Here is a 70,766-nt window from a genome sequence, read left to right on the forward strand (position 1 = left end):
ACTGCTGATTTCCAAAGAGTCTTTCCAGAGAAAATTGAAACCAGAACAACACATTGTGGTTTTCTGTTTAAATGAAGATGAATGTGACGTTATGTCATCACTGGCAGACAGAAACACAGCCAGTGTTTTGAGTTAGTGTGATCGGCATTCAGGGGGAGTTTCTCTTGCCACAGGGCGCGAGGACTTGGCCAACGTAGCGGATCCCCAACCTCTGTTTTTCAGTGTGTGCTATCTGAATGTGGTTGTTTTGGAAAGTTGCAACCCTCAGCTTCATGACTTTATTAGAGATTAATTAAAATGTAGATTTATGGTCTCAGATGGAGAAACAGTTGAGTCATTGAATTGCTTCATATGTGATGATGAGATTAGTTCTGCTCATCTGCACATTATTAAATATAAAATAGTGTGTATTCTGAGAAAAGGAAGCCAAAGATATTGTGTAAGTCTGTTCGAGTTCATTTACAGCTCACAGTCAGACAGGCTGTTTCAGATGGAGCTCTGATTTGACTCCTGCCCATCTCTAGAGAGACGGAGGGGGAAGAAAGAGGGAGGCCGTCCCAGCCGTGATGTCTGAGTCAGGGCTGGAAACTCTGAATGTTCTCGCGCTGCTGTGCAGAAAGCTGCAAGCTATTAGACATCAGAGAGCTAAAAAAAGAAACAGCTCTCCGCTGAGAAAAAAACCTGCTCTGTCTCTTAAAGGAAACATCTGCTCCTCAGCACTGCTGCTCCACCAGTCTGCTGCTCCACCTGTCTGCTGCTCCACCTCTAACACCACCTGTCTGCTTCCACTCGACTCACTAGTGAAGACTTGTGTTCTTCTTCCTGTAACTTGATGTGAGAAAACTATCTGACTGAAGATTGAACCAGTGTACAAGAGGTGTGTGTGTGTGTGTGTGTGTGTGTGTGTGTGTGTGTGTGTGTGTGTGTGTGTGTGTGTGTGTGTGTGTGTGTGTGTGTGTGTGTGTGTGTGTGTAGAATTGTGCAGTAAATGATGATTTATCCTTCAGACCAGGAGGTCGGAGGTCAGAGGTCGGTTGATGAAGAGGAGGCAGCAGTTCGACATCAGACAGAGAAATTCAACACACCAAACTACAAACACTCTTCAGCCATGACGGTTACTATGACGATTTCCTGCTGAATGAATATTTAGAGTGGTTGTATGATGAAGGATTGAAGGATTATCAGTGAAGTTTGACTGTGGTTCAGAAATCAGAGACAAACTCTGAACATTCATCCCTGAACTCCTCCTCAGAGAGACACAACAGTCCAACACGCTTCATCCACTCCGAATAAATCTCCTCTCAATCATTATTAGAAAGTGACAACACCCACATGACGACCTGACGGGGGGCCACACCCTCCTCAGGGGTCATCATCTCAAACCAACAAAACACATCCGTGTCCACCCACCCAGGTGTGTAAGCGTGCACCCACCTGGTAGACCATGACCTTGAAGTTGCGTCTCTTGAGTAGCTCCGCCTCGTTGCTCTCCAGCTTCTTGATCTGACCTCCCTGCTTCTCCAGCGTGGCGCGGACCGTCTTCACGTTGACGCTGACCTTGCTCACCTTCTCCATCATCTTGTTGACGCTGTTGGACGTGGTGCTGTGGCTCTTGGCCAGTTTGGTGAGCTCTCCCTGGATGCTGCTCACCGAGCGTTCCATCTCCTGCTGCCGGGCCTCCAGCCCGCTCTGGGTCTGCTGGATCTGGTCCACCGCCCCGATGATTTTGTCCAGCAATGACAGCACCATGACCCCGTTCACCTGCGGGTCCTGCTTGGCTGCCTCGTCTTTGTCTTCGGCAGCGTCGCCCTCGGCGCCCATGTTGGACAGCTCCTTCTTGGCTGTGGCGAGGGCATCGTCTTCATCGTCTGAGGGAGGAAGGTTGAGCTCATCGTCTGAAATCTCAGTGAGGCTCTGAGGCTCCAGCTGAGCACTTGAGGCTTCCAGTGCTTCCATGGCTGCCATGTCACTAATTTATAGTCAGCTGATCAACCTTTGTCTCTTCTAGGTTCCTTTTAGACTTCTTATTCCTTTCTTCCTTCTATCTGTCACCAGCATACATGCACTCTGTCTCACTGTCTGCCTGTCGGTCTGTCGGTCTGTCTGTCTGCAGTCAGGGAGCGATGCAGGATGTTACCACATGAGAGTGAGGATGTGAATGCCTCAGCAGGCACAGAAAACCTCCAGTGAAGCCAGCAGGCAGCATTTTTTCTCTCCAGGCTCCGCCCCTCTTTCCACCCCTGGACTCTGCCTTTCTGCTCAAACTCCTCCCTCCTCTCCTCCCGACGTATAAAGGCACATCAGTAAGACGCCGCCCAGGTCCCTCCCCTCCATGAGTCAGTGACACACCCACTGGTCCTGCCTTGTCCTATGGGCATGGCAGGACCAGTGAGCAGAGCTGCAGTGATCTACAAGCTGAGGCACAGCTGAAGGAGGAATGTTTCCACTGAGACTGGGATCACATTTATGATGCAGGAGAGACACCAGGAAGAAAAAAATCAACAAGACTGGGGACAAAGGATCCTCTGATGATTGTAGAAGTTCATTTAAAATCATCGACAAAAACACAGTGACGTGTCTGTATCTTACAGCTAAAATGAAACTTCCAGCTTTAGTTTGAATATGAAGAACACGTGGTCCATTTAGCAGCAGGAGTTTTGAAGTGGATCTCAGTCAGGAACAGTGACGACCTACGACAGAACCTTCGATCCAGACTGTTAACCTTTAGTTCAGATTTCATCAAGAAAAAACTAATCTTAGAAAATGATGTAACATCAGAAACATTTCTAATGTTGCATCATGTTTCACGATGATGTCTGTCCCTCTTCACTGAAACAGGAAAGTTCCCCTGAACACAAACTCAGATGGAAGTTCATCATGTTTCAGATTCTTCTGTCCTGTTATCTTCAGACAGGAGATTTATTGAGACAGAGCTCTCTATGCAGGACTCCACCAGTGAACATGGACTCATCACGTAACACAGGAATAATAACTTTAGGATACCTGCTGGCCGTGCTGTGATATAATAAACCGACATGAACACAGTCAGTGAGCATCAGTAGTGAAATCATACGGGGTCACAGTGATGATGAGGAACATGATTAATCTTCTGACAGAAAGGAAAACTCAGATTACTGGGAGACACTGATTTGTTCAGAACTAGTTAGATAGAAACTACACTGTAGCAGAAAGAGGAACATGAAAGAAGGAGCAGGGAGGAGTCTTTACCCCCCGACAGGGAGGAGTTTTTACCCCCCGTTTGGGAGGAGTCTTTACCACATGACAGGGAGGAGTTTTTACCCCCCCCCCCCCCGATAGGGAGGAGTCTTTACCCCCTGACAGGAAGGAGTCTTTACCCCCTGACAGGAAGGAGTGTTTACCACCTGCTAGGGAGGAGTGTTTACCACCTGATAGGGAGGAATCTTTACCACCCCGAAAGGCAGACCCTCCACAAACTGCTTTATTACCACTTTCTCCATTACGGCCTTCACCCCTCCGGAGCTCCCCGGTTGCAGCCACCTCGTTGCGGCGTCCCTCAGCAGCTGGGCATACGTGAAGGTCCGGTCTGCTGGCTCCAGCCTGGTTTGGCGGAACCTCTGTCGATGATCTTCGGGGGAGAGGCCCAGCCCACTACTGGCTTGTAACGGGGAGAGAGAGACAATCAGTGATTACCTGCAGCTGCACTAATTAATCCTCTCTCAGGCACCGTTCCCTGAACCACTCCTCCAATCATTCCCTCCTGCAGCTGACCCAAACCACGCCCCGCCACCACAGTCTGCTTTAAGGAAAAAAAGTTATCGCCCCAACTCATTTATATTTACAGTTCTTAAATTGACAGGGTAGAATTTAGATAATTTTCCTGTCTGGCACCCAACTAGTATTTAGATTATTCTGGGGATAATCCTACGCTTCAACGCAATGATATCTTTGTCCATTATAAGCATTAATAAAAGAAGGTTCGAGTTGAACACCTCATTCATTCATTCATCCTCTGAGCCACGGCAGCCATCCTAAAAGTGAAATTAATAAGAACTAAGGATCAAAGTCATCAACAGTTCTCAGAAATGATTATTCTTTTCAGATTTCCAATCATTTTTATCTCAGTGGACAGAGAGCATCTTTCACTGATGTTTCTGCTGCTGTCTGGAAAACATCCTGATGTGGATGTTATAAAACCACACGGACAGGTTAGAGCCTTCAGAGACCGACATTCAGCTTGTCTCTTCATGGAACCCACACACACGTCATGTTGTGACCTGTAGAGGTCAGAGGTCAGACCCTCTGCTGCAGGACCCTTTGTTATTTGATGGTAGTGTGAGATTTAAAGAGAGCGTTTTTTTTTTTTTTTTAGATGTAGCAGACTGTTTTCAAAGAAACAGTCACACTGTTCACAAGCTGACAGACCAGAAAACGTTCAGCTGTGTCGGCCTTTAAAATAACCTGCAGGTCGTCAGAGAACGTTTTCACTGCTCAGGACCCACTCTGTGTTTCTGCTGTTCTCATGGAGATCGTTAAAGATGAAATCATTTACACCATGGTAACTATAGTTACTTTGATAACTATAGTAACTGTAGTAACCATAGAAACCCTTGCTCATGATATTCTGACCAGCTGTTCATGGTTGTGTCTGAGGAACCCTCTCAATTCTCTTCAAACTTCAACTGTCTGTGTGTGTGTGTGTGTGTGTGTGTGTGTGTGGGTTACACTTGGATCAATTCGTTGTCTTTTTTCGGTCCATTTCATGTGCAGTCTAATCACGGAATTTTATGTTAAGCTACCGGTCAAAGTTTTCAAAATAAAACAATATTGACAAATCTTTGTGTAATTTGTATAATACGAAGCACCGTTGCAGGTGATTGATGGTATATCAATCTTGAACTGTATTAGTTTCATTATGATTTTTGGATTATTCGTAAAAAATACAACATATCTTTGAGGTAAAATCACAATGCTTTTATTCTGAAGTTTCGTGTCCTCGCGTGTATTTCCTGCCGACTGTCACTGCAGTGATGCACCGACCATCACAGCATCCTCCGAACGGGACGGTGTGACAGGAAGCAGAGCCGCTGAGCAGCATCTACCACGGTGAGTCCATGGATATTTATTATTATTATTATTATTATTATTATTATAATTATTATTATTAGTGTTGTTATTGTTATTATTATTATTTAAGCGTCAGTGAACTGTGATCCTCAGCACGATGAGTCCATTTTGTGACGTTTGAGCCGTGAGAACAGCCGCCGGTTCTGTCGGTTCGTTTAGAACGGAACCGAAGGACCATGTTAAATCATGGACTGTAACGCTGCACCGCCATTAACGGCCGCCTGAAGGCTCCGTAAGGATCAGCTGTTGGAGGCACCGTGTCGCTTAAGAGCGGAACACATCCATATCAACATTATAAAAACTAATAATTAATACTAAACGTCAGTATTCATGATAAATGTCCAGAGGAGCGTGTTCAGTGTTTCTAAGAGCAGACTGTGACGGGAGCAGGTGACAGGTGGTGGACTCAGCAGCATCATGGCGTACTTGAGCCAGGAAGGACAGAGCTGCAGCAGGAAGGATGCAGCAGGAAGGATGGAGCAGGAAGGATGGAGCAGGGAGGATGGATGAGGGAGGAAGGAGCAGGGAGGATGGAGCATGGAGGAAGGAGCAGGGAGGATGGATGAGGGAGGAAGGAGCAGGGAGGATGGAGCAGGGAGGAAGGATGAGGGAGGATTGAGCAGGGAGGAAGGAGCAGGGAGGATGGATGAGGGAGGAAGGAGCAGGGAGGATGGAGCAGGGAGGAAGGATGAGGGAGGAAGGAGCAGGGAGGATGGATGAGGGAGGAAGGAGCAGGGAGGATGGAGCAGGGAGGAAGGATGAGGGAGGAAGGAGCAGGGAGGATGGAGCAGGGAGGATGGAGCAGGGAGGAAGGAGCAGGGAGGATGGATGAGGGAGGAAGGAGCAGGGAGGATGGATGAGGGAGGAAGGAGCAGGGAGGATGGAGCAGGGAGGATGGAGCAGGGAGGAAGGAGCAGGGAGGATGGATGAGGGAGGAAGGAGCAGGGAGGATGGATGAAGGAGGAAGGAGCAGGGAGGATGGAGCAGGGAGGATGGATGAGGGAGGAAGGAGCAGGGAGGATGGAGCAGGGAGGAAGGATGAGGGAGGAAGGAGCAGGGAGGATGGATGAGGGAGGAAGGAGCAGGGAGGATGGAGCAGGGAGGAAGGATGAGGGAGGAAGGAGCAGGGAGGATGGAGCAGGGAGGATGGAGCAGGGAGGAAGGAGCAGGGAGGATGGATGAGGGAGGAAGGAGCAGGGAGGATGGAGCATGGAGGAAGGAGCAGGGAGGATGGATGAGGGAGGAAGGAGCAGGGAGGATGGAGCAGGGAGGAAGGATGAGGGAGGATTGAGCAGGGAGGAAGGAGCAGGGAGGATGGATGAGGGAGGAAGGAGCAGGGAGGATGGAGCAGGGAGGAAGGATGAGGGAGGAAGGAGCAGGGAGGATGGATGAGGGAGGAAGGAGCAGGGAGGATGGAGCAGGGAGGAAGGATGAGGGAGGAAGGAGCAGGGAGGATGGAGCAGGGAGGATGGAGCAGGGAGGAAGGAGCAGGGAGGATGGATGAGGGAGGAAGGAGCAGGGAGGATGGATGAGGGAGGAAGGAGCAGGGAGGATGGAGCAGGGAGGATGGAGCAGGGAGGAAGGAGCAGGGAGGATGGATGAGGGAGGAAGGAGCAGGGAGGATGGATGAAGGAGGAAGGAGCAGGGAGGATGTAGCAGGGAGGATGGATGAGGGAGGAAGGAGCAGGGAGGATGGAGCAGGGAGGAAGGATGAGGGAGGAAGGAGCAGGGAGGATGGAGCAGGGAGGAAGGATGAGGGAGGAAGGAGCAGGGAGGATGGATGAGGGAGGAAGGAGCAGGGAGGATGGAGCAGGGAGGAAGGATGAGGGAGGAAGGAGCAGGGAGGATGGAGCAGGGAGGATGGAGCAGGGAGGAAGGAGCAGGGAGGATGGATGAGGGAGGAAGGAGCAGGGAGGATGGAGCATGGAGGAAGGAGCAGGGAGGATGGATGAGGGAGGAAGGAGCAGGGAGGATGGAGCAGGGAGGAAGGATGAGGGAGGATTGAGCAGGGAGGAAGGAGCAGGGAGGATGGATGAGGGAGGAAGGAGCAGGGAGGATGGAGCATGGAGGAAGGAGCAGGGAGGATGGATGAGGGAGGAAGGAGCAGGGAGGATGGAGCAGGGAGGAAGGATGAGGGAGGATTGAGCAGGGAGGAAGGAGCAGGGAGGATGGATGAGGGAGGAAGGAGCAGGGAGGATGGAGCAGGGAGGAAGGATGAGGGAGGAAGGAGCAGGGAGGATGGATGAGGGAGGAAGGAGCAGGGAGGATGGAGCAGGGAGGAAGGATGAGGGAGGAAGGAGCAGGGAGGATGGAGCAGGGAGGATGGAGCAGGGAGGAAGGAGCAGGGAGGATGGATGAGGGAGGAAGGAGCAGGGAGGATGGATGAGGGAGGAAGGAGCAGGGAGGATGGAGCAGGGAGGATGGAGCAGGGAGGAAGGAGCAGGGAGGATGGATGAGGGAGGAAGGAGCAGGGAGGATGGATGAAGGAGGAAGGAGCAGGGAGGATGGAGCAGGGAGGATGGATGAGGGAGGAAGGAGCAGGGAGGATGGAGCAGGGAGGAAGGATGAGGGAGGAAGGAGCAGGGAGGATGGAGCAGGGAGGAAGGATGAGGGAGGAAGGAGCAGGGAGGATGGATGAGGGAGGAAGGAGCAGGGAGGATGGAGCAGGGAGGAAGGATGAGGGAGGAAGGAGCAGGGAGGATGGAGCAGGGAGGATGGAGCAGGGAGGAAGGAGCAGGGAGGATGGATGAGGGAGGAAGGAGCAGGGAGGATGGATGAAGGAGGAAGGAGCAGGGAGGATGGAGCAGGGAGCAAGGATGAGGGAGGAAGGAGCAGGGAGGATGGATGAAGGAGGAAGGAGCAGGGAGGATGGAGCAGGGAGGATGGAGCAGGGAGGAAGGAGCAGGGAGGATAGAGCAGGGAGGATGGAGCAGGGAGGATGGAGCAGGGAGGAAGGAGCAGGGAGGATGGAGCATGGAGGAAGGAGCATGGAGGAAGGATGAGGGAGGAAGGAGCAGGGAGGATGGCTGAAGGAGGAAGGAGCAGGGAGGATGGAGCAGGGAGGATGGATGAGGGAGGATGCAGCAGGGAGGAAGGATGAGGGAGGAAGGAGCATGGAGGATGGAGCAGGGAGGAAGGATGAGGGAGGAAGGAGCAGGGAGTAAGGATGAGAGAGGAAGGAGCAGGGAGGAAGGATGAGGGAGGAAGGAGCAGGGAGGATGGAGCAGGGAGGAAGGAGCAGGGAGGATGGAGCAGGGAGGAAGGAGCAGGGAGGATGGAGCAGGGAGGAAGGATGAGGGAGGAAGGAGCAGGGAGGATGGAGCATGGAGGAAGGAGCATGGAGGAAGGATGAGAGAGGAAGGAGCAGGGAGGATGGATGAAGGAGGAAGGAGCAGGGAGAATGGAGCAGGGAGGAAGGAGCATGGAGGAAGGAGCATGGAGGAAGGATGAGGGAGGAAGGAGCAGGGAGGATGGAGCAGGGAGGAAGGAGCAGGGAGGATGGAGCAGGGAGGATGGAGCAGGGAGGAAGGAGCAGGGAGGATGGAGCAGGGAGGATGGATGAGGGAGGATGCAGCAGGGAGGAAGGATGAGGGAGGAAGGAGCATGGAGGATGGAGCAGGGAGGAAGGATGAGGGAGGAAGGAGCAGGGAGTAAGGATGAGAGAGGAAGGAGCAGGGAGGAAGGATGAGGGAGGAAGGAGGAGGGAGGATGGAGCAGGGAGGAAGGAGCAGGGAGGATGGAGCAGGGAGGATGGAGCAGGGAGGATGGAGCAGGGAGGAATGAGCAGGGAGGATGGAGCAGGGAGGAAGGAGCATGGAGGAAGGAGCAGGGAGGAAGGATGAGGGAGGAAGGAGCAGGGAGGATGGAGCATGGAGGAAGGAGCATGGAGGAAGGATGAGAGAGGAAGGAGCAGGGAGGATGGATGAAGGAGGAAGGAGCAGGGAGAATGGAGCAGGGAGGAAGGAGCATGGAGGAAGGATGAGGGAGGAAGGAGCAGGGAGGATGGAGCAGGGAGGAAGGAGCAGGGAGGAAGGAGCAGGGAGGATGGAGCAGGGAGGATGGAGCAGGGAGGAAGGAGCAGGGAGGAAGGATGAGGGAGGATGCAGCAGGGAGGAAGGATGAGGGAGGAAGGAGCAGGGAGGAAGGATGAGGGAGGAAGGAGCAGGGAGGACGGAGCAGGGAGGACGGAGCAGGGAGGAATGAGCAGGGAGGATGAAGCAGGGAGGAAGGAGCAGGGAGGATGGAGCAGGGAGGATGGAGCAGGGAGGAAGGAGCAGGGAGGATGGATGAGGGAGGAAGGAGCAGGGAGGATGGAGCAGGGAGGAAGGAGCAGGAAGGAAGGATGAGGGAGGAAGGAGCAGGGAGGATGGAGCATGGAGGAAGGATGAGGGAGGAAGGAGCAGGGAGGAAGGATGAGGGAGGAAGGAGCAGGGAGGATGGAGCAGGGAGGATGGAGCATGGAGGATGGAGCAGGGAGGAAGGATGAGGGAGAAAGGAGCAGGGAGGATAGAGCAGGGAGGATGGAGCAGGGAGGAAGGAGCAGGAAGGAAGGATGAGGGAGGAAGGAGCAGGGAGGATGGAGCATGGAGGAAGGATGAGGGAGGAAGGAGCAGGGAGGAAGGATGAGGGAGGAAGGAGCAGGGAGGATGGAGCAGGGAGGATGGAGCATGGAGGATGGAGCAGGGAGGAAGGATGAGGGAGAAAGGAGCAGGGAGGAAGGAGCATGGAGGATGGAGCAGGGAAGAAGGATGAGGGAGGAAGGAGCAGGGAGGATGGAGCAGGGAGGAAGGATGAGGGAGAAAGGAGCAGGGAGGAAGGATGAGGGAGAAAGGAGCAGGGAGGAAGGAGCATGGAGGATGGAGCAGGGAGGAAGGATGAGGGAGGAAGGAGCAATATCAGAGATGCTCTGTGCGCCTGTGTGGGTCTCATAAAAGACAGAACTATACTTTTCTTTTATATTTGTATAATCCCCATGATGCCGTTCAGCAGCCTGATATTTAGGTCACCGTGGTGTTAGCATGCTGATGTCCATCTGTTACAGGGAAGACATGGTTAGCTTTAGCATCTTCCTAAGGAGCATGTAGATGCATGAGGAACGACTGGATATTAAAATCAGACTGCAGTGAAAATGGTGTTTACCCTTTACATCAAATCATAATGCATGAATGTCAGAGTTTGAATCATACTATTCATAGATCATATTATTTATGAGTCACATTATTTTTCTGATATCTCATTTCACATTTATGTAATCTGTGAAAAAAATGCATTCTTCTCCTTCATATTTCTCAAATTATTCACAGACAGGCGTCCAACCGACACACTGACTTGTGCTGCCTGAGTTTGGAAAAATTTTGATTAGGTTTGAAAAATGTTTGTTTTTGGTTTTGATAAACAACTTGTAATTATTTTGACTATTGATTGATCAGGTTAATTATTCTTCCAGTCAGCTGGAACCAGAGGATATTGGAAACTATTCATCAATTAGTAGAATTGTTGTCAATTCATTTCTTAATATGAGGAGTCCATGGGTCATTTTAACGCTAGATTGAATGAGTTTGATGTCCAACCAACTAACACCGTGAACAGGAGACCTGTGAGGGGTTTAAAACAATTAATGAGCTGGTTGCATTTTAAATGTGAAGACTTTCTGCTGTTAGATATGATCGTTTACTGAATGTCACTGGTAAATGAAGATACTCCGTCATTACAGCTACACAGGAAAGAGTAGTTTAATGACAATGATAATAATGATGTCATGTTGTACAGTATAAACAGAACAGTAGCAGGAGTGTGCTGCTCACTTTATTCTTCCAAACAGAGATTATTACAGCAAATCACAAACAACATTAAAGTATGAACACAAATTAAATGAAGTGTTAAATATAAAGAAAAGAAGAATCATTCCTTTAGATGTTCTTCGATTTGACCAGTTTCCAGATGAATAAACAACAATGAACAGTTTGTGTCCTTGTGTCCCTCCAGCGGTTGTTTATAGTGGTCATCATGGGGGAACTGTTCCGGAGCGAGGAGATGACTCTGGCCCAGCTCTTCCTCCAGTCAGAGGCAGCTTACTGCTGTGTCAGTGAGCTGGGAGAACTGGGTATGGTCCAGTTCAGAGATGTGAGTATCTGAGTAGAACTGCTCTTTTTAACTAAAGCAGGTGAAACAGGTCGGAGCTGCTGTTGTTCATGACATCACTCATGGACAGGTGATAAACACTGGTTGTACTTTTCACTTCAGTTCCTGACGATTAGTGACCTCAATAATTAATGTCATCGTGTGTTTCTTCTTTTTCCACCTGCAGTTAAATCCAGATGTAAATGTGTTCCAGCGCAAGTTTGTGAATGAAGTGAGGAGGTGTGAGGAGATGGACAGGAAGCTGAGTGAGTGACAGCTTCAATCTCTCTTCCTTTATGACTCCTGTTACATCATGTTCATAAAGGATATAGATTATCACATGTTTATCTTATAGATCAGTTATCACATGTTTATCTTATAGATCAGTTATCACATGTTTATTCTCTGCTGAACAGGGTTTGTTGAGAAGGAGATTAAAAAAGCCAACATCCCAACAGTGGACACTGGAGAGAATCCAGAAGTTCCTTTTCCTAGAGACATGATCGATCTGGAGGTAATCACTGATCAATCATCACACTTAGCGGCCGAACGAGTATCAGTACATCATTTAATGTGTTGTTAAACAACTTTAATGTCTGTCTACATGATCTATAGTCATGACACTCTGTTTTTTTGCAGGCCACATTTGAGAAACTAGAGAACGAGCTAAAAGAAATCAACACCAACCAGGAAGCCCTGAAGAAGAACTTCCTGGAGCTGACGGAACTCAAACACATCCTTCATCGGACTCAGCAGTTCTTTGACGAGGTTTGATTGTTTCACCCTCACAGACACACACATCCCACAATTAATGCATCATTGCTCTTGTTTGTACTAATCCAATGGAGATCCTTATAAAATTTTATTTTATTTTGCTTTAGTAAATCTGTATTGAGTCACACTATCAATATTAGATTATATCCAAACCCTGGGCACTAAAGTAAGGACGTCTAATAACGGAGCTTGTTTCTGTGACAGATGGAGGATCCCAACCTGCTGGAGGAGTCCTCGGCTCTGATGGAGGGCAGTGAGGGCGGCCGCGGGGCTCCACTCAGGCTGGGGTAAGGAGCTCCTCTTCATCCTCTCCAATAAACAGGGTTCACTGTTTAATCAAGTGTTAAGATGGTCACATGTGAATGGAAGAAAAAGTTATGGATGACTAAAGAAAAGTTTAGTCACATGACTGAAAGTAGAAACTGGATGAATCAGAGAACAGTGAAGCATTATTCAACTCAGCAGTCACAAAGGTGACATCATCACAGTGTCCAAACTCAATGCACCGATGTGATGTCAAACTGCTGTTCTACGTGATAAAAAATATAAGATAATTGATTACTAATAATTAATTTGTCATTGGTCAGCTGAATAAATGGTTGGTTTTCACAGAGGAGAAACTCCTGAAAGAGGAAATCTACAAGATATCTATGAAGACTCATCAGTGTGCCAAGGTCCAGGAAAAAAAGATAAAAAATTATAATAAAACGTGTTCTGCTAAATGTACTGCTGCCACTTTAATAACTGTCCATGTAACGTCTGAGTGTTATCTTAGAAAAAAAATATATTTCTACTGTTTCTCAAATGTCAAAAGGTTCTCAATAAACGTGCTGCTTTCTTGTGTTTGGTCCACTCTGACAGTTGGTATGTTTCATGGTGCAGGTTCGTGGCTGGAGTGATCAGCAGGGAGAGGATTCCCACCTTTGAGAGGATGCTGTGGAGGGTGTGTCGTGGTAACGTCTTCTTAAGGAAGGCAGAGATCGAGGACCCTCTGGAGGACCCTGCCACGGTCTGGATACATAACAAGAACATTTTCCATGACTACAGAAGTATAAAATCCTGACTACAAACATTCATCTGGATTCTGATACTTTCTTCTCTTTCTAACAGGGAGACCAAGTCCACAAATCTGTGTTCATCATCTTCTTCCAGGGCGACCAGCTGAAGAACAGGGTGAAGAAGATCTGTGAAGGGTGGGTCAGAATCCAGACGAAAAATCTTATCAACATTATTTTTGCCATGAAAGAGTTAAGTTGCTAAAAACAGTCATTTCTGGGATATTAAAAAAAAGTCTGGTTTGATGCGGGCTTATAGGTTTTTCAAAAGAGGTTTAAGAAGTTCGGTCTTCAGGTTTATTGGAAAAACATCTGACTGAAGAATCCTGCTGACCATCTAATGCTCTGGACTGAAAACCATATTTGACAATTTTATGATTTAGACAGGATTAGAAGCCAAAAGCAGACACGGACATTCAGTAATCAAAGTTCAACAGGTTTTATTGAAGCGGTGGAGTATTCTGTGAAGAGGAGTCCAGACCAGCAACCAGGCGAGGTCTGGCCAGAGCCAGCAGGCGGGTCTGAATCCAGGACCTCAAAGCCGGACAACAGGGTGGCAGGAAACTTGGGTGGATGGAATGGAGGAACTACTTCAGTGGACGGCCAGGAGGCATACAGACAGGCGAAGATGCTCAGGAGGACGGCCTCGAGGCAGGACAGACGACTACAAGGGTGGGAGGGGCAGTGTAGATGATGGGCCCAGCAGGGAGCCGGTGAGGACGGCTCCACCCCTCCAAACACTGGACCACCTCGACATCGTCGACCCATCCAGAAGCTGATGGCTCAGAAGGCTCTGCAGCTGAAGACATTGAAGACACTCGGAAAAAACAAGAAGCTTGGAGTCAGAGTGTGAAGGGAGCAGGGAGGAGGCCGAACATGTTGAACTGCTTCGGTCAAAGCTGCTTCATCTGGAGGTGAAAATGTGCCAAATTATCTGTAAGAGTCTCATGAGGAGCCATGTTACCTGAGATGGACTCAGACTGCTTGTCTGATCCTGTCAATTGATCTGTGGTCAGTAATCAGTCAGTGATCGTGGATATGGTGCATGGTTTATTACTTTAGGGACTGCAGGTTATAACAATGTACCAATGACTTTACTGTGGTAGTTGCTGCTGAACAAACATTGACAGTCACTTCACCATGTAGGTTTGGGACTTTTTATCAGAAAGGCTGTATGACGGGGAAACACACGTGTTGCATGTTGTGAGCTGCCTCTGATGGTGGGTGCATTTCTGCAGGTTCCGTGCCTCTCTGTACCCGTGTCCAGAGACCCCACAGGAGAGGAAGGAGATGCTGGCTGGAGTCAACAGCCGTATTGACGACCTCCAGATGGTAACTTAAATATCGCATGTGTTTTATCAGTTAGTGCAATGATTTACAAATCATGTAAACCCATATTCAATGAAAGATAGACTAAGGCAACATATCGAATGTTGAAACTGAGAAATGTTATCGTTTTAAGAAAAATATATGCAAATTTTTAATTTGTGTAAAGAAAAAAAAAAAAGCACCTGGTGTAACATCTGACAACTAATTATGTTACCATGGCAACAGATCAGTAACATGATTGGGTATAAAAAGATGATTTCAGAGAAGCAGAGTCTCAGCAGTGAAGATGGGGAGAGGTTCACCACTCTGTGAAAGACTTGGTGGGAAAATAGTGCAACAATCTAAGAATAATGTTCCTCAACGTAAAGCTACAAAGAATTAGTGGATTTCATCATCTACATTTCATTCAATTCAATTTCAATTCAATTCAACTTTATTTATATAGCGCCAAATCACAACACAGGTTATTTCATGGCACTTAAGAGGGAAGAAAAACTCCCTTTAACAGGAAGAAACCTCCGACAGAACCAGGATCAAAGGTGGGCGGAGCATCTGTCAACAGAACCAGGATCAGAGGTGGGCGGAGCATCTGTTAACAGAACCAGGCTCAGAGGTGGCAGGCCATCTGCCTCTGCCGGTTGGGGTGAGAGGAGAGCAGAGAGAGAAAAGGACAGCATAGAGATAGAAGAGGAGAACTGTTGGTGGAAACGACAAGTGCAGAGCAGAGACATGCAGCTCCATGACGGGACATCTGGAAAAGAAGGAACAGAAACAACACGAGCGAAGGAACTGAATGGAGACAACAGATAATAAGAAGAAACTATGAGAGAGAAAAAGATGGTGAGGTATGAGTCAGTTAAAGAGTAGGAGGAAAGAAAAGAAGCTCAGCATGTAACGAGGTCCTCCAGCAGCCTCGGCCTATAACAGCATAACTAAGGGTTGGTTCAGGTCTACCTGAGCCAGCCCTAACTATAGGCTTTATCAAAAAGGAACGTTTTGAGTCTAATCTTAAAGCTAGAGAGGGTTTCTGCCCCTCCAACACAAACTGGGAGCTGGTTCCACAGGGGAGGAGCCTGAAAACTGAAGCTCCGCCTCCCATTCTTCTTCTGGAAACTCTGGGAACCACAAGTAGACCAGCGTACTGAGAGCGAAGTGCTCTGCTAGGATTATATGGTTCTATAAGATCTCTAAGATATGATGGAGCCTGGTCGTGTAGAGCTTTGTAAGTCATCAAGAGAATTTTAAATTCTATTCTTGGTTTCACAGGAAGCCAGTGAAGAGAAGCTAAAACTGGAGAAATATGATCTCTCTTGTTAAATCCCGTCAGTACTCTTGCTGCAGCATTTTGGATCAGGTGCAGGTTTTTAATGAGTAATTTGGACATCCTAACAACAAGGAATTACAATAATCTAGTCTAGAAGTAACAAACACATGAATGAGTTTTTCTGCGTCACACTGAGGAAGGATTTTCCTGATTTGATTAATATTATGTAGATGAAAGAAGGCAGTTCTGGAGATTTGCTTTATATGGTGTCTAAAATACAAATCCTCATCAAAGATGACTCCAAGGTTCCTCACTGTTTTGCTGGAGGCCAAGACTCATAATTCATAATATCATTAAAAGATTCAGAGAATCTGGAGAACTCTCTGAACACAAGGGACAAGGCTGGAAACCAATATTGGATGGTGGTGATCTTCGGGCCCTCAGGCAGCACTGCATTAAAAACACACTATTCTGGAGTGGAAATCACTGCATGGGCTCAGGAACACTTGTGAAAACCATCGTCTGTGAACACAGTTCATCGCTGCGTCCACAAATGCAGGTTAAAACTCTCCAAAGAAGAAACCAGATAGAAACATGATCCAGAAACACCGCCGCCTTCTCTGGACCGAGATCATTGAAGATGGACTGAGGTGAAGTGGAAAACTGTCCTGAAGTCTGATGGATCACAATCTGAGATTCTGTTTGGAAATCATGGACGCTGCATCCTCCAGGTTAAAGAGGAGAGGGACCATCCAGCTTGTTATCAGCTCAGTTCTAAAGCCAGCATCTGTGATGGTACAGGGATGCATTAGTGCGCATGGCATGGGTAGCTTGAACATTTGGAAGGAAGCATTAATGCTGAATGATATATTCAGGTTTTGGAGCAACATATGCTGCCATCCAGACAACATCTCTTTCAGGGAAGGTCTTGTTTATTTCAGCAGAACAACGTCCAATCACATTCTGCACGTATTCCAACAGCATGGTTCTCTAGTAGAAGAGTCCGCTGATAAACTGGCCTCCTGCAGTCCAGACCTGTCAGTCATTGAAAACATCTGGAGCATCAGGACATGAACAATACAACAAAGGAGACCCTGAACTCCTGAGCAGCTGAAATCCTCTATCAGGCAAGAATGGGACCACATTTCATTTTCAAAACTCCAGAAACTGGTCTCCTCAGTTCCCAAACGTTTATAGAGTGTTGTTAAAAGAACAGGTGATGCAGCTCAGTGGTGAACATGAACCTGTCCCAACGTTTTGGAGACGTGTTGCTGACATCAGATTCAAAAATTATTTGTTGTCTTTGGTCCGTTTGCAATTATATATGAGTTTACATGATTTGCAAAGTATCACGTATTTTTAATTTACATTTTACAGTGTCCCAACTTTATTGGAAACAGGGTTGTAGAGGGAGAATATGACCTCTCCTGTTTATTGTCCAAGACATTACAATTAGCAATGATTTGTTTTTAATTTAGCAATTCTTTGAAAGACTCTTTGTTCTCTCTGTTACACTGCTGCTCACTAAACAACAAGAAATCAATCAGAAATTTTGCACAACAGGATGTCTGTGTTCAGGCTTCTGCTTAGTTTTCCTGAATATAATTTATTCCCAATCAAATTTCAAAAGCCCTCACTGTGTAGGTGGGTGTTTTCTTGTGTATTAGTTCTTATCCGTAAAAGACCTTTGTCCTGTCTCATAATGTTGTGGTTCCCTAAGTTTTCCATATTTAGCCTGGAAAAAAGCCCTGGTTCTGCTTGAGAGATCTGCTGTAGTCTGAGCCTGCCAGTCACACACAATGTTCCACAGCCTACTACAATAGAGCACGTTTCCATAGAAACTCTGATTCTGTGCATTAACACGATGAAAGTCTGGTGAAGTAACTTACTTCATTTGTGTCATTTCCAACACATTTAAACATCCAGCCACACTGATGCAGAGATGAGATCCTTTGAGTTCATACAGGCAGTTTAGAGTTTGAGGATCACAAGCATTAATTAATGCAGTCCGTACTACAGAGGTCAAAGGTCAGAGTAACAGTACAGTGACAGAAAAGAAGCAGCAGGTCTTGCTGTGGCCTGAGAATGATCATGTAACATTTACAGAAGTCTATCCAACTATCTTATAGACAAGAAATAAGAGTGACTCTGACATGGTAACCCTCGATGATCACCAAGGAAACCAGTCATGTGATCTGACTAGAACAGATGTTGTAAAGCTCTAGCTCAAGCTAAAGGTTAAGGATATGTTCAGCTGTATAAGCTTTACTCACAGAAAGGTGGAGCCCAAGGTTCAATGCACAGGCAAGCTGTAACTATACTGTAACTTGCAAAAATAAAAGAATCCTATCCTCATAAAAGAAACAGCACCCCTGTCCAGACCCCACACTGTCCAAACATCCAAAGATGACTGAACCAGGATCCAGAGTCTAAAACAGGTTCCTCCTCCCTGCTGCTGTAGGTGCTGAACCAAACAGAGGACCACCGTCAGCGAGTGCTACAGGCGGCCTCCAAGACCATGCGGGTGTGGTTCATCAAGGTGAGGAAGATGAAGGCCATCTACCATACCCTCAACCTTTGCAACATTGATGTCACCCAGAAGTGTCTGATTGCTGAGGTGTGGTGTCCCGTCTCAGACCTGGACTCCATTCAGTTTGCTCTGCGCAGAGGAACGGTGAGTTTCATTGTGTGTTTTTTTTTTTAATTAAGTATCACATACAGATGTGCTTTGGACTGGTCACAATAAAAGGCCACTCTAAAATGTGTGGTTTTATCACCAACATAACACCATAGATGTCACGTTTTAGAGAGGACACAGGAACATCTACCAGAGCTCTTTTCTGTTCATTGAATATTTAATATTGATTTTACGACCACAAGCTGCTTCCAATGTTGTTTCTGAGAATTTGGTAGTACATTCAATGGATCTCAGAACCGCAGACCATGGGTAACCACGCCAGCCCAGGATGGCCACATAAGCTGGCTTTACCTGCACGATGGTCTGAGATGGTCATATAGAAGGAAACCACTCATGCGATCTGTCATGTGACAGTCTTGTAAGTAAGGGAGCTGCTAGCTGCTAAATGTTTAATATGTAGTTCTATAAGTTGTGACGGTTTTCTCAATTCCATTTCTAAAAATCTCTTTTTATAAGTAGCATCAGCTCCGTGCACCTTACTTCAATGCTTCGTAGTTGTTGGGTGTTGAATTTAGTTTTCATCACTTTCTTTACATCCATAATATCAGCAAGTCTCAGGTAAATAAAAAAAACCCCACTAACTTTAAGTAAAGAGGTGATGCAGCTCAGTGGTGAACATGACCCTGCCCCAACTTGTTTGAGATGTGTTGCTGCCAACAAATTCAAAATGAGCAGATATTTTAATAAAACAATGAAATGTCTCAGTTTCAACATTTGATATATTGTTTTTTCAATTAAATACAGTTTACATGTTTTCCAAATCATCAAACATTATTTACATTTTACACTTTTTTGGAAACAGGGTTTACTTTATGTTGTGGTGACAGGTGCAGTTAAACCAAGTTATACATTTCAACGTTATGTCTCGCCTCCCACCTCCAACATGGACCATTCTGACAAGTCAGTTTTATTTGAAAGGAGAGGAGCGGCTCCACAGTCCCCTCCATCCTCAACAGGATGCAGACCAAGCAAACTCCACCGACCTTCAACAAGACCAACAAGTTCACATCCGGCTTCCAGAACATTGTCGACGCCTACGGCATCGGGAACTACAGAGAAATCAACCCAGGTCAGAACTTTACTGCAGTAAATGCTGTTGAAAACACACACACACACACACACACACACACACACACACACACACACACACACACACACACACACACACACACACACACACATCAGTCTCTCATACTAGCCGGATCAATATGTTGAGCTTCCTTGTACTGGGTATAAAGGCCTTTCAGCTTCAAATGCAGTTGTGTACTGTACAGTCTGGTAAAACATTTAGGGTCTGATTTACTAAGATCTCAAATAAAGGTTGTTGCATCACGAGGGGCCAGGTAGTTGATGGGTGCTACATCCCCTTTGTAGATTGGCAGTCACACCACAAAATGTCCACCAATCTACAAACTGCTGCTCCCAGAATGCCTCACCACTCACCCAGGTGTGGGTGTTTAAGACGCCTGATTGAGAGAGGACTTAAGGGCGGCAGGAAGCAGATGAGAGAAGGAGAGAGAAAGAGGAAGAGAGCACTGGGACGGAAGGAGCGCCGAAAGCTCCGTAGTCTGGAGGACTGCCTAACGGAGAGGACAGAACCAGACTGAAGAGGAACTCAAGGAAGAAGACCCGGTGGAACCGAGGACAATCTGAGTTGACTTTTATTATTTAGTTAAACAACCCCTTATCTCCACTTAGACGCTTTTGGTTGTTTTGCACTTTTGTTGGATAAAGAGAGTTACCTGAGTTATTGAGTGATAGATGAATAAAACTTCACCTTTTTTATGGGAACTGTTTGCTGTTTGCGGTTCATTCCCGTGCACTACCCCACCCTAGCCGCACTTGTGACCTCTCATGACGTCACAAGGTACTAAATTGCATCTTCCTTCCAAAAGTTTTCAATTTTTTTTTTTGCACCTGTTTTATAGGTGATTTACAGAGTAATTGCGTCACTGAAATCCGGTGCAAATCGTTCTATTTAAATGAGGGTTTGTGTGTTAAAGTGATTCCAGCAATGGAAAACCGAGCGACTGCAAAAGGAAATCTGATCCCATTGAAATTAAGAAATATAACAAGAACAAAATGCTTTATAGGAGATTATCAGTAAGAAAGTAAATACAGAGGGAAAAACAAAAAAGGGGGAAAAAAGGCTTCACAATAAAATGTCATTAAAGAAAAGAGGAGGACGGTGGATGAGATCCTCTAACAGACACTGATCAGCAGGTCCAGATCTTTCTGTGATGAGCAGCTGATGTTTCATTGAGTTCCTGGAGGTCTCGTGAACCTGATGAAGCTACCTGTGAATTCTGCAGGACTCATTCAGGATGTGACAGCTCACCTGAATAACAGAACTGGAGGGAGATCCAAGCAGAGATACGCTGGAACCACCCAGAGGCAGCAAAATGCTGAGTCAGGAGAATTTTTTTTTAATTGCTGGTATTTCGTGGCTCCTCCTTGTTGTTGGCTGTCAATCATCTTTCAGTTCATTCAATAACTCAGAAATGTCAACGCTGGACAAACGATATGTCTGAATCATTTCTGCCTCTGACATCAGAAATGTTTAACGGGTGTAAAACCTCGTTCTCTACGTATTCTCTGGTTTCCTGCGTCTCCTTCACAATAAGAGCAGCCGTCTCTCCTGATGTTCATCTGATTAATACCTTCAGTCATACTAAAATATACATTCGATCACTTCTCCTGTTTCTACTTCCAGGTTCAGTAAATATCGTTGCGGGTGATAAATTGGTCTATTTCCATGTTTCCTCGCAGTATTTTACTCCTTCAGGTAGAAACGTCCAATATTACATATGATGCAGGAAAACGCACAGAATGGACAACGTGTGTTAAATTGTAGATTTGGAAAATGAAATCCTCGCTGCACGTCGTCAGTAGATCTGCTTGGACATTTCTTTTGCTGTTGATGTGAAGTTTGCAGGAGATTTCACACATGCAGACCTTCAGTAAATCAGGCCCTTAGTTTCTTTGAGCTTGTAAATGTCAACACTCAGTCCTGAATGTTATTGACCTGAATATTGGATTAATTTTAGGATTGACATTTGACAGTCTCTTCCTGTGTGTCACCTCTTACAGCTCCGTACACCATCATCACCTTCCCCTTCCTGTTCGCTGTGATGTTTGGTGACATGGGTCATGGCGTGTTGATGACCTCTGCTGCCCTCTACCTGGTCATTCGAGAGAGTCGCCTCCTCGCCCAGAAGAGTGACAACGAGGTACAGTAACGTAATACTGTCATAAAGCTTCATGGTTCAACCACTCGCTGTAAATATAAAAACATATCCTGTTTGTAAGTTGTTGTGTGTCTCTGTAGATGTTCAACATGGTTTTTGCTGGTCGCTACATCGTCCTTCTGATGGGGATCTTCTCCATCTACACCGGCATCATTTACAACGACTGCTTCTCCAAGTCCCTCAACATGTTCGGCTCTGGTTGGAGTGTCAGGCCAATGTTTGGGCCCAAAGGAGCCAACTGGTCGTAAGTCAGTCAGCTCTTGGCTTTGAACTGCTGAACCACTCATATTCAGCTGTTTTCATCTGGTTCATCTGCAGATATTTTATTTAGAGTTTCTAGAAACACTAATCAAAACAGGAAATTGAGCATCATGTCTTTTTGTAGTTATTTACCATTAAAAAAAATTATCATTGAAAGAGTTTAACGGTGCATTAAGCTGTAGGAACCAGTCACATCTACTCGGGTGTCTGTTATATAGTGTAACATGTTGCTGTGAGTTCTGTTATAGTGTAACATGTTACTGTTGTTTGTTATAGATAGATACTTTATTAATCCCACAAGGGGAAATAATTTTTTCGCTACAGCAGCATTATAGGTACAGGAAAGCAATAAAACAACAGTAAAATATTAAATATAAAAATGCACAGTATATACAATAAATAAAATAAAATAGAATAATTAAATTAAAACTGACTCCTCCTCCCGTCCATCCCTTATACACCGACCACTGACTCCTCCTCCCGTCCATCCCTTATACACTGTCCACTGACTCCTCCTCCCGTCCATCCCTTATACACCGTCCACTGCAGAGTCATCAGAGAACTTCTACAGATGTCTTGACTCTGAGTTGTACTGGAAGTCAGTGGTGTAGAAGGTGAACAGGAAGAAGACCGAACAGTTCCCTGTGGAGCTCCAGTACCACTGACCACCGTATCAGACAGCACACTGCCCAGACGGACAAACTGTGGTCTGCCTGTCAGGTAGTCAGTGATCCAGGAGACGGTGGACGCGTCCACCCCCACCACCTGCAGCTTCTCACTCAGCAGCAGTGGTTGGATGGTGTTGAATGCACTGGAGAAATCAAAGAAAGTGATTCTCACAGAGTCACCGGTTCCATCCAGGTGAGACTGAGCTCCTTGCAGCAGGTAGATGATGGCATTGTCCACTCCCACATGAGGCTGGTACGCAAATTGCAGAGGGTCCAGAGAAGATTTCACCAGCGGTCTGAGGTGGGCCAAGACCAGCCTCTCCAGCACCTTCATCACATGAGATGTGAGGGCAACCGGTCGGTAGTCGTTGAGGCCAGATGGAGTCGTCGTCTTGGGGACTGGAACCAGGCAGGATGTCTTCCACAGCACCGGGACCTCCTCCTGCTTCAGGCTCAGGTTGAAGAGGTGTTGTAGGACCTCAGCCAGCTGGACGGCGCAGGTCTTCAGGACCCCGGGGCCGATGCCGTCAGGTCTTCAGGACCCCGGGGCTGATGCCGTCAGGTCCTGCAGCCTTGCGCTGGTGGAGTCTCTCCAGCTGTCTCCTAACCTGGCCAGTTGTCACAGAGGGGGGGGGGGTCATGGCGTCGATGGTGGAAGAGCCCTTTGGAGTTGAGGACTCTGTGTCCATGCAGCTCACCGAGGGGGGGAGGCAGCAGAGGTGTTTGTGAGGTGTGGAGGAGACAGATGAGGGCGGTGAACTAAACCTGTTGAAGAAACAGTTTAGCTCATTGGCCCTCTCCAGGTTCCCCCTGGTTGTTCCTCTCCAGGTTCTCCCTGATTGTCTCTCTCTCCCCTTGAACACAGTAATCTCCTTCATACCGGTCCACACCTCCCTCACGTTGTTCTGCTGGAGTTTTGCCTCCAGCTTCCTCCTGTAGGAGTCCTTGCACTCCCTGAGCTTCTCCTTCAGGTCGTGCTGCACTCTCCTGAGCTCGTCCCTGTCCCCAGTCCTGAAGGCTGCTTTCTTCTGATTAAGAAGCACCTTCAGGTCACTGGTGATCCACAGCTTGTTGTTGGGGAAGCAGTGTCCAGTCCGGGATGGTACGGTGGTGTGTTCACAGAATTTGATGTATTCTGTGATACAGTCCGTCCTGCTGTTGATGTCGTCCCCATGTGGTCCACACAGTACATCCCAGACCGTGGACTCAAAGCAGTCCTGCAGGGCGTCTTTAGCCTCCTGTGTCCACCTCCTCACAGTCCTGGTGGTCACAGGCTGCCTCTGCACCAGGGGAACATACTTTGGTGTCAGCAGGACCAGGTTGTGATCCGACCTACCAAGGGGGGGAAGGGCAGTAGTACTGTATGCATCCATGGCATTAGCATACAGTAGGTCCAGAGTTTTATTGTTCCGGGTGGGGCAGTTAACATACTGGTGCAAAGTTGGCAGAGCTTTATCCAGACTGGTTAACATCACCAGTAACTGCCAAAAATACACCGGGATGTTGAGTCTGAAGTTTGGAGAGGTTACATTTCATTTGTCTGACTCTTTTATCCAAAGCGACTTACAATAAGTTCATTTCAACCATGAGGGTACAAAACCAGAACAACAAGAATCAAGAACATAATTTTTTTTCAAGAAAGCCAAACTACAAAGTGCTAAAATTAAGTGCCATTTTAAGCGCGACTAAAGTTCTACCTATTCAAGGTAAAGTCGGAAGAGGTTCTGTTATATAGTGTATCATGTTACTGTCACTTCTGTTATATACTATCAGTTCTGTTATATAGTGTAACATGTTACTGTCAGTTCTGTTGTATAGTGTAATGCAATATTCTGCTCATTATGTTTGATCTGTTGTAGGTCTGAGACACTTGATGGAAATGCAGTTCTACAGTTGGATCCTGCTGTTCCTGGTGTGTTTAATGGACCGTATCCACTCGGGATTGACCCGGTAAAACATGCACATTCACCATGACAACACAAATTAAGAACTTCCTGTTGTTCTTTGTGGTGCAACCAGTCCATCTTTATAATTTAGTGATAATAGTGGCAACAGTCATGATTTTATCATTATGTGCAGAGTGTTCCGTGAACGTACTGTATCTCCATAAAGTCTGCGCCATGTTCACAGAGACTGAAAGAACTTATTCAGTCATCAAAAATTATTAGAACCACATCAGTAACCAAATGGTTAAACTGGGAGATGTTCTCACACACACACACACACACACACACACGGATACACAATTGAACAGACACGCATGGACACCCACACATCGATACACACATGGACACCCCACACACACTAGTTTAGTTTTACTCAGTCCCACACTGCAACTTTTTTTTCAGTGTGTGCGCTGATCCAGTTACTGCGTGTCACAGTTACATTGTGTTACTGTGTGTTTAGGTCCAGGTTCAGGGTTCTGACTGCAATGTACTCTCCCGTCCTGCCGCCTCAAATCCTACACAGATCACAAATGTTGATGAAACGGAACCACTTCTTCCTGTTGGAAACTTCAGGGTCCAGCTGTTCCACGAAATTTTTACTTTTTTTTAATAAAACAATACTCAATTTGTTTTTAGATATTTAAAAGAATCCGAGCGGGAAGCAAATGATTGATAATTCCAATAAAGTGTTCCCAATATATTATTGCTTATTTATTTAATGTCTATAAGAACTAAATGGAAAGGATCAGGTATAGTTGTGGTGACTCGGTCTCTGCAGATCTGGAACGTCGCCGCCAACAAGCTGACGTTCCTCAACTCGTTCAAGATGAAGATGTCGGTGATCCTGGGCGTCGTCCACATGCTGTTTGGGGTGTCTCTCAGTCTCTTTAACCATCTGTAAGTGCTGCTATCATGTTGAATGTTGACTCGACGGAGGATTGTGTTCTAGTTCATTTGGTCATTATTTCCAGATGTTTAATAACACTGATGGAGCCATTCTGACCATTTCCATTCAACTTTACTTTCACATGACCTGCTAATTCCTAATATCTTTATTGCTGCTCATCACATCCGCAAACTGAAAGCACCAAACGCATACCACTCTGGATGATTCATTTTACAAGTGTTTAAAGTCCACCCTGAGTTTCTGATCCTTTCCGACCTTCAGGTACTTCAAGAAGCCACTGAACATCTTCCTGGGATTCATCCCGGAGATCGTCTTCATGTTCAGCCTGTTCGGCTACCTCGTCCTGCTGGTCTTCTACAAGTGGACAGCCTATGATGCCTACACTTCCAAGGATGCTCCCAGCTTGCTCATCCACTTCATCAACATGTGTCTGTTCAACTACAATGACCCCACCAACAAGCCCCTTTACAGCGGACAGGTGCTCCGTCCCTCGTCTGTCCCTCTGCCTCTCCTAACTTCTCTGTCCCTCACTAGCATGTCTAAATTCTAGACCAGAAGTTTACAACAGTGCTTACAGATCAAACACACTTAAATACACTTTCTGGTTTTCTTTGGTTCAGAGGACACGGGTCAGGCTGAGCTGCAGCAGTGGAGCTGGCAGGGAATTTGTGTGTTGGCTGAATAGTTTTGTTCATGTAGTGCTGGAGGGAAATGTCACAGCTACCTACGTGTCCACCGAGTTGGTCTGTCTTCCATCTAGCTCACCTGGTCGACAGTAGGGCTGATTTGGCTCAGACTTTACAACATTATATCATTGACAGTATGGAGGCAGACTGTTCCATGTGTTTGGCTTGAAGTGTTTCCGCTCTCAACATTTTCAGAAGTTTGAAAGGAAACAAAAGTACATTTTCTAAACCAAGCACCCATTCGAAATATGATACAAAACGCCTGATAACTGTGACCTCTTTAATGGAGTAGTGGGACTTTCATGTCCCTGGGGCCGATGGGGTTTAGACACCCACTGCAGTTATGTACATCTAGTGAACTGGAACAGTTGGAGAGAAAAGCTGTGGTAGTTTTTACTAATGGTACAAACCACAGAACATCTGTCCCATCAGCCAAGACACCATTCATTCACCAGCAGAGTACTTTGTTACCAGTATACCAGAGTTTCTCTTTATTTTTCACTGGAATGTTTTTTTTCATGAATTTAATGTTGATAATAATTTTGTTGCTACACTTGTGAACGCTGTGTTTTTCCTCATTTGAAGCAATCATTTTTGAACAAAGCAGAAAGTTAAAGGTTTTTCTGAGGGTTATATCCATTTAGTCAGAGTACCAACTCACAAACACTTGCTGTAGTTATTCATCCGCTCCTTAACACTGCTCCAAGATTCAACATTGTAGATGAGTTTTATGTTTCAATTGAAATAAGACAAAGAAAGGAGAGCTGCCATGTTGTGTTCTGCACTCAGCAGTTGTAGGAGGACACACCAGGATCTGTTCATTGAACTGATTAACCTCTCTCTGTTTGAATCTGTAGATGGGGATCCAGGTTTTGTTGGTGCTGATTGCCCTTGCATGTGTTCCCTGTATGCTGATTGTGAAAACTATGGTGCTTCGGCGTCAGCATCTGTGGAAAAAGCGCCTGGTATGTGGATCTGACCCCACCTATAACCTTACTGCCACCTTTTGATTGAATAACAACTGTAACCTTTGCTATAACCTGTTTTTACTCCTATTCTGTCATTCATTTCAATGCACATTGTATTGTGTAATGTGGTTGGTTGTGTTGCCATGAAAACTGCTTAAAGCCTGCCTCAGACACGCTGATATTTTAGTGGGGAATTTGCAAGAAATGCTTCATAGACTGAGGACACCCTGACAGCTGATCGTCATCCATCTTGACTCTGTTGTTCTGCATATTTCATCCAAGATGTTAAACATTTTGGACCAGAATTATATTTTGAAATATGTAAGACATACGGCAGCCTGGAGCTGTTATTGCTCTCACTGGTTGTGTTAAACCTCAAAAACATGCAGTTCTATTAGACTGAAGATCACTTCCATCAGACGGAAGACCAGTTCTATTTAACTTAAATTTCATAAAATGGAGTCTTCAGTTCCTTTAACTGAGGTTTAACTCATCCAGGGAGACTATTGAGCTCCAATAAGTGAGTGGTTGTTTCAGTCTTATCGCCACCTTTTAATCGAAATGTCTTTTTGTAATGAAAGTCTTCCCTCACTGTTTGGGTGTCCTGTTTAAAAATGGAGATAAATGCAGGGAGCGTTGGTCCTGAGGCTTGCTTTAAGCTACACAGCTCTTGTGGCTTTTGTATCTAGTCCCAGAAGAGGGAAGAAACCCCAGCAGAGAATCTAGAGCAGTCTTTAGAGCAAACAGGCGTGTCCTCATCATGCACCGGACTCACCCAACAGGGCACGCAGAAGTTTGGAGGGGTGCGGGTGGGCAATGGGCCCACGGAGGACGAGGCTGGCATCATGGACCACGACCAGCTCTCCCAGCACTCGGAGGAGGGAGATGAGGTGAGTCCCTGAAGCTTCACCAAACATCACTGAATGTCTGTCTTTTATTTACAGATTCTACAGAAAACGACTCCGCACTGTACTGAAGCATCATTACAGATTTACACTTGTTTTATCTGATGTATTTTTTTGCTTGAGGGAGCCTTTTTCCTGGATAGTAATGAGACATGGGGGTAATGTGGGCACAGCAGTGTGAACAGAAATGGGGAGGGCTGGGACGGAGCAGATAACCGATGGATTTTCCATCTCAGAAACATAAATGATGAGCTTGGTTTCATGAGAACGAACAAGTGGAATTTCTGAAAATACCACTGGGTTTTTTTTTCCTGTGCGTGACTCGGGTTTGGTGTCTCCCAGATCTCCTGCATGATAAATGTGTTTATGTTGGAATAACATATTGAATGATTGTAATATAACAGGACTGCATTTAGTCATTATTCAAAGTTTATTATCGAGATTATGGGATTTACTATTTGAATAATGTTTCGAGTACTGTAACTGGACTGAACAACTTACTGAGTACTACAGACAATCATCACACGCACACATTTGATTGGTACAGTTCCCCTAATGGAAAGTAATATGCCTTTTCTGTTGTATTCTCCGGCGCCTCTGAATTCTGTATTATCATTTACAACCATGAACTCTGAAGTTCTGGCAGTGCTGCTTGATTATTAATCTAAACAAATTCAGCTGTTGGATGCAATCAGTGCAGCAGATGAAGGTGTGACTGTGCAGTTGAGATCTGTCTGTAAAGATTAAGGTTATCTTAATGCAGTACTCTGGTTCCATATGACTGTTGAAATAGTTGTGGATCACTGCAAGCTGGCTATGAAGTGAAATCTCTGAAACAGTTCATTTATGTTGATTATAGTGACCCAGAGTACATGTAGCACCACAGGATTGTATTGTTTATTGTTCAAGACATAAAAGAAACTAATGTGTTCCCATCTGTTAAGATCTGACCCGGCTGAACCCAACTGTTGAGTGTGTCTGCTCCAGGCAGCAGTTATTGTCTTTAGTTTCAGTTTTAGTGTATTGAACTAACACATGCTGGTCTGTCTGTCTTTCTACTGGGAAGATGTAAAAAATAAATTATTATAATATATCAATAAATTACCCCCCCCCAAAAAAAATAGTTAAGAGCTTTACCTGATAAAATGGTCCGAACTTCACCCAAATCACAACATCTTGGTCATAAACTGGTATGTTTGGGACAGTCTTGTCTGATTGAATGAAACAATAATCCTAAAGGATGAAAGCTTCTGTATCGATGCAGTTCCTAAATGCTGCCATTAACTGTTGACCTTTTCTTGCTTTCAAGCACTCGGAGGAAGAGCCGGTAAGAGTTCATCATCATCTTCAAATGTCTGGATGCTGTCTTGTGATCTGTTTGTAATATTAAGTGGTACCAATGATTATGTTATGCCTATGTGGGAGCATGTAAAGGTATGTGTTGTGAGTGACACTAATATTCATTCTTAAGTCTTGGTTTTTAAAGTTATTTTACAGGAGCAAAATCCTGTTGTTGTGCAGTTTCTATTGTGTGAGGTGGTCACAGATTTATTAAAAGAAGTAGGGCACTCTCCAATGACAGCCTGCTGTCCTTCTGAACATGTGTTCTATGTAGATGATGGTTGGTGATGACTGACAGAAGTCCAAGAAAAAAATCACCTGCAAGAACAAGACTAGTCCAAATAAAAGCAGTCAAATCCTATTTATTATTGTTGTTTTCATAATTATGATTATTATTTAAACACCCATAAGTCCAAGTCAATGTACCCAAAAGACTAATAAACATTAAGAGTCAAAACAGCCACGATGGTGAACAAAGTTTCCATTTGAACACAGACGACACAGAACTGTTAAATAAGTGTGAGACTGAGACGAGTCGCTGTCAGAACAAAAACCCAGAGGAGACTCACGAGACTACAGCTCAAAAGGTCAAAACATCCCACACATGGAGACACGTCCCTCTTAGGACACCCAGAAGACAAGGTCAAAACACATCTTGGACCCAACGGGTAACCCTTACAGGCCCGACAAGCTTGAGTGAAAACTTCTCAACAAGATATCTCCAGGTTAATTAATCATTTCAAGGTTAAGATGAGTCCAATTATGGACAGTTATCTTATTCTGTCCCCAGTCCTGCAGCTTTAAAGATGCTCTCTCTTGACCTCAGCAGTTTCCTTGTGTTTCTCTCAGCTGACTGAATGAAGTGTAACTGAGCTGCTGATTCTTCAGGAACAGCTGAAACAACGTGAATGTTCAGATGAAATGTTTGTCTCAACATTTCTAATACGTGACTCTCCTCTGTGTTTAACATGATGCATGTTGGTCAGTATTGTTCCATGAGGTCCTTTTGAATGGTACAAAGAGTGTTGCTTCCATGAACTGTACTTTATGGCTCCAAGGACAAAAGGGAAGCATGGAAAGAGGAAACCAGACAAGTGCCAAGCCAAACCTACCTACCCCCCCCCCCCCCCCCACACACACACACACACTTTATACAGGAAAGGCTAGTGTTGCTTCGGGATGGAGAGAACAGAGGAGCTGTGTTGTCTTTACATTAGGTGAACATTGAACAAACAGCAAAGCCATGGCTTGTTGGAGTTTGTTTCTTCTGAGTTCAGTCTCAGTCAGGGGTGAAAGGTCAAAGCAGGTTCTCATTAAGATGGTAAGAAAAGTTCCATACAGCTTTGATTGTCTAGATTAGTAATATCAGAGCAGGGTGATGATCATCAGTCTCAAAGAAAGTAGAAAGTAAACTTCTGGTTTTATACTTCATAGTTGATAAAGTATAATGACGTATGTACATAATTTCTGTAATGTTTGCTGCTACACAAAGTAACAAAAATCATTGTTAAAAACACTTGATTTATACTTAAATAAATATAGATTCCGACGGAAAGCACTCAGAGCAGCTGTCTCTATTAAAAACTAAACTAGGTGAAATCTGCTGTTGTGATCACAGCTTTCAGAAAACAGAAATAATATTCTTGAAAGGTGACCTTCACTGATCTACATGTCATATTTTAGACGTGATATTCATATCACATTTATATCGTACCACAACACCAACAGTGTTTAGCAGGCAGACTGGTGTAACAACTCTATGATACTGTATACTGGACACAGACATACTGTACACCTCAGGGCTCCAGAGATGAAATCAGCTTTCCATGGGAACCAGCATGGTTGAAAGGTGACCAAAGGTTCATGATGGAGATCTAAATGATCAAAAACCAACCCAACCATCAGACTGCCACAATCAGTTCAGAAGTACTACCCCCACTAAAGGGCCATTGAGCAAGGCAGAGGACATGAAAGGGCTTAAGGTCAAGCACCCATAATTCAGTTACTTCCTCTACGAGAGCAACTTAATTTCTCTTCTGGTTCATGTTCCTATACATGATGTCAGAGACAATTTTTTTGTCAAAATCCAAACAAAGGGTTAAACTTTTTTTTTTTTAAATGTGTTACAACTAATACAGTGTTACAACTAATACCGTGTTACTAGTTAATACCGTGTTACTACTAATACCGTGTTACTACTTAATAAAGTGTTACTACTAATACCGTGTTACTACTAATGCCGTGTTACTACTGATGCCGTGTTACTACTAATGCTGTGTTACTACTAATACCGTGTTACTACTAATGCCGTGTTACTACTAATGCCGTGTTACTACTAATACCGTGTTACTACTAATGCCGTGTTACTACTAATGCCGTGTTACTACTAATACCATGTTACTACTAATACCGTGTTACTACTAATGCCGTGTTACTACTAATACCATGTTACTACTAATGCCGTGTTACAACTAATACAGTGTTACAACTAATACCGTGTTACTAGTTAATACCGTGTTACTACTAATACCGTGTTACTACTTAATAAAGTGTTACTACTAATACCGTGTTACTACTAATGCCGTGTTACTACTGATGCCGTGTTACTACTAATGCTGTGTTACTACTAATACCGTGTTACTACTAATGCCGTGTTACTACTAATGCCGTGTTACTACTAATACCGTGTTACTACTAATGCCGTGTTACTACTAATGCCGTGTTACTACTAATACCATGTTACTACTAATACCGTGTTACTACTAATGCCGTGTTACTACTAATACCATGTTACTACTAATGCCGTGTTACTACTAATACCGTGTTACTACTAATGCCATGTTCTTGTCTCTCCACCACAGTTTGATTTTGGTGATGTAGCTGTCCACCAGGCCATCCACACCATAGAGTACTGTCTGGGCTGCATCTCCAACACAGCCTCCTACCTCCGCCTCTGGGCCCTCAGCCTGGCTCATGCACGTCAGTACAGGCTGCACACACACACACACACACACACACACACACACACACACACACACACACACGTTGTGTTTAAAGAACTTACAGATGAAGACCTTCTCCATCTCCTATTAAATTCAACTCAATATGGAGTCAGAGGTGTATTTCTATATTTTGGTGTAAACATTGTTGTCATTATCACTGTGTGTGCAGAACTGTCAGAGGTGCTCTGGACCATGGTGATGCACCTCGGTCTGTCCTCCCGGAGCGGGGGCGGGTTCTTCGGCCTGTCAATCATCTTCTCAGCCTTCGCCACTCTCACTGTCGCTATTCTGCTCATTATGGAGGGACTGTCAGCCTTCCTGCATGCCCTGCGTCTGCACTGGTTAGAAACACACACACACACACACACACACACACACACACACACACACACACACACACACAGTGTCATGGGAGTATGAGGGCAGTATGAGTGTAAAACAGATTTAAAAGTTATCATCCATTCAGGGTTATCTGAAATCAACAGAGGGTCAAAATATACATACAGGGTCAAAGTATACATACAGGGTAAAAATATACATACAGGGTAAAAATTTACATACAGGGTCAAAATATATCCAAGGCCTCCAAACTTAATCTTGGTGATCATGATCACTACAGCTGGAAGGTTCTCTGTGCCACATTAAGGGCACATGGACAAAGAAAAAGCCATGTGGAGGAACATTTTATGGTCAGATGAGACCAAGATTACGTTGTTTCAATAAGCTGAGGTATGTTTAGAGGAGAGCACGGTAACTGAGGTATGGTGGTGGTACCATCATGATACCATCATGCTCTGGGGCTGTTACCGGCTACATTGCACAAAGTGGATTGAGAAATAAACAAGGAGAAAAACCTCAGAATCTTTCAGCATCACCTGAAACCATCAGTGAGTCGGTGGAAACGTGAACACGACTGGGTGTTCCAGCAGGACAACAATCACACATCAAAGATGTGGAATCCCTAATCAAATTAACATGAAGATTTGGGAATGATGAATTGACCACATGTAGATGATAAATAACTTGTGCACAACATTATAATTTTTTTATTCACAATATATATTCCATGAAATACCCCCACACGCAACGTCCATGCCTACTACTGAAATGTGTAGTTTGTATGTGTGCGTCACTGCATGATGAGCACACGCACACATCACATCCAGAGCACATGCAGCAAGTAATCACTACCACATTCCTTCATGGATAGAAACATACACACAGCGAGTCATCATGGTTCACCTCTTGAACTGAGGCTCTCTGCCAGAGCTGCACTTCTTCAGTTTTACATTCACATCAGGGATATGTAACATTCCCAAAGTGCTTTACCAAACTGTGATGTTCAGGACTGGAGATAACCTCACACACCGTCCAGCTCCATCGCCTCCTCGCACCACCTGCACCCTGCTCATCCAAACTGCAGCAGGATAAACACAAGCAGTCAAACATGGCGGCATACAGAATTACCACTGAAGAGATATTTAACTGGAACGAATGTGATGCCATTATGAAATACAGCTCTGCGGGAATAGCATTTACTAAAATATGTGTCTCAACAGAGGATAGCAGTTGTAATCATGTATCTTATTAATGGATTTGTTTTAATTGACATTCACATATTATGTGGATTAAATAGTGGTGTTTTAATTACTCCGAAATTGATTTTAGAATTAGAGTGTTAATTTTATCGGATTTAATTTCACGTAACAAACATGTATTTTTGGCCTGTGGCCCTCCATCCAGAGTAATTTCTGCCCTTCAGAGCAAAGAATATGGGAACCTCTGCTTTAGATGCTCAGATACAATATTTGTATCAGCTTCAGAAACTCAGTATTGGTCAAGCTGAAGGTCACAGCTGTAAAAACCAGCTGCAAAATGGGTTATAAAGAAAAAGAAAGATAAAATATGATGAATATTGATTAACGTCCCCTCTGGTTGATGACAGATCTGAGCTCAGCGCTTTAACATCACTGATTCTACAAATGATCTTTTCTAATGTAAAGCAATACAGTGGCCCACAGTAAGAGGCTGTGGTCCGACCAGGCAGCTCTCCAGTGTGTGTAACTGTTCACATGTAATAAGGTTAAAACAGTAGTTGAGTATTTTTCATGGAGGTGACTGAATGGAAATAGTCGTGTTCAAAGTAAACAGCAATCAACGTGGATGCTCTGCTCGGCTCTTCACTCTTCACACACACATGCTGATGAACTATCTGCGCACACACACACACACACACACACACACACACACACACACACACACACTCTTTCACACACACACACATGCGAGTATGTTGAGGGTAGTGTGTGTTAAGTACAGGTATTTTTTCCACTTCCACAGCTATGTGGAGAAGTAGATGAGAGGTTCACGCATGTCTTTCCTCTTTTTAAGTGTTGCCCTCTCACAGCTCTGGCAGGCCAAATATTTGCCACGGCTAGGAGACATTCCTGGGCACTGCCCTCACTGGCTGAGGCCAGGAAGCAGCAGCAACTGAAAGTCCTTAGTTTTCCCTCTGAAATGAAGTCATCATGGGTTGTCAGGATTTGAGAATTATAGTGTTGACTGTAGATGCTGAATATAAAAATGCAGATTAGATTAAAGTGTACAGTGATGTCATTTGAGTGCAGATTAAAACAATGACTGTCACTGACAAAAGGCCATTAAACCAATTTGTCATACAATCAGTTATTGATGATAATGGATCGCAACACAAACATCTTCCATCACTTTCATGTCTGTGTTCTTGTGTTCTTGTGTTCGTGTGAGAAGTGACGTCTCTGATGAGATCCACCACAAACATCCTGCAGACAATCTGGAGACTTTCATCAACCCCATTCAGTCTGATCAATAATTCTCTGACCTTGCTGGACTTCAGCAGTTTTCTCCTCTGATGAAGAAACTCTTCATCTTTAAGTCCTCCTCCCTGATCCAGACAGCCGATCTCCTCAGGAGCTCTCTGAACATGTTCATGAATAACTTGTATCTTTAAGGATCTACTCTGAACTTTAAGAAGAAATTCTTAGAAAACGTCACAACCCTAAAAATGTCCTTAGAATTTTGTCACCAGGAGGAACTTTTAGTCCAAGGAGTCTTTGGGAATACGACCGTGATGTTGTGAAGACCATATCACTGTATTCCTCATAATTTTTCCATCCACCGTCTCTCAGTTAGTTTCCATATACTGCCTGTGAAAATATCATTCAACATGCTGCTTATGTGAAGACAGGCTTTTCTTCCCATTAACTTCCTGAGAAGCATCTGGTCTGTGTGCTGTTGAGCGTGCACTCGGTTATTAGCCAGAGATGTTTGCCGATGGGCAGAGTGGGCTCCTGTGTATGAAACTCAAGAGTTCCCCACTCTGGACTGCTGCTACAAACTTTTACCAAATGAATGCAAGTGAGAGCATAACTATATCTGTGAAAAGAAGCTCTGAATATGTACTCGATTGCTCTTCCTCAAAGACCTGGACGTGTGAGAAACAAACTGAAATTTCTGTTAGGATCAAATACAGTTTCAGAGCAAATTGATTGTAATTTAACATTTTGTTATTGAGATTCAGTTTGTCAGAACAACTAACTAAGGACAGATCTTTCCAGCCGACTCCCTCCACCATCAGATGATACAACTACAAAGTTGATCATCGATCTCCGGCATAAGGTTTTGTGGTACCAGGTACACTTATGAGCCACCTTATGCTCGGACATGTTGTTCGTTATGGCCAAACCGTAACTAGCACAGAAGTCCAACAACAAAGCACCATTTGGGTTCAGATCAGCAGGCCGTTCCTCCCAATTACTCCCCGCCAGATTTCTCCGTCGTTGCACACATGAGCGTTGAAGTCTCGCAGAGCCTTCCTCTTAGCAACCTGCGGGCGCATGGAGGCGACCCTCTCGTTCCCTGCGTGGAACTCCAACACAGCAGCGCTCAGCCGGGGGCTCGTAGGTATCCCCACAACCGTCTGGCTCCTCTCAACCTGGGCAACTCCAGAAACGGACAGAATCCAGCCAAAGGTGACGTTTCATATCCCGAGAGCTCGTCTTTGCTGCCTAAGTTCGGATCGTCCGGGCCCCCGGCCCAGTCTGCCACCTGGCTTAAAATGCAGCCCATCCCGATGCTTTTCCCTGTGGGTGGCGACACACAGACAGGCATGTTGTGTTCAGGGGCTGAGCTCAACCGAGCCCCAGGGGCAAAGGCCCGGCCACCAGATACTCTCCAGTGAGCTCCCCTCACCGGTCTGGCTCCAGGAGGGTGCCCTGATTTCTCTAGTCCGGGCAAGGTGGTGTTCCTCCGAGGGCTGTTTATCATCACAGGTGTTTTTAACCACTCTTAGTCTGGACTCTCCCCGGAGACCAGCGTGCCTTGGGAGACCCTACCAGGGGCTTATGCCCCCGACGACACAGCTCCCAGGATCACTGAGACACTCAAACCACTACACCACGTTAAGGTGGCGATTCTCACAATTTCAAATTCAAATTATGTGATTTTAAATTCAGTTTTTATATCAAATATTCAAGTTGAGCAATTCAAATTCCAATACATTTTATTCAAATTAAGTTTTTACAGACATATTTCTGTCCATAGTAGAGTGGTAATTGTTCTGTATGCTAAAAATAATAATAATAATAAACTTTATTTACATAGCACTTTTGTAAACTTCAGCTACAAAGTGCTTCACATAAAATATGCCATTAAAACAAAACAAGTGAATTCTAAAAAGTCTTAACAACACAATGATCATATAAAACAAACATAAAAACAAATTAAAACAGGGTATAAAAGAAATAAAGAACTGACTGCTAAAATAAAATAAAATCAGCAAAGACTCTCCGATAAAAGTCTGTCTTAAGAAGAGACTTAAAAGATGTCTCTGACTGCAGACCTTATTTCCTCAGGCAGGTCAGGTCGTTCCACAACTTGGAGGCTCTGACTGAAAAAGCTTCGTCACCTTCAGTTTTAAGACGTGTCTCCAGAACAGATACAAAAAAATGTGTCTGAGGATGTCAGACCAGCGGGCAGGCTTATATGTAACAATCAGGTCAGCTGAATAGGAGGGAGAGACCAGTCCAAGACACACCTGTGAATTTATCCGGCTGGTTAATCAGAATCTTGATGCGCCACACCTGACCAGTGAACTGATTATCTTGGCAAAGGAGAAGTGTTCACTCAGCCTGTCTGCTCCTGCTTCAGTTGTCTTCTTTGTGAATACCGTCTGGTAACTCGGCTCGTATTAGTGTTTGAACAGCACTCTGAAGGGCAGACCAATCAGAGACAAGTGTTGGTGGTTACCTGTGTTTTTCCCACCCATCCTTCACTGTGATTGGACTGCTGATGACAGTGACGAGTGCAGAGTTAATATTTTTCAACTCTTGCTGACTGGAAAAAAAGAAATCGCTGAACATTCAGTGAAGAATAAACGTTCAGCACCTCATCAAGCTGCTGGTGTTCATTAAAATCAACTTTAAAAATATTCTGTGCTCAGGTTAACACTTCAGTGGACACTGTAGGTAGTTGCAGCGGTGGCAGATTGTCAGCCGGTTTCAGCGCATGCTGATTGGTTAAAATGAACCTGAGGTCTACACCCAGTAGGGTGGAAAGACTGAAAATGATTCTCTATGGACAGACCATATACATGCAATGAAATTGGAACTGGTTCACACCAGGCTAGACCTCACTAACACAGATTTAAACACATTTGTGGACACAATTTGAGAGAAAGAAGTTTTAAATCTTTTACTTTCACTTTTGAAAAATTTTAGCAAAATTAAGTGTTGAATTTATAATTTTGTTGAGTTTATTTACCCTATTAAAGGTAAATTATGTTGACCAATGTGAAAAGAAGAACAGCAATCTACAGGGAGTGATCTCAACTGGTTATTATATCAGTGTGTCACAAGACAGGTCCTGCTTTCTGTCCTAAGCTCAGTCTTGTTATGACACTTGATGTATTTCATTAACTCACAATGATCTTCTTAAGAAAAATAGCATGAAACATGAACATGAAATAACTGGTGATCTTAAATGTTTGTGTTGATATATTTAATCAAACGTCTCCCTGTTCTTTTTGCTCTTGGCTTTTCTTTTCAGGGTGGAGTTCCAAAATAAGTTTTACTCTGGCCAGGGCTTCAAGTTTGTCCCCTTCTCATTTGAAAGCATCCTGGAGGGACGATTTGATGAGTGATCTGACCTCAGCCTGTACAGCATCAATCAGCAGACTCCCCAGCCTTTCTTCCCTCCCTGATGCATGTGTTTGCATGGGCGTGCATGAGCCCAAATGCAGCCCTCTGTCGCCCTCTATTGGCAATTTATGAAACTGTACTGTGTGTGAGATATATTGTAGTCCTTGTAAAAAGTTTCTCCAGTTTGCCAGTGCCAAGCTGTACTTATACTGGGACTTCTCGTGATGTCATACAGCACTGAGCCCGTCTGTCACATTTTCTCCACCAGCCTTCCTTCATTTACTTGCTGTTATTTATCTGTTATCATTCATATTTGATAATGGATGTGCTTATAGTACAGAACAGACCATCCTTTATCTGCATTTTCTTTTCTGTGGTCCAACCCAGTTTAGATTACGTTTGTGTCGGCTGAATCAATACCAAGTCACATAATTTTTACAATGTCAAGAGTTATTCTTGATTATTTGTGTTCCCTTCTTTCATTGATTACAATGATCCCACATTGGCCCCAAAAATATCTAATAAGCTAATTTTTATTTCCCCCAAACATCTCTTTTAACATAGAATGTGTGCAAACTCTCTGTCTGACCTCCATCTGCTGATAACTCCTCAGTGGTTACCACACCCGTACAGATCTTCTGCAAATCACTATGGATCAGCAGTTAGAAAGGCAACAAAATGTTTTGTCCTACCCAAACAGTCGGGTCACGTGTATCACTGGGAGAACTTGTCTGTCACTGATTCATTCATTCAGAATCATTAAATACAGGCCACATCTGACAAACGGCAGCATACTTCTAATGAAGAAGACTGAGAACCAGATTGTCTGAAAGTGGACACGTTTGTCTGCTCCAACAAACATGAACTACATCAGTCTTACATGCATCAGAGGGACCTCCGGTATCTGCACAGCTTGCAGTAGTTTTGCACTGGAATAACTTTTTGAAATTCACCCTGTTCTTTAGAATTGCAGTAACATTGCCTGTGATCCCTGGAAGTCTTTTCTTGTTTTTAATTTCCACTCCGTTTCAAAATAAACTGAAAAAAAATAGTCAGTAAATTTAATGACATAATATTTACAATCTCACTGTAGCTTTGTAAATCAATGTTTTGCTTAAGTGAATGTAATAATCTGTTACTTGATGAATTAGTGTTATATTTAGAAGATAACAAAGCTGTTGAGGAGATGAAGATCTGTGTCCTCTGTGCTGTGATCTTTAACGTCCCTTCCCCCGTGTGGATTGTTGTAAACGAGTTGAGGAAGTTAAGTATTTACCCTGAAATGTCTGAAAGTTAATTGCACAGGGCCATTTGAAATGATGTCATTAATTTTGAAAATAATACTACGTATAAAAGAATTATGACAGAACCCTCTCCATCTGTAATTTTTTTAAGAGCATTTCCTTTTCATCTCATCTTAATTTTGAAAGCAGACAATACTCCATCTGGCCTGTCACCTCAGCCAGTAATAAGGCGTGCTGAGCTGCAAAGAGACATCGCCATTCAAATTGTGTCACTATCTATACATACTGTAATAATCATATCTGATAATCAAAGCTGTTGATAATTTGATTCACACTAGTCCATGATTATTGTTTTCCTTCCTTAAACCATATTTAAAATGTTTCAGATAACTTATATTTTTATTTTGATGTCAAAAAGGAGTTTCTGAACCACACACACAACTGATGGTGGACAGTGTTTGGTGTCATGGAAGGTAATGTGTTGTAGTCAATAATAAACAGACACCTGGGGATTCATCTTGTGTCCTGTTCTCTCTTTTTCTAGTGTTTGGGCTGGATGATTGAGCAGTGAGTGTCTTTGTCAGCTTCTTTACATTGACAACAACAATTAGGGTTAGGGTTAGATTAGGATTACAGGATTAGGATTATATTAGGATTACAGGATTAGGATTAGGGTTAGGTATAGGGGTGATAACCAGAAATAAAATGTCCCATTTTTCAACAACTCCAAGAGGAAAGGTGGTAGGGGTCTGAAATTTGGTGTGTGTGATTGTCATTAGGCCCCTCTTATGCCTGTAAGGTTTGGTGCCTCTAGCACCCTCCTATGGCATAGCTGCCATAGACCCCCCCCCCCCCCCCCATTCATATGAAACAGGGATGACCCTCAAATAACTAAGTCCTTTCCTTATGAGTCGTGGTGCTTGCTTTGGCAAGAGCAGATTTTATAACTCCAGAAATACATTAGAATAAGATGAATAATCTAATATAGTACTACTGGTTGCTTTTACACTTTTTATTATCGTTTAAGTGGAAGAAAATAGTCATGAACTGAGTAAATGGGGCTATCGAAGTGATCCAATCAGAGGCCAGGGTCTTACACAGCTCTTGAAGTGATCCAATCAGAAACAAGGGTCTTACACAGGGAGTTTAAAACTAGTACACAACAGGCTGTTGCTGCCCTCTTGTGGCCACAGTTGGGAAGTACAGGAATTGTTCAACTGGACAAAATCTGCAAGTGAACTACATTTCCGTGTATCTCACTTACTGTTTGCTGCCACTAAACCAAACGTATAGAACCTTGTTGTTTTAAACAAATGTGGCTAAAAAAACAAAACATTTCAGCTGTAATGGCAGTGAACGCAATGTGTATGTTTGAAATGATTATATTAAATGTCAGGATTCCTGTCTGCTCCTCTTTTGTCCCCAATCAACTCTCCTCATGTTTTCTGTCTTTCCCCTGTCTGTTTGTTATTGTATCCCCATGTGTCCTGTGTCCTCCTCTCCCCGCCTCCTGTCACCTCCCATGGCCACACCCCTCACAGGTCTCAGCAGCTGCCACCACTCTCTCCAGATCACCACCTGCAGGTGGCTCATTTCCCTGATCACCTCCCCGGACTATATGTACCCTGCCCCTGCAGTCATCTAGTGTTGGTCCATACTGCCAGTCACCCGTCCAGCTGCTCCCGCTCCGGTACCGGTACCCTGTTTCTGCTTCTAGTCTGTATGATCAGTAAGTGCTTCCTATCTTGGCTGATTGCTGAAGCCTGGCTAGACTTGGATGGGAGACCACCTGGGAGTACCAGGTGCTGTGGAGCTACCAGTTGGAGCTGCCTGGTCACTCCAGTACCAGAGTCTGTTGCCACTTGCTGTGGAGGACCTCGGGATTTCCCCAGCACAGCCTGGCCCCTGGTGAGAGTTGGTGGAGTTTCCCTCCCGACTCGGGAATCAGACATTGACGTTAGGTACTGACCTTTGTTGAACACAAAAGACTGTTTTTGAACTATATCCTGCCTGTCTGCCTGCGTTTGGGTCCAGAAACATCTCACCTCATAACAAAATATGAACTGCACGTTTAAAAAAAATAAAAACTATTGACAAAGTATTCCTTATTATATTATAAATGCGATCTTTCTGTAGCGGAAGTTAGCTTTAGCTAACAATTGGAAGCTCATTGGACGACTGCTGGTGTAAAACAAAGCTGTATTGACACTTGCTACGTATGTTACTGTTCCTCCTACAGACGCTGCCTAGGTTACTGTTCCTCCTACAGACGCTGCCTAGATTACTGTCCCTCCTTCAGATGCTGCTAAACTCAATTCCCAACAGCTTCTTCATTAACTTGGATAAAATGTTGACACATTCATCTGGCAGGGCGAAAAGGTTAGAATGAAAATAGGTAAACTACAGAAAAGCAAGCAACAAGGAGGACTGGAAGTTCTTAACATGAAGTTCTACTACTGAACAGCACAAACACGGTTAACATGAGTTGGTGAATCCAGAGGCTCCAAATTCATGGATTGACATGGAGTTGACAAATTGTAGCTTCCTCACTTTAAAGAACTCCCTTCGTGAAAGGGCAAAGCTGAAGGTCCAAAATAACTTTATTGTACTTTGTTATGTGTTAAATTGTTATTTAACATGTTGAACACTTGGAACAAGATCATGGTCTATTTTAGAATAAGAATCTTTTTAGACTATTGGCCCCCATACAGAGAAATCCTGATTTCCCCTCATGTCAAGACTGTCTTCAGGCTCTGGCAGGAAAAGGGACCAACATGAAGGAGGAGCAATGGAGTCGTCTGAGGGCCTGAAGAGTCAGGGTTAGGGTTAGGCTGAGGGTTAGGACAGGTAAACTGATCCCCCCCATCCGAACGAACAGATGAAAGGTGGAGCACGGGCCTTCCTCCAGGCCGCTTTCCCAGTCCAAACCCACTCCCTCCTGTTGTGCGTTTCATGCCCGTAATTTGTCTGAGGCCTGGCCGGGAACGGTTTCGTCCCTTCCGGTGGCTGACAAGGGTCCAATCGTACTGAGCTGTGCTCATGGTGGTTGGGGAGGGAGAAAAAGGGCGAATGAACGGCGGGGAGAAGGAGCACGGGCCCTCCTCCAGGATTCAGGTCTCCCCGTCCAACCCCACTCTCCCCTATCATGCCCCTGGCGGCCGGAATCCGCATGAGGCCCGGTCTGGGGGCTTAGGGTTAGGGTTAGGGTTGGTTAGGGTTAGGGTTAGGGTTGGTTAGGGTTAGGGTTAGGGGTTAGGGGTTAGGGTTAGGTTCAGTGAACTGATAGGGTTAGGGTTAGGGTTTAGGGTTTAGGGTTTAGGGTTAGGGGTTAGGGTTAGGGTTTAGGGTTAGGGTTAACAAACTGATCCCCCCCTCCGAATGAACGGTGGGAAGGTGGAGCACGGGCCTTCCTCCAGGTAGGTCTCCCAGTCCAACCCCATTTCTTCCTGTCTTGCATTTCGTGGCCTGAGTCTGTATGAGGCCTGGCCTGGGGACGGTCCCGTCCTCTCCGGTGGCTGACCAGGGTCCAACCGCGTTGATCTGCGCTCATACTTTTTCAGGTAAGAGGGTTAAAAATCAAATAAAAACAAAATTCCGAAAAGAAAAGAAAACAAAGCAAAAGAAAAGTATTGTGCCTGTCGCGACGTTTCGACTGCTGTGAGTCTTCTTCAGGCAAAGGCACAGTAAAACAAAAAATAAAGAAATCAAAAAGTATACTTACCTGTTGGCTGTGAGGTCTGTTACCATGCTCAGCTCAACGGAGAAGATGTTTTGAATCCTGTGAGTCTTCAGGCAGAGGCACAGTAAAACAAAAAAATCAAAAAATCAAAAATCTAAGAAGTAAAAGTCTTAAAAATCTTTCTTGTTGGCTGTGAGGTCTGTTCCTGTGCTCAGCTCAATGGAGATTTTTGGAGGATTAGGGTTAGGGTTAGGGGTTAGGGGTTAGGGTTAGGGTTAGGTTAGGGTTAGGGTTAGTTAGGGTTAGGGTTAGGGTTAGTAGGGTTAGGGTTAGGGTTAGTAGGGTTAGGGTTAGGGGTTAGGGTTGGTTAGGGTTAGGGTTAGGGTTAGTAGGGTTAGTAGGGTTAGGGTTAGGGTTTAGGGTTTAGGGTTAGGGGTTAGGGTTAGGGGTTAGGGTTAGTAGGGTTAGGGGTTAGGGGTTAGGGTTAGGGTGCAGGGAACTGATCCCCCCCTCCGAATGAACGGTGGGAAGGTGAAGCACGGGCCCTCAACCAGGTAGGTCTCCCAGTCCAAAATCACTCCCCGCTGTCTTGTACTTCACAGCTGGTAAGGAGGGTCCAAACTAAAAATAAAAAAATAAAAAACAAAAAAAACAAAACAAAAGAAAAGAAAAAAGGGTTAGGGTTAGGGTTAGTTAGGGTTAGGGTTAGGTGAAGTATTCTGATCCTCCCGTCCGAGTAAACGGGCGAGAGGAGATGCACGGTCCATCCTCCGGCAGGACTCCCACCCCAACCCCTCTCTCCCATATTCCGTGTTTTTAATTTGGGCTCATCTGTCCCTGTTCAATGTTAGTTCCTCTCTGATTTTTTTTGTCTTTTTTGTTTTTTTGTTACAGGAGGAGACAGATCCCTGCATGAAAAAAAAGGAGAAATAAAAATAAAAAGTGACTAGATTGTCATTAGAAAAAAAATAAAATAAATGTGACCGGTTTGTTCTGTGCCTGTCGCAACGTTTCGACCTGTTTGGTCTTCATCAGGCGTAGGCACGAAAGAAAAATAAAATAAAATAAAAGAAAAGTGGTCCCCTCGCGGTCTACGAGTGTTTTTTTGCTTTGCTGAGCAGCTCCTTCTTGCTCTGTGTCAGCAGACCGAATGAAGACAGGGGGGCCTCTGCCTCTGCTCCTATTTATGGAGTCTCCCTGTCGTGTGGGGGCGTGGCTTCTGGAGCTTCCCTCCCATTGGCTGTTATCCCCGCGCAGCGGTTTGCCCCATGAAATGTCACAGTCCACGGCTTTGCTCTGTCTTATGGGTTTTTCTCTATCCTTCGGCTCGGTTTTGCCTTCCCTTTTTGGGTCCCCTGGCTTAGTCCTGTGGATTTCTTTTTCCCTCTGACTCTGCTTTGCCTGATGGACTGTTTGTCTGTCGACCGTACCTTTCTGCGCGGGGGCCTGGCTTTTTGGAGCTTCTATTCCGTTGGCCATTTTTCGTACCTCCCCATTTTAGTCCTCGTAACTTCTCCAATGTGTTACGGTATCCAAATATATTTTCAAATTCAATGGACCACTGTTTCTGTTATTTTTTTTAAATTTATTTAAAAAAATATAGGGATCTGATTTTTATTTAAAAAAAATTATATCCCGTATTAGGGTTAGGGGCCAAATTATTCCGTATTATGGTTAGGGGCCAAATTATTCCGTATTATGGTTAGGGTCAAATTAAATTATCCCGTGCTAGGGTTAGGGGCCAAATTATCCCGTATTAGGGTTAGGGGCCAAATTCTCCCGTGTTAGGGTTAGGGGCCAAATTATCCCGTGTTAGGGTTAGGGCCAAAGTCCCCTAGGTTAGGGTTAGGGCCAAAGTCCCCTAGGTTAGGGTTAGGGGCCAAATTATCCCGTGTTAGGGTTAGGGGCCAAATTATCCCGTGTTAGGGTTAGGGCCAAAGTCCCCTAGGTTAGGGTTAGGGCCAAAGTCCCCTGGGTTAGGGTTAGGGTTGGGGTTGGGGTTGGGGTTAGGGTTAGGGTTTAGGGTTTAGGGTTAGGGTTAGGGGTAGGGTAGGGTTAGGGTTCGGGTTAGGTTCAGTGAACTGATACTCCCCACCGAATGAACGGCGGGGAGAAGGAGCACGGGCCCTCCTCCAGGATTCAGGTCTCCCCGTCCAACCCCACTCTCCCCTATCATGCCCCTGGCGGCCGGAATCCGCATGAGGCCCGGTCTGGGGGCGGCCTCCTCTCCTCCGGCGGCTGACCAGGGACCAACCGCCCTGATCTGTGCTCATTTTTAGGACTCCGGATTAAAAATGGTCCTTTGGAAAAAAGCTTTTAATCCAAGAAGGCAAAAAGGTAATGCTCCTCTGGAAAGAACTCCCTTTTAATCCAAGGATAAATCCGAAAGAACTGCTTTTAATCCAAGAATAAATCCAAGAATAAATCCGAAGAAAGCAAAAAAGCCATGTCTCTTTGGAAAATAATCTTTTTTATTTATTTTTCCAAAAATAAAATACATTTAATGTGCCCGTCGCGACGTTTCGACCTCTATGGGTCTTCTTCAGGCAAAGGGTTAGGGTTAGGGTTTAGGGTTTAGGGTTTAGGGTTTAGGGTTAGGGTTAGGGGTTAGGGGTTAGGGTTAGGGTTAGGATGTGGAAACTGATCCCCCCATCCGAACGAACGGATGAAGGGTGGAGCACGGGCCTTCCTCCAGGTGGGTCTCCCAGTCCAATCCCACTCCCCCCTGTTGTGTGTTTCGTGCCCGTAATTTGTCTGTGGCCTGGCCGGAGGACGGTTTCGTCCCCTCCGGTGGCTGACAAGGGTCCAATCGTGGTGAGCTGTGCTCATGGTGGTTGGGGAGGGAGAAAAGGGGTTTTATTCCAAAGGAATAAAGGGAAAGAAAATAAAATCAGGTAAGTGGGGTGAAATAAACGTAGGGAAAGTAGGGTAAGGTAAGTATAAGGTAAGTATATATGTTGTTATTTTAAGAAAAGAAAAGAAAAAATAAATTCTAGATTTTTTGAAAAATTAATATCGTGCCTATCGCGACGTTTCGACTCCTTAGAGTCTTCTTCAGGCTAAGGCACAATGAAATCTAAATAGTGGTCTTGTTGGCTGTATGAGGTCTGTGCATGTGTTCAGCTCAACAGATAATGGAAAGAGGGGACAGACGCTTCTGCAGCTGCTCTTATATATGCCTCCCTCTGTCTGCAGGGGTGGGCCTAGCGGAGCTTTTTGCTCATTGGCCGAGAGCCCTGTCTATCTAGGAGGCTCCTAATTTCATGCCTTTTTGGAAGGCACCTAACTTTTGGAGAAAAGAATTGCTTTTCTCCTTAGTTTTTTTGCCTTTTTAATTCTAATTATTCTAATTATTTGACCACTATTAATATTATTTTAATCCCTAATTATTATATTTTCTAAAATCCCTTGATTTCTAATATTTAAAAGAAAAAAAGAAAAAGAAAAAAAGGGGGGGGTTTTAATTTTTTAATTTTAGGTTTATGGGTTGGGAGGGTTAGGGTAGGTTGGTTAGGGTTAGGGAAGAGGGATGGGTTAAGGTTAGGGTTAGGGAAGAGGGGTGGGTTAGGGTTAGGGGTTAGGGTTAGGGAAGAGGGGTGGGTTAGGATTAGGGTTAGAGTTAGGGTTAGGGTTTAGGGTTAGGGAAGAGGGGTGGGTTAGGGTTAGGGTTAGGGGTTAGGGTTAGGGAAGAGGGGTGGGTTAGGATTAGGGTTAAGGTTAGGGTTAGGGTTTAGGGAAGAGGGGTGGGTTAGGGTTAGGGTTAGGGAAGAGGGGTGGGTTAGGGTTAGGGTTAGGGGTTAGGGTTAGGGAAGAGGGGTGGGTTAGGATTAGGGTTAAGGTTAGGGTTAGGGTTTAGGGAAGAGGGGTGGGTTAGGGTTAGGGTTAGGGGTTAGGGTTAGGAAAAAGGGGTTAGGGTTAGGGTTAGAAAAGAGGGATGGGTTAGGTTTAGGGCCAGGGAAGAGGGTTAAGGTTAGGGTTAGGGCCAGGGAAGAGGGTTAGGGTTAGGGTTAGGGGAAAAGGGGGAAGGGATAGTTTTAGGGAGGATAGATGGGTTAGGGAAGAGGGCTGGATTAGGGATTCAAATTTGGTTAAAATTGGGGGTTTCGAATTAGGGTTGGGTTCTTTAATTATTGTGTGTCCGGGATCAAAGGTAAGTTACTTTTTCATATTGTATTCACTAATTGTATTTTTCATTTAAACCCAATGGTTCTTTGGTGTTCAATAGATAGATCCATTTCCTTTCACGTTTTTCTACAGGTGTCCGTCCAGGATGAGTTGGCCTGTATCACTGAGACTCGAACCGCTAGCCAGTTGTGGGATCTGAAATGCTGGACCAGCGGAGTGTGAACCGATTTTGAATTTTTTATAGTATATTTATGTTGAGTCATTCTGGTAGAGATGGAATTTTTAGTCTCACCAATGTATTGTTTTCCACATTTTTTGCAGGAAATCATGTAAACGCAGTTGGACGTTGATGGACCGAGGTGTTGCGGAAGCTTGAATATGGTTTTGTTCAATTTGTTTTTTACGAATTTGAGTGGTTGGAAAAATGTTGGTATCGGTTTGGGTCTCTTTTTTATCATGGGTTTTAATTTTGCTGTGATAAGGATGTCCTTGAGGCTAGGGTTTCTCCTGTAGGCGGATATGATTTTATATGTTTTTAATAATCCTGCCTCCTCTACTAAGGATCTGTAATTTGTTTTAATTTTTTTATTTATTAATGTACTGATGGATGAGTAATGAGTTATTAGAGGGATTGTGTCTCTGTCCTCTATTATTTTTCTCCGCCGGAAGGTTTTGAGGCCTTGTCTCAGAAATGATCTTGAGTATCCCCTGTCTTTCAATGCCTTGAATAAAATTTTGCTTGCTGTCCAGAAATCCTCCTCTTGTGTGCATATTCTATGAAATCTGAGTAATTGTGATTTGATTAATCCTCTGAATGTATGTTTTGGATGAAAGCTGGATTTAAATAATAGTGCGTGTGTGTCCGTGTCTTTGAAGTAGACCTTCACATCCAATTTGTGGTTTTGTGTAAATAATGGTCCTTTAAAGACTGTGGTGTCTAAAAAGTCCACTGATTGTGTATTTGTTGTTGTTTTTATCTTTATTGATGCATCTTGTGAGTTTAGGATCTCAATGAATTGCTTTAGCTCCTCCTCTGAGTGGGTCCAAACTCCCCAGATGTCATCTAGGTATCTCAGGAAGTATAGAGGCCTTTTGTGACATTTGGCCAATGCTTCCTCCTCCCAGTTTGCCATGAATATGTTAGCATACGCCGGAGCAAATTTCTTACCCATGGCTGTCCCCTTAATTTGTAGATAGAATTCCCCATCAAATTCAAAATCATTTTTAGTCAGATTGATTTCCAGTAGAAGCAGGAGTTCTCTGTCTGGTCTTTTAATGTCCGGATATTTTTGGAATGTTTTTTTCACTGCTTTCAGGCCTGCATGTGTATCAATATTGGTGTATAGGCTATCTACGTCCATGGTGAAGAGCAGAGAGCCGGGAGGGACTGTCATGCTCTTGATTATGTCTATGAAATGGTAAGTGTCCTTGATGTATGATGGATGTCTGGTAGACAGGGGGTTCAGGTAGTAGTCCAGGTATGCGGCCGACAGGTAAGTTTCGCTGCTGCAATCTGACACTATGGGACGTCCTGGGGGCATCACAAACGGCACTGTCCACTGTTCCGGGTTCTTATGCACCTTGGGTAGGAGATAGAATCGCCGAGCCCTGGGTTCAGTGTCACCCTGCAAGTAGAGTTTTTGTTTGGTATTGATAAATTTTTTGTCCCTCAGAGTGTTGATAATTTTGTGTACTTTTGAAATTGTTTGGGGATATATTGGTTGGTCTAATTTTTTATAATAAATTGTGTTGCTTAGTTGCCGTAGTGCTTCCTTGGTGTATTGTCCTCGGTCCATAATTACTGTAGCGCTGCCTTTGTCTGCGGGTTTGATGACAATCCTATTATTGTGTTTCAGGTCTCTAAGTGCTTTGATCTCCTCCTGTGAGAGATTATGTTCCTCTTTATGTGGTTTATAGTGTTTTTTAAAGGTCTCCCTGTCTTGTTTAATCAATTCGTTGATCTCCGCCGGTAGCATGTTGTGTGTTGGTGTCCATGTGTTTTGTGGCATGAAAGGGAGTGGGACTCTTTTTTTGTTTTGGATGAAGTATGCTGTTAGCGATACTTTGCGGTGGTAATTTTGTATGTCCAATTGGAGTTGTTTCTTTTGATTTTTATTCAGATCAATTGTAGGGACAAAGGTCAGGCCCTTGTTGAGGAGCTGTCGTTGAGCCGCAGAAGGGGTGAAATTTTGTGACAAATTGATGATGTTCTGCCCCAATTGCAGGGGTGGTCTGTTGTGCCCCTCCTCCTTGAGGCTTATGGGGCTTATAAGTTTAAAAAGTTGATCCAGTGGTCCAGCATGGCCTTGGCCGTTGGTCTGGTCCAGTGGATCAGATCTCCTTCTGTGTCGAAGTCTTCATTTTTCAACTTGGGGATGTATGGTGTATGTTTTTGGATGTGGTTATTTAGTTCCCGCAAGTTGGCTTGTTCACTCTTCGTCAGTTCGGTGGAATAGTTGAGAAGAGGGATCCATATTTCCGAATGTGGGAACTTTGCTTTGGCTGCCTTGAATGCTGCCTGCACTTGTTTGGTTGCCGTCTTTTTTGCGTCCTGTTGTCTGCAGTTGATTCCGAAAGATAGGATGATTTTTTCCACTAGTATGTCGGTGCGTGTGTCGGCTTTGCCCATAATGGCCCATGCGTGACGGAAGGTGGCTCCCGGATAGCTCTCAATCTGCAGGTCCGGGACACTATGGCACGGGAGCCTGGAGAGATTGGAGTCACCGATGAGAAGCCACTTCTTCCGAACACTTAAGCTCCATTCCACCATTTTGCGCGTGGTCTGAATATGTCTAGTGACTTTAAATAGTGGTTTTGTTGTAGTTTTTGGGGGGGATGTTGTTTTCTCTGGTGTTGTGTGTGTGTCTATTTGTGGGGGGCTTTCTTGCCCCTCTAGGTTCTCCTGTCCGTGGCTGGGTGGGTGGTGAATCTGGGCCACTGTGTTCTCTGACCCCTGGGACCCCTGTTTGGTGTTGCGGGAGAGTCTCCAGGGTGTCATTCTCATCGATGTGACCAGTTTCCTGGTTGTTTTAGTTGGTTCTGCCCTTATATGGTCCTCTATATCGAGCCAGTCGGTCTCCTCCTCGATTACGCAGTTGTTACTGCTCGTCCCCCTGTTCTGGATTCTTTGGGGCTTGGGTGACAGAGTTTGCGGGGGCGGGGGAGTCTGGTTTTGGTCCCTGTTTTCCCCTCCTAGAGGTTCGGGTGACCAGTCCCGGGTCTGGTCTGTCATGGTGGCCACTGACGTTTTATTTTTGTTGATGGGTGGTGGTGATAAGGCCTGTTCTGGTGTTCCCCTTGATTCGTCAGAGTCTTCGTGGACTGTGAGATCGGCAAAGTCATCCGTCAGGTCAAGTCTGATTCTTGGAGTGGGTTTTGGGTCCGTGAATTTTGTTTTGGGCTTTTTTCTCCTGGGTGCTGGTATTGGTGGGATGGTCTCGTTCTCATCCTCACTGCTCTGAGGGTCATTTTGTTCCTCGAGACATGAGACGAGGAGGGCCTCGACCTGGTCTGTGACATCCCTTCGGAGTCGTGGGAGATTGTTTTTGGCCCGTTTTTTGGCGAAATCGAAGGCCTCCACCCAATCCGGAGTCAAATCGGTCTTTATTTCCTCCATCATACTATCCAGGCTCTCCTGGTAGTGATTCTGTAGGATCAATAGGGTTGTGTAACCCCAGTTCTTAGCATTTCCCTGGATCAGGTCCCTGGTCCTTGCTGTGGGTCCTGCTGGTTTGATCATGGAGCTCAGGTTTTGTACCATTCGGGTGATCATTTTTGGTTCTGATTGGTTCTCATTAGGAGTCACTTTTTGGAGGTGGTGTACCATTTTTATAATCTTGTGAATTTTCCAAATTAATTGTTCAAATTTGAGGTCGGCGGCTGTTTTGTGCTGCCGTGGTAGTGATTTTTGTCGACCAGTAGAGGGAGCCAGATATCCTCTGCTGTTGTGCTGCCGTGGTAGTGATTTTTGTCGACCAGCAGAGGGAGCCAGATATCCTCTGCTGGTCACTGAGGCATATGACTGTGAATTTTTGCCTTCATATCTCCTCTGTGGTCTGGAGTAAGGAGGGAAGTGGGGATATGGGTGGAAAACATATCCCGGAGGCGGCACAGGCCGGTTAGGATGTGGAAACTGATCCCCCCATCCGAACGAACGGATGAAGGGTGGAGCACGGGCCTTCCTCCAGGTGGGTCTCCCAGTCCAATCCCACTCCCCCCTGTTGTGTGTTTCGTGCCCGTAATTTGTCTGTGGCCTGGCCGGAGGACGGTTTCGTCCCCTCCGGTGGCTGACAAGGGTCCAATCGTGGTGAGCTGTGCTCATGGTGGTTGGGGAGGGAGAAAAGGGGTTTTATTCCAAAGGAATAAAGGGAAAGAAAATAAAATCAGGTAAGTGGGGTGAAATAAATGTAGGGAAAGTAGGGTAAGGTAAGTATAAGGTAAGTATATATGTTGTTATTTTAAGAAAAGAAAAGAAAAAATAAATTCTAGATTTTTTGAAAAATTAATATCGTGCCTATCGCGACGTTTCGACTCCTTAGAGTCTTCTTCAGGCTAAGGCACAATGAAATCTAAATAGTGGTCTTGTTGGCTGTATGAGGTCTGTGCATGTGTTCAGCTCAACAGATAATGGAAAGAGGGGACAGACGCTTCTGCAGCTGCTCTTATATATGCCTCCCTCTGTCTGCAGGGGTGGGCCTAGCGGAGCTTTTTGCTCATTGGCCGAGAGCCCTGTCTATCTAGGAGGCTCCTAATTTCATGCCTTTTTGGAAGGCACCTAACTTTTGGAGAAAAGAATTGCTTTTCTCCTTAGTTTTTTTGCCTTTTTAATTCTAATTATTCTAATTATTTGACCACTATTAATATTATTTTAATCCCTAATTATTATATTTTCTAAAATCCCTTGATTTCTAATATTTAAAAGAAAAAAAGAAAAAGAAAAAAAAGGGGGGGTTTTAATTTTTTAATTTTAGGTTTATGGGTTGGGAGGGTTAGGGTAGGTTGGTTAGGGTTAGGGAAGAGGGATGGGTTAAGGTTAGGGTTAGGGAAGAGGGGTGGGTTAGGGTTAGGGGTTAGGGTTAGGGAAGAGGGGTGGGTTAGGATTAGGGTTAGAGTTAGGGTTAGGGTTTAGGGTTAGGGAAGAGGGGTGGGTTAGGGTTAGGGTTAGGGGTTAGGGTTAGGGAAGAGGGGTGGGTTAGGATTAGGGTTAGGGTTAGGGTTAGGGTTTAGGGTTTAGGTTTAGGGTTAGGGTTAGGGTTGGTTAGGGTTAGGGTTGGTTAGGGTTAGGGTTAGGGTTAGGGTTAGGTGAAGTATTCTGATCCTCCCGTCCGAATAAACGGGCGAGAGTAGATGCACGGTCCATCCTCCGGCAGGACTCCCACTCCAACCCCCCTCTCTCTCATATTCCGTGTTTATAATTTGGGCTCATCTGTCCCTGTTTAATGTTAGTTCCTCTCTGATTTTTTTTGTCTTTTTTTGTTTTTTTGTTACAGGAGGAGACAGATCCCTGCATGAAAAAAATAAGAAGAAAAAATAAAAATAAAAAGTGACTAGATTGTCATTAGAAAAAAAATAAAAATGTGACCGGTTTGTTCTGTGCCCGTCGCAACGTTTCGACCTGTTTGGTCTTCATCAGGCGTAGGCACGAAAGAAAAATAAAATAAAATAAAAGAAAAGTGGTCCCCTCGCGGTCTACGAGTGTTTTTTTTGCTTTGCTGAGCAGCTCCTTCTTGCTCTGTGTCAGCAGACCGAATGAAGACAGGGGGGCCTCTGCCTCTGCTCCTATTTATGGAGTCTCCCTGTCGTGTGGGGGCGTGGCTTCCAGAGCTTCCCTCCCATTGGCTGTTATCCCCGCGCAGCGGTTTGCCCCATGAAATGTCACAGTCCACGGCTTTGCTCTGTCTTATGGGTTTTTCTCTATCCTTCGGCTCGGTTTTGCCTTCCCTTTTTGGGTCCCCTGGCTTAGTCCTGTGGATTTCTTTTTCCCTCTGACTCTGCTTTGCCTGATGGACTGTTTGTCTGTCGACCGTACCTTTCTGCGCGGGGGCCTGGCTTTTTGGAGCTTCTATTCCGTTGGCCATTTTTCGTACCTCCCCATTTTAGTCCTCGTAACTTCTCCAATGTGTTACGGTATCCAAATATATTTTCAAATTCAATGGACCACTGTTTCTGTTATTTTTTTTAAATTTATTTTAAAAAAATATAGGGATCTGATTTTTATTTTAAAAAATTATATCCCGTATTAGGGTTAGGGGCCAAATTATTCCATATTATGGTTAGGGGCCAAATTATTCCGTATTATGGTTAGGGTCAAATTAAATTATCCCGTGCTAGGGTTAGGGGCCAAATTATCCCGTATTAGGGTTAGGGGCCAAATTATCCCGTGTTAGGGTTAGGGGCCAAATTATCCCGTGTTAGGGTTAGGGCCAAAGTCCCCTAGGTTAGGGTTAGGGCCAAAGTCCCCTAGGTTAGGGTTAGGGGCTAGGGTTAGGGTTAGGGTTAGGGTTAGGGTTAGGGTGCAGGGAACTGATCCCCCCCTCCGAATGAACGGTGGGAAGGTGAAGCACGGGCCCTCAACCAGGTAGGTCTCCCAGTCCAAAATCACTCCCCGCTGTCTTGTACTTCACAGCTGGTAAGGAGGGTCCAAACTAAAAATAAAAAAATAAATAAAAAACGAAAAAACAAAAGAAAAGAAAAGAAAAAAGCAAAAAGCAAAAACTCTAAATGTTTTTGCAAGCTAATGTGCCTGTCGCGACGTTTCGACTTTTTTAAGTCTTCTTCAGGCAATTGGCACATAAAAATAAAAAGACTAAACTAAAAAAGATATCAAAAAGATAAAAAACTCATACTTACCTGTTGGCCGTGAGGTCTGTTCCCTTGTTCAGCTCAAGGGAGTATGGAGAGAAGGGGCCAGTCTCCCACAGCTTGCAGTGGCGGGGCCCAGACATTTTGGCTCAGCGCCCAGGCTGTTGAGAGGGCTCTTCTGGCTGCTTCTCCCTCTGTCTGCAGGGGCGGGGGCCCAGACAGTTTGGCCAAGTGCCCAGGCTGGTAAGAGGGCACTTCTTTTCCTTTTACCAGGCACAAGCATGGAAGAAGAATAAAAAGAATTAAAAAAATAAAAAGTGGCTCCTGAGTGGTTATTTAAAAAAAATTAAAAAAAAAAAAAAATTAAACCAAATGTGGACAGGGGTGGCGTCCGCCTCTGCTCCAGCCCATGGAGTCTCCCTGTCCTGTGGGCGCGTGGCTTCTGGGGTGTCCCTCCCAGTGGCTGTCCACCCTGCGCAGCGGTTTGTCCCCAGGAACTTCCAAGTCCATGGCTTTGCTGGTCTTTTGGGTACCTTTATCCATCCATCGGCCCGGGTTCGCCCCCTCCTTTTGGGGGGTCTTATTCCTCTGCGGCCCTGTGGATCTTCCTGTCCCTTTGACCTTGCTTTTGCCTATTGGACTGATCACCACCACCTGACAGAACCTTACTGCGCGGGGGCTTGGCTTTTGGGGCTTCTTTTCCATAGGCCATGCTTCCCCTTCAAAATTTAGGTTTAGGGCCTTTCAAGGTGACCCCGGTTAGGGTTAGGGTTAAAATATCCTGGGATAGGGATAAGGCCAGAGAGTCCAAATTTTAGGCTTAGGGCCAGGGTCTCCCTGGTTAGGGTTAGGGCCAAAAAAATCCTGGTTTAGGATTAGGGCCAAATTATCCTGAGTTAGGGTTAGGGCCAAAAAAAACCAGTGTTAGGTTTAGTGTCAAAATATCCCAGGATAGGGACAGGTCCACTCTTTACTTTGGTCTTCTTGTTGTCCATGTCTTTGTGTCTCCAAGGTGGTCTGGAGGAAGTAGGGAAGTGGGGATGGGTGTGGGAAACCTATCCCAGAGGCGGCACTGGCGAGTTAGGGTGCAGGGAACTGATCCCCCCCTCCGAATGAACGGTGGGAAGGTGAAGCACGGGCCCTCAACCAGGTAGGTCTCCCAGTCCAAAATCACTCCCCGCTGTCTTGTACTTCACAGCTGGTAAGGAGGGTCCAAACTAAAAATAAAAAAATAAAAAACGAAAAAACAAAACAAAAGAAAAGAAAAATGCAAAAAGCAAAAACTCTAAATGTTTTTGCAAGCTAATGTGCCTGTCGCGACGTTTCGACTTTTTTAAGTCTTCTTCAGGCAATTGGCACATAAAAATAAAAAGACTAAACTAAAAAAGATATCAAAAAGATAAAAAACTCATACTTACCTGTTGGCCGTGAGGTCTGTTCCCTTGTTCAGCTCAACGGAGTATGGAGAGAAGGGGCCAGTCTCCCACAGCTTGCAGTGGCGGGCCCAGACATTTTGGCTCAGCGCCCAGGCTGTTGAGAGGGCTCTTCTGGCTGCTTCTCCCTCTGTCTGCAGGGGCGGGGGCCCAGACAGTTTGGCCAAGTGCCCAGGCTGGTAAGAGGGCACTTCTTTTCCTTTTACCAGGCACAAGCATGGAAGAAGAATAAAAAGAATTAAAAAAATAAAAAGTGGCTCCTGAGTGGTTATTTAAAAAAAATTAAAAAAAATTAAACCAAATGTGGACAGGGGTGGCGTCCGCCTCTGCTCCAGCCCATGGAGTCTCCCTGTCCTGTGGGCGCGTGGCTTCTGGGGTGTCCCTCCCAGTGGCTGTCCACCCTGCGCAGCGGTTTGTCCCCAGGAACTTCCAAGTCCATGGCTTTGCTGGTCTTTTGGGTACCTTTATCCATCCATCGGCCCGGGTTCGCCCCCTCCTTTTGGGGGGTCTTATTCCTCTGCGGCCCTGTGGATCTTCCTGTCCCTTTGACCTTGCTTTTGCCTATTGGACTGATCACCACCACCTGACAGAACCTTACTGCGCGGGGGCTTGGCTTTTGGGGCTTCTTTTCCATAGGCCATGCTTCCCCTTCAAAATTTAGGTTTAGGGCCTTTCAAGGTGACCCCGGTTAGGGTTAGGGTTAAAATATCCTGGGATAGGGATAAGGCCAGAGAGTCCAAATTTTAGGCTTAGGGCCAGGGTCTCCCTGGTTAGGGTTAGGGCCAAAAAAATCCTGGTTTAGGATTAGGGCCAAATTATCCTGAGTTAGGGTTAGGGCCAAAAAAAACCAGTGTTAGGTTTAGTGTCAAAATATCCCAGGATAGGGACAGGTCCACTCTTTACTTTGGTCTTCTTGTTGTCCATGTCTTTGTGTCTCCAAGGTGGTCTGGAGGAAGTAGGGAAGTGGGGATGGGTGTGGGAAACCTATCCCAGAGGCGGCACTGGCGAGTTAGGGTGCAGGGAACTGATCCCCCCCTCCGAATGAACGGTGGGAAGGTGAAGCACGGGCCCTCAACCAGGTAGGTCTCCCAGTCCAAAATCACTCCCCGCTGTCTTGTACTTCACAGCTGGTAAGGAGGGTCCAAACTAAAAATAAAAAAATAAAAAACGAAAAAACAAAACAAAAGAAAAGAAAAATGCAAAAAGCAAAAACTCTAAATGTTTTTGCAAGCTAATGTGCCTGTCGCGATGTTTCGACTTTTTTAAGTCTTCTTCAGGCAATTGGCACATAAAAATAAAAAGACTAAACTAAAAAAGATATCAAAAAGATAAAAAACTCATACTTACCTGTTGGCCGTGAGGTCTGTTCCCTTGTTCAGCTCAAGGGAGTATGGAGAGAAGGGGCCAGTCTCCCACAGCTTGCAGTGGCGGGCCCAGACATTTTGGCTCAGCGCCCAGGCTGTTGAGAGGGCTCTTCTGGCTGCTTCTCCCTCTGTCTGCAGGGGCGGGGGCCCAGACAGTTTGGCCAAGTGCCCAGGCTGGTAAGAGGGCACTTCTTTTCCTTTTACCAGGCACAAGCATGGAAGAAGAATAAAAAGAATTAAAAAAATAAAAAGTGGCTCCTGAGTGGTTATTTAAAAAAAATTAAAAAAAATTAAACCAAATGTGGACAGGGGTGGCGTCCGCCTCTGCTCCAGCCCATGGAGTCTCCCTGTCCTGTGGGCGCGTGGCTTCTGGGGTGTCCCTCCCAGTGGCTGTCCACCCTGCGCAGCGGTTTGTCCCCAGGAACTTCCAAGTCCATGGCTTTGCTGGTCTTTTGGGTACCTTTATCCATCCATCGGCCCGGGTTCGCCCCCTCCTTTTGGGGGGTCTTATTCCTCTGCGGCCCTGTGGATCTTCCTGTCCCTTTGACCTTGCTTTTGCCTATTGGACTGATCACCACCACCTGACAGAACCTTACTGCGCGGGGGCTTGGCTTTTGGGGCTTCTTTTCCATAGGCCATGCTTCCCCTTCAAAATTTAGGTTTAGGGCCTTTCAAGGTGACCCCGGTTAGGGTTAGGGTTAAAATATCCTGGGATAGGGATAAGGCCAGAGAGTCCAAATTTTAGGCTTAGGGCCAGGGTCTCCCTGGTTAGGGTTAGGGCCAAAAAAATCCTGGTTTAGGATTAGGGCCAAATTATCCTGAGTTAGGGTTAGGGCCAAAAAAAACCAGTGTTAGGTTTAGTGTCAAAATATCCCAGGATAGGGACAGGTCCACTCTTTACTTTGGTCTTCTTGTTGTCCATGTCTTTGTGTCTCCAAGGTGGTCTGGAGGAAGTAGGGAAGTGGGGATGGGTGTGGGAAACCTATCCCAGAGGCGGCACTGGCGAGTTAGGGTGCAGGGAACTGATCCCCCCCTCCGAATGAACGGTGGGAAGGTGAAGCACGGGCCCTCAACCAGGTAGGTCTCCCAGTCCAAAATCACTCCCCGCTGTCTTGTACTTCACAGCTGGTAAGGAGGGTCCAAACTAAAAATAAAAAAATAAAAAACGAAAAAACAAAACAAAAGAAAAGAAAAATGCAAAAAGCAAAAACTCTAAATGTTTTTGCAAGCTAATGTGCCTGTCGCGACGTTTCGACTTTTTTAAGTCTTCTTCAGGCAATTGGCACATAAAAATAAAAAGACTAAACTAAAAAAGATATCAAAAAGATAAAAAACTCATACTTACCTGTTGGCCGTGAGGTCTGTTCCCTTGTTCAGCTCAACGGAGTATGGAGAGAAGGGGCCAGTCTCCCACAGCTTGCAGTGGCGGGCCCAGACATTTTGGCTCAGCGCCCAGGCTGTTGAGAGGGCTCTTCTGGCTGCTTCTCCCTCTGTCTGCAGGGGCGGGGGCCCAGACAGTTTGGCCAAGTGCCCAGGCTGGTAAGAGGGCACTTCTTTTCCTTTTACCAGGCACAAGCATGGAAGAAGAATAAAAAGAATTAAAAAAATAAAAAGTGGCTCCTGAGTGGTTATTTAAAAAAAATTAAAAAAAATTAAACCAAATGTGGACAGGGGTGGCGTCCGCCTCTGCTCCAGCCCATGGAGTCTCCCTGTCCTGTGGGCGCGTGGCTTCTGGGGTGTCCCTCCCAGTGGCTGTCCACCCTGCGCAGCGGTTTGTCCCCAGGAACTTCCAAGTCCATGGCTTTGCTGGTCTTTTGGGTACCTTTATCCATCCATCGGCCCGGGTTCGCCCCCTCCTTTTGGGGGGTCTTATTCCTCTGCGGCCCTGTGGATCTTCCTGTCCCTTTGACCTTGCTTTTGCCTATTGGACTGATCACCACCACCTGACAGAACCTTACTGCGCGGGGGCTTGGCTTTTGGGGCTTCTTTTCCATAGGCCATGCTTCCCCTTCAAAATTTAGGTTTAGGGCCTTTCAAGGTGACCCCGGTTAGGGTTAGGGTTAAAATATCCTGGGATAGGGATAAGGCCAGAGAGTCCAAATTTTAGGCTTAGGGCCAGGGTCTCCCTGGTTAGGGTTAGGGCCAAAAAAATCCTGGTTTAGGATTAGGGCCAAATTATCCTGAGTTAGGGTTAGGGCCAAAAAAAACCAGTGTTAGGTTTAGTGTCAAAATATCCCAGGATAGGGACAGGTCCACTCTTTACTTTGGTCTTCTTGTTGTCCATGTCTTTGTGTCTCCAAGGTGGTCTGGAGGAAGTAGGGAAGTGGGGATGGGTGTGGGAAACCTATCCCAGAGGCGGCACTGGCGAGTTAGGGTGCAGGGAACTGATCCCCCCCTCCGAATGAACGGTGGGAAGGTGAAGCACGGGCCCTCAACCAGGTAGGTCTCCCAGTCCAAAATCACTCCCCGCTGTCTTGTACTTCACAGCTGGTAAGGAGGGTCCAAACTAAAAATAAAAAAATAAAAAACGAAAAAACAAAACAAAAGAAAAGAAAAATGCAAAAAGCAAAAACTCTAAATGTTTTTGCAAGCTAATGTGCCTGTCGCGACGTTTCGACTTTTTTAAGTCTTCTTCAGGCAATTGGCACATAAAAATAAAAAGACTAAACTAAAAAAGATATCAAAAAGATAAAAAACTCATACTTACCTGTTGGCCGTGAGGTCTGTTCCCTTGTTCAGCTCAACGGAGTATGGAGAGAAGGGGCCAGTCTCCCACAGCTTGCAGTGGCGGGCCCAGACATTTTGGCTCAGCGCCCAGGCTGTTGAGAGGGCTCTTCTGGCTGCTTCTCCCTCTGTCTGCAGGGGCGGGGGCCCAGACAGTTTGGCCAAGTGCCCAGGCTGGTAAGAGGGCACTTCTTTTCCTTTTACCAGGCACAAGCATGGAAGAAGAATAAAAAGAATTAAAAAAATAAAAAGTGGCTCCTGAGTGGTTATTTAAAAAAAATTAAAAAAAATTAAACCAAATGTGGACAGGGGTGGCGTCCGCCTCTGCTCCAGCCCATGGAGTCTCCCTGTCCTGTGGGCGCGTGGCTTCTGGGGTGTCCCTCCCAGTGGCTGTCCACCCTGCGCAGCGGTTTGTCCCCAGGAACTTCCAAGTCCATGGCTTTGCTGGTCTTTTGGGTACCTTTATCCATCCATCGGCCCGGGTTCGCCCCCTCCTTTTGGGGGGTCTTATTCCTCTGCGGCCCTGTGGATCTTCCTGTCCCTTTGACCTTGCTTTTGCCTATTGGACTGATCACCACCACCTGACAGAACCTTACTGCGCGGGGGCTTGGCTTTTGGGGCTTCTTTTCCATAGGCCATGCTTCCCCTTCAAAATTTAGGTTTAGGGCCTTTCAAGGTGACCCCGGTTAGGGTTAGGGTTAAAATATCCTGGGATAGGGATAAGGCCAGAGAGTCCAAATTTTAGGCTTAGGGCCAGGGTCTCCCTGGTTAGGGTTAGGGCCAAAAAAATCCTGGTTTAGGATTAGGGCCAAATTATCCTGAGTTAGGGTTAGGGCCAAAAAAAACCAGTGTTAGGTTTAGTGTCAAAATATCCCAGGATAGGGACAGGTCCACTCTTTACTTTGGTCTTCTTGTTGTCCATGTCTTTGTGTCTCCAAGGTGGTCTGGAGGAAGTAGGGAAGTGGGGATGGGTGTGGGAAACCTATCCCAGAGGCGGCACTGGCGAGTTAGGGTGCAGGGAACTGATCCCCCCCTCCGAATGAACGGTGGGAAGGTGAAGCACGGGCCCTCAACCAGGTAGGTCTCCCAGTCCAAAATCACTCCCCGCTGTCTTGTACTTCACAGCTGGTAAGGAGGGTCCAAACTAAAAATAAAAAAATAAAAAACGAAAAAACAAAACAAAAGAAAAGAAAAATGCAAAAAGCAAAAACTCTAAATGTTTTTGCAAGCTAATGTGCCTGTCGCGACGTTTCGACTTTTTTAAGTCTTCTTCAGGCAATTGGCACATAAAAATAAAAAGACTAAACTAAAAAAGATATCAAAAAGATAAAAAACTCATACTTACCTGTTGGCCGTGAGGTCTGTTCCCTTGTTCAGCTCAACGGAGTATGGAGAGAAGGGGCCAGTCTCCCACAGCTTGCAGTGGCGGGCCCAGACATTTTGGCTCAGCGCCCAGGCTGTTGAGAGGGCTCTTCTGGCTGCTTCTCCCTCTGTCTGCAGGGGCGGGGGCCCAGACAGTTTGGCCAAGTGCCCAGGCTGGTAAGAGGGCACTTCTTTTCCTTTTACCAGGCACAAGCATGGAAGAAGAATAAAAAGAATTAAAAAAATAAAAAGTGGCTCCTGAGTGGTTATTTAAAAAAAATTAAAAAAAATTAAACCAAATGTGGACAGGGGTGGCGTCCGCCTCTGCTCCAGCCCATGGAGTCTCCCTGTCCTGTGGGCGCGTGGCTTCTGGGGTGTCCCTCCCAGTGGCTGTCCACCCTGCGCAGCGGTTTGTCCCCAGGAACTTCCAAGTCCATGGCTTTGCTGGTCTTTTGGGTACCTTTATCCATCCATCGGCCCGGGTTCGCCCCCTCCTTTTGGGGGGTCTTATTCCTCTGCGGCCCTGTGGATCTTCCTGTCCCTTTGACCTTGCTTTTGCCTATTGGACTGATCACCACCACCTGACAGAACCTTACTGCGCGGGGGCTTGGCTTTTGGGGCTTCTTTTCCATAGGCCATGCTTCCCCTTCAAAATTTAGGTTTAGGGCCTTTCAAGGTGACCCCGGTTAGGGTTAGGGTTAAAATATCCTGGGATAGGGATAAGGCCAGAGAGTCCAAATTTTAGGCTTAGGGCCAGGGTCTCCCTGGTTAGGGTTAGGGCCAAAAAAATCCTGGTTTAGGATTAGGGCCAAATTATCCTGAGTTAGGGTTAGGGCCAAAAAAAACCAGTGTTAGGTTTAGTGTCAAAATATCCCAGGATAGGGACAGGTCCACTCTTTACTTTGGTCTTCTTGTTGTCCATGTCTTTGTGTCTCCAAGGTGGTCTGGAGGAAGTAGGGAAGTGGGGATGGGTGTGGGAAACCTATCCCAGAGGCGGCACTGGCGAGTTAGGGTGCAGGGAACTGATCCCCCCCTCCGAATGAACGGTGGGAAGGTGAAGCACGGGCCCTCAACCAGGTAGGTCTCCCAGTCCAAAATCACTCCCCGCTGTCTTGTACTTCACAGCTGGTAAGGAGGGTCCAAACTAAAAATAAAAAAATAAAAAACGAAAAAACAAAACAAAAGAAAAGAAAAATGCAAAAAGCAAAAACTCTAAATGTTTTTGCAAGCTAATGTGCCTGTCGCGATGTTTCGACTTTTTTAAGTCTTCTTCAGGCAATTGGCACATAAAAATAAAAAGACTAAACTAAAAAAGATATCAAAAAGATAAAAAACTCATACTTACCTGTTGGCCGTGAGGTCTGTTCCCTTGTTCAGCTCAAGGGAGTATGGAGAGAAGGGGCCAGTCTCCCACAGCTTGCAGTGGCGGGCCCAGACATTTTGGCTCAGCGCCCAGGCTGTTGAGAGGGCTCTTCTGGCTGCTTCTCCCTCTGTCTGCAGGGGCGGGGGCCCAGACAGTTTGGCCAAGTGCCCAGGCTGGTAAGAGGGCACTTCTTTTCCTTTTACCAGGCACAAGCATGGAAGAAGAATAAAAAGAATTAAAAAAATAAAAAGTGGCTCCTGAGTGGTTATTTAAAAAAAATTAAAAAAAATTAAACCAAATGTGGACAGGGGTGGCGTCCGCCTCTGCTCCAGCCCATGGAGTCTCCCTGTCCTGTGGGCGCGTGGCTTCTGGGGTGTCCCTCCCAGTGGCTGTCCACCCTGCGCAGCGGTTTGTCCCCAGGAACTTCCAAGTCCATGGCTTTGCTGGTCTTTTGGGTACCTTTATCCATCCATCGGCCCGGGTTCGCCCCCTCCTTTTGGGGGGTCTTATTCCTCTGCGGCCCTGTGGATCTTCCTGTCCCTTTGACCTTGCTTTTGCCTATTGGACTGATCACCACCACCTGACAGAACCTTACTGCGCGGGGGCTTGGCTTTTGGGGCTTCTTTTCCATAGGCCATGCTTCCCCTTCAAAATTTAGGTTTAGGGCCTTTCAAGGTGACCCCGGTTAGGGTTAGGGTTAAAATATCCTGGGATAGGGATAAGGCCAGAGAGTCCAAATTTTAGGCTTAGGGCCAGGGTCTCCCTGGTTAGGGTTAGGGCCAAAAAAATCCTGGTTTAGGATTAGGGCCAAATTATCCTGAGTTAGGGTTAGGGCCAAAAAAAACCAGTGTTAGGTTTAGTGTCAAAATATCCCAGGATAGGGACAGGTCCACTCTTTACTTTGGTCTTCTTGTTGTCCATGTCTTTGTGTCTCCAAGGTGGTCTGGAGGAAGTAGGGAAGTGGGGATGGGTGTGGGAAACCTATCCCAGAGGCGGCACTGGCGAGTTAGGGTGCAGGGAACTGATCCCCCCCTCCGAATGAACGGTGGGAAGGTGAAGCACGGGCCCTCAACCAGGTAGGTCTCCCAGTCCAAAATCACTCCCCGCTGTCTTGTACTTCACAGCTGGTAAGGAGGGTCCAAACTAAAAATAAAAAAATAAAAAACGAAAAAACAAAACAAAAGAAAAGAAAAATGCAAAAAGCAAAAACTCTAAATGTTTTTGCAAGCTAATGTGCCTGTCGCGACGTTTCGACTTTTTTAAGTCTTCTTCAGGCAATTGGCACATAAAAATAAAAAGACTAAACTAAAAAAGATATCAAAAAGATAAAAAACTCATACTTACCTGTTGGCCGTGAGGTCTGTTCCCTTGTTCAGCTCAACGGAGTATGGAGAGAAGGGGCCAGTCTCCCACAGCTTGCAGTGGCGGGCCCAGACATTTTGGCTCAGCGCCCAGGCTGTTGAGAGGGCTCTTCTGGCTGCTTCTCCCTCTGTCTGCAGGGGCGGGGGCCCAGACAGTTTGGCCAAGTGCCCAGGCTGGTAAGAGGGCACTTCTTTTCCTTTTACCAGGCACAAGCATGGAAGAAGAATAAAAAGAATTAAAAAAATAAAAAGTGGCTCCTGAGTGGTTATTTAAAAAAAATTAAAAAAAATTAAACCAAATGTGGACAGGGGTGGCGTCCGCCTCTGCTCCAGCCCATGGAGTCTCCCTGTCCTGTGGGCGCGTGGCTTCTGGGGTGTCCCTCCCAGTGGCTGTCCACCCTGCGCAGCGGTTTGTCCCCAGGAACTTCCAAGTCCATGGCTTTGCTGGTCTTTTGGGTACCTTTATCCATCCATCGGCCCGGGTTCGCCCCCTCCTTTTGGGGGGTCTTATTCCTCTGCGGCCCTGTGGATCTTCCTGTCCCTTTGACCTTGCTTTTGCCTATTGGACTGATCACCACCACCTGACAGAACCTTACTGCGCGGGGGCTTGGCTTTTGGGGCTTCTTTTCCATAGGCCATGCTTCCCCTTCAAAATTTAGGTTTAGGGCCTTTCAAGGTGACCCCGGTTAGGGTTAGGGTTAAAATATCCTGGGATAGGGATAAGGCCAGAGAGTCCAAATTTTAGGCTTAGGGCCAGGGTCTCCCTGGTTAGGGTTAGGGCCAAAAAAATCCTGGTTTAGGATTAGGGCCAAATTATCCTGAGTTAGGGTTAGGGCCAAAAAAAACCAGTGTTAGGTTTAGTGTCAAAATATCCCAGGATAGGGACAGGTCCACTCTTTACTTTGGTCTTCTTGTTGTCCATGTCTTTGTGTCTCCAAGGTGGTCTGGAGGAAGTAGGGAAGTGGGGATGGGTGTGGGAAACCTATCCCAGAGGCGGCACTGGCGAGTTAGGGTGCAGGGAACTGATCCCCCCCTCCGAATGAACGGTGGGAAGGTGAAGCACGGGCCCTCAACCAGGTAGGTCTCCCAGTCCAAAATCACTCCCCGCTGTCTTGTACTTCACAGCTGGTAAGGAGGGTCCAAACTAAAAATAAAAAAATAAAAAACGAAAAAACAAAACAAAAGAAAAGAAAAATGCAAAAAGCAAAAACTCTAAATGTTTTTGCAAGCTAATGTGCCTGTCGCGACGTTTCGACTTTTTTAAGTCTTCTTCAGGCAATTGGCACATAAAAATAAAAAGACTAAACTAAAAAAGATATCAAAAAGATAAAAAACTCATACTTACCTGTTGGCCGTGAGGTCTGTTCCCTTGTTCAGCTCAACGGAGTATGGAGAGAAGGGGCCAGTCTCCCACAGCTTGCAGTGGCGGGCCCAGACATTTTGGCTCAGCGCCCAGGCTGTTGAGAGGGCTCTTCTGGCTGCTTCTCCCTCTGTCTGCAGGGGCGGGGGCCCAGACAGTTTGGCCAAGTGCCCAGGCTGGTAAGAGGGCACTTCTTTTCCTTTTACCAGGCACAAGCATGGAAGAAGAATAAAAAGAATTAAAAAAATAAAAAGTGGCTCCTGAGTGGTTATTTAAAAAAAATTAAAAAAAATTAAACCAAATGTGGACAGGGGTGGCGTCCGCCTCTGCTCCAGCCCATGGAGTCTCCCTGTCCTGTGGGCGCGTGGCTTCTGGGGTGTCCCTCCCAGTGGCTGTCCACCCTGCGCAGCGGTTTGTCCCCAGGAACTTCCAAGTCCATGGCTTTGCTGGTCTTTTGGGTACCTTTATCCATCCATCGGCCCGGGTTCGCCCCCTCCTTTTGGGGGGTCTTATTCCTCTGCGGCCCTGTGGATCTTCCTGTCCCTTTGACCTTGCTTTTGCCTATTGGACTGATCACCACCACCTGACAGAACCTTACTGCGCGGGGGCTTGGCTTTTGGGGCTTCTTTTCCATAGGCCATGCTTCCCCTTCAAAATTTAGGTTTAGGGCCTTTCAAGGTGACCCCGGTTAGGGTTAGGGTTAAAATATCCTGGGATAGGGATAGGGTTAGGGTTAGGGTTAGGGTTAGGGTTTAGGGTTTAGGGTTAGGGTTAGGGTTAGGGGTTAGGGTTAGGGGTAGGGGTAGGGTTAGGGTTAGGGTTAGGTGAAGTATTCTGATCCTCCCGTCCGAATAAACGGGCGAGAGTAAATGCACGGTCCATCCTCCGGCAGGACTCCCACCCCAACACCTCTCTCTCCCTCATATTCCGTGTTTATAATTTGGGCTCATCTGTCCCTGTTAAATGTTAGTTCCTCTCTGATTTTTTTTGTCTTTTTTTGTTTTTTTATTACAGGAGGAGACAGATCCCTGCATGAAAAAAATAAGAAGAAAAAATAAAAATAAAAAGTGACTAGATTGTCATTAAAAAAAATATATGACCGGTTTGTTCTGTGCCTGTCGCAACGTTTCGACCTGTTTGGTCTTCATCAGGCGTAGGCACGAAAGAAAAATAAAATAAAATAAAAGAAAAGTGGTCCCCTCGCGGTCTACGAGTGTTTTTTTTGCTTTGCTGAGCAGCTCCTTCTTGCTCTGTGTCAGCAGACCGAATGAAGACAGGGGGGCCTCTGCCTCTGCTCCTATTTATGGAGTCTCCCTGTCGTGTGGGGGCGTGGCTTCCGGAGCTTCCCTCCCATTGGCTGTTATCCCCGCGCAGCGGTTTGCCCCATGAAATGTCACAGTCCACGGCTTTGCTCTGTCTTATGGGTTTTTCTCTATCCTTCGGATCGGTTTTGCCTTCCCTTTTTGGGTCCCCCGGCTTAGTCCTGTGGATTTCTTTTTCCCTCTGACTCTGCTTTGCCTGATGGACTGTTTGTCTGTCGACCGTACCTTTCTGCGCGGGGGCCTGGCTTTTTGGAGCTTCTATTCCGTTGGCCATTTTTCGTACCTCCCCATTTTAGTCCTCGTAACTTCTCCAATGTGTTACGGTATCCAAATATATTTTCAAATTCAATGGACCACTGTTTCTGTTATTTTTTTTAAATTTATTTAAAAAAATATAGGGATCTGATTTTTATTTTAAAAAATTATATCCCGTATTAGGGTTAGGGGCCAAATTATTCCGTATTATGGTTAGGGGCCAAATTATTCCGTATTATGGTTAGGGTCAAATTAAATTATCCCGTGCTAGGGTTAGGGGCCAAATTATCCCGTATTAGGGTTAGGGGCCAAATTCTCCCGTGTTAGGGTTAGGGGCCAAATTATCCCGTGTTAGGGTTAGGGCCAAAGTCCCCTAGGTTAGGGTTAGGGCCAAAGTCCCCTAGGTTAGGGTTAGGGGCCAAATTATCCCGTGTTAGGGTTAGGGGCCAAATTATCCCGTGTTAGGGTTAGGGGCCAAATTATCCCGTGTTAGGGTTAGGGGCCAAAGTCCCCTAGGTTAGGGTTAGGGCCAAAGTCCCCTGGGTTAGGGTTAGGGCCAAATTATCCCGTGTTAGGGTTAGGGGCCAAATTATCCCGTGTTAGGGTTAGGGCCAAAGTCCCCTAGGTTAGGGTTAGGGCCAAAGTCCCCTGGGTTAGGGTTAGGGGCCAAATTATCCCGTGTTAGGGTTAGGGGCCAAATTATCCCAAGTTAGGGTTAGGGGCCAAATTATCCCAAGTTAGGGTTAGGAGAAGGGTTAGGGGCCAAATTATCCCGTGTTAGGGTTAGGGGCCAAATTATCCCAAGTTAGGGTTAGGGGCCAAATTATCCCAAGTTAGGGTTAGGAGAAATAAATAAAAGGCAGTTTTGCCTTAAGGTAAGTATCCATTTTAGGTTTGTTATATATAATATAAATTTGGGTTCGAATTCTAGTAATCAGGTAAGTATCAAATTTGGTATCAAGGTGAGTATTAATTTTACGTGGTCCTGATTACGTGGATGGAAATGAGGGAGTAGGGGTGGGATGGGAGCCTGTGATCCGAAGGAGGCACTGGCGGGTTAGGTGAAGTATTCTGATCCTCCCGTCCGAATAAACGGGCGAGAGTAGATGCACGGTCCATCCTCCGGCAGGACTCCCACCCCAACACCCCTCTCTCCCTCATATTCCGTGTTTCTAATTTGGGCTCATATGTCCCTGTTAAATGTTGGTTCCTCTCTGATTTTTTTTGTCTTTTTTTGTTTTTTTGTTACAGGAGGAGACAGATCCCTGCATGAAAAAAATAATAAGAAGAAAAAATAAAAATAAAAAGTGACTAGATTGTCATTAAAAAAATATATGACCGGTTTGTTCTGTGCCTGTCGCAACGTTTCGACCTGTTTGGTCTTCATCAGGCGTAGGCACGAAAGAAAAATAAAATAAAATAAAAGAAAAGTGGTCCCCTCGCGGTCTACGAGTGTTTTTTTTGCTTTGCTGAGCAGCTCCTTCTTGCTCTGTGTCAGCAGACCGAATAAAGACAGGGGGGCCTCTGCCTCTGCTCCTATTTATGGAGTCTCCCTGTCGTGTGGGGGCGTGGCTTCTGGAGCTTCCCTCCCATTGGCTGTTATCCCCGCGCAGCGGTTTGCCCCATGAAATGTCACAGTCCACGGCTTTGCTCTGTCTTATGGGTTTTTCTCTATCCTTCGGATCGGTTTTGCCTTCCCTTTTTGGGTCCCCTGGCTTAGTCCTGTGGATTTCTTTTTCCCTCTGACTCTGCTTTGCCTGATGGACTGTTTGTCTGTCGACCGTACCTTTCTGCGCGGGGGCCTGGCTTTTTGGAGCTTCTATTCCGTTGGCCATTTTTCGTACCTCCCCATTTTAGTCCTCGTAACTTCTCCAATGTGTTACGGTATCCAAATATATTTTCAAATTCAATGGACCACTGTTTCTGTTATTTTTTTTAAATTTATTTAAAAAAATATAGGGATCTGATTTTTATTTTAAAAAATTATATCCCGTATTAGGGTTAGGGGCCAAATTATTCCGTATTATGGTTAGGGGCCAAATTATTCCGTATTATGGTTAGGGTCAAATTAAATTATCCCGTGCTAGGGTTAGGGGCCAAATTATCCCGTATTAGGGTTAGGGGCCAAATTCTCCCGTGTTAGGGTTAGGGGCCAAATCATCCCGTGTTAGGGTTAGGGCCAAAGTCCCCTAGGTTAGGGTTAGGGCCAAAGTCCCCTAGGTTAGGGTTAGGGGCCAAATTATCCCGTGTTAGGGTTAGGGGCCAAATTATCCCGTGTTAGGGTTAGGGGCCAAATTATCCCGTGTTAGGGTTAGGGCCAAAGTCCCCTAGGTTAGGGTTAGGGCCAAAGTCCCCTGGGTTAGGGTTAGGGCCAAATTATCCCGTGTTAGGGTTAGGGGCCAAATTATCCCGTGTTAGGGTTAGGGCCAAAGTCCCCTAGGTTAGGGTTAGGGCCAAAGTCCCCTGGGTTAGGGTTAGGGGCCAAATTATCCCGTGTTAGGGTTAGGGGCCAAATTATCCCAAGTTAGGGTTAGGGGCCAAATTATCCCAAGTTAGGGTTAGGGGCCAAATTATCCCAAGTTAGGGTTAGGAGAAATAAATAAAAGGCAGTTTTGCCTTAAGGTAAGTATCCATTTTAGGTTTGTTATATATAATATAAATTTGGGTTCGAATTCTAGTAATCAGGTAAGTATCAAATTTGGTATCAAGGTGAGTATTAATTTTACGTGGTCCTGATTACGTGGATGGAAATGAGGGAGTAGGGGTGGGATGGGAGCCTGTGATCCGAAGGAGGCACTGGCGGGTTAGGTGAAGTATTCTGATCCTCCCGTCCGAATAAACGGGCGAGAGTAGATGCACGGTCCATCCTCCGGCAGGACTCCCACCCCAACACCCCTCTCTCCCTCATATTCCGTGTTTCTAATTTGGGCTCATATGTCCCTGTTAAATGTTGGTTCCTCTCTGATTTTTTTTGTCTTTTTTTGTTTTTTTGTTACAGGAGGAGACAGATCCCTGCATGAAAAAAATAATAAGAAGAAAAAATAAAAATAAAAAGTGACTAGATTGTCATTAAAAAAATATATGACCGGTTTGTTCTGTGCCTGTCGCAACGTTTCGACCTGTTTGGTCTTCATCAGGCGTAGGCACGAAAGAAAAATAAAATAAAATAAAAGAAAAGTGGTCCCCTCGCGGTCTACGAGTGTTTTTTTTGCTTTGCTGAGCAGCTCCTTCTTGCTCTGTGTCAGCAGACCGAATAAAGACAGGGGGGCCTCTGCCTCTGCTCCTATTTATGGAGTCTCCCTGTCGTGTGGGGGCGTGGCTTCTGGAGCTTCCCTCCCATTGGCTGTTATCCCCGCGCAGCGGTTTGCCCCATGAAATGTCACAGTCCACGGCTTTGCTCTGTCTTATGGGTTTTTCTCTATCCTTCGGATCGGTTTTGCCTTCCCTTTTTGGGTCCCCTGGCTTAGTCCTGTGGATTTCTTTTTCCCTCTGACTCTGCTTTGCCTGATGGACTGTTTGTCTGTCGACCGTACCTTTCTGCGCGGGGGCCTGGCTTTTTGGAGCTTCTATTCCGTTGGCCATTTTTCGTACCTCCCCATTTTAGTCCTCGTAACTTCTCCAATGTGTTACGGTATCCAAATATATTTTCAAATTCAATGGACCACTGTTTCTGTTATTTTTTTTAAATTTATTTAAAAAAATATAGGGATCTGATTTTTATTTTAAAAAATTATATCCCGTATTAGGGTTAGGGGCCAAATTATTCCGTATTATGGTTAGGGGCCAAATTATTCCGTATTATGGTTAGGGTCAAATTAAATTATCCCGTGCTAGGGTTAGGGGCCAAATTATCCCGTATTAGGGTTAGGGGCCAAATTCTCCCGTGTTAGGGTTAGGGGCCAAATCATCCCGTGTTAGG

General features: G+C 45.6%; 2 protein-coding genes across 3 annotated transcripts in view; one reads left to right on the forward strand and one right to left on the reverse strand.

The window, feature by feature from the left end:
• Nucleotides 1-2,232, reverse strand: part of cavin1b (caveolae associated protein 1b) — a 33,169-nt gene extending 30,937 nt beyond the window's left edge. The window contains exon 1 of the mRNA XM_069168539.1: nucleotides 1,435-2,232. Coding sequence (XP_069024640.1) covers nucleotides 1,435-1,965 — 531 coding nt within the window. The 5' untranslated portion in view covers nucleotides 1,966-2,232. The remainder of the gene's footprint in view (nucleotides 1-1,434) is intronic.
• A 2,766-nt stretch (nucleotides 2,233-4,998) lies between these two features.
• atp6v0a1b (ATPase H+ transporting V0 subunit a1b) lies at nucleotides 4,999-40,214 on the forward strand. Of its 2 annotated transcripts, none has more exons than XM_069168591.1 (22): nucleotides 4,999-5,085; nucleotides 11,092-11,229; nucleotides 11,414-11,492; nucleotides 11,643-11,740; nucleotides 11,866-11,994; nucleotides 12,205-12,287; nucleotides 12,883-13,009; nucleotides 13,111-13,193; nucleotides 14,294-14,387; nucleotides 18,110-18,322; nucleotides 19,265-19,415; nucleotides 21,437-21,576; nucleotides 21,675-21,838; nucleotides 24,383-24,473; nucleotides 25,248-25,366; nucleotides 25,638-25,854; nucleotides 26,920-27,027; nucleotides 27,720-27,920; nucleotides 29,245-29,262; nucleotides 32,138-32,255; nucleotides 32,448-32,619; nucleotides 38,363-40,214. In XM_069168591.1, exons 2-22 carry the CDS (start codon nucleotides 11,113-11,115, stop codon nucleotides 38,454-38,456), a joined length of 2,616 nt encoding a protein of 871 aa, XP_069024692.1. In that variant the 5' UTR covers nucleotides 4,999-5,085; nucleotides 11,092-11,112; the 3' UTR covers nucleotides 38,457-40,214. The 2 variants fall into 2 exon arrangements, with proteins under 2 accessions (XP_069024692.1, XP_069024693.1); XM_069168592.1 differs by having other exon boundaries at nucleotides 27,813-27,920.
• Nucleotides 40,215-70,766: the final 30,552 nt, after the last annotated feature.

This window comes from Embiotoca jacksoni, unplaced genomic scaffold (genome assembly GCF_022577435.1).
Source record: "Embiotoca jacksoni isolate LCO1_2020_lvr unplaced genomic scaffold, fEmbJac1.0.p SCAF_40, whole genome shotgun sequence".
In the NCBI taxonomy this organism is placed as follows: domain Eukaryota; kingdom Metazoa; phylum Chordata; class Actinopteri; family Embiotocidae; genus Embiotoca; species Embiotoca jacksoni.

What these genes read in the sequence shown, in the direction of transcription:
- atp6v0a1b (XM_069168591.1), top strand. Translation starts at nt 11,113, where the DNA reads ATGGGGGAACTGTTCCGGAGCGAGGAGATGACTCTGGCCCAGCTCTTC. An exon ending in CTACAGAGAAATCAACCCAG is followed by an intron (nt 19,416 to 21,436) that starts GTCAGAACTTTA and finishes CACCTCTTACAG; the next exon opens with CTCCGTACACCATCATCACC. An exon ending in AGCCCCTTTACAGCGGACAG is followed by an intron (nt 25,855 to 26,919) that starts GTGCTCCGTCCC and finishes TTGAATCTGTAG; the next exon opens with ATGGGGATCCAGGTTTTGTT.